At 38.8% G+C, this 72,089-nt stretch overlaps 1 long non-coding RNA gene across 1 annotated transcript; it reads left to right on the forward strand.

The window, feature by feature from the left end:
* Positions 1-1,597: 1,597 nt before the first annotated feature.
* On the forward strand, positions 1,598-24,635 carry LOC128664126 (uncharacterized). Its single transcript, XR_008402923.1, has 3 exons — positions 1,598-1,714; positions 13,251-13,373; positions 24,513-24,635. It is a non-coding gene; the product is annotated as an uncharacterized LOC128664126 (long non-coding RNA).
* Positions 24,636-72,089: the final 47,454 nt, after the last annotated feature.

Consider the following 72,089-nt stretch of genomic DNA (forward strand, 5'->3'; position numbering starts at 1 on the left):
AGATCGGGATGATTTCAATCCACCACCTAAAAGATGGCGGACAGGTTAAGGAGCAGAGGTCTTACAACTGCTGCTTCTTAATCTGTTTCAGGCGAGCGATGGACCTCAGAAGCGGCGCCCACTGCTTAATAAATTGAGCCCTAAGGGTGAACCTAAATGTGCAGTAATATGTCATCATGTTCTCTTAATTTGTATGTTTACCTTATGCTACAACACCCAGTTAGTTCTACCCTGACTATACATTCAGCTCCTTGTTACAGTTATAAAGTCCCCATGCATCAAGCATCCTGTTGTCTACATCACAGTGATTATTGTTATCATGCATTTCCTATAACCTAAAGATCCTGTAATATCCTATTGCCTTTTAGCATTTACCCATGGTACCTGCTCTCTTTTATCTTTTTATCACTTCCCTATATCTGCTAACGTTCTGCTAATGTCTACTTTACCTTATAATATTGTCTCTCTGAAACAGAATCCTTCTACCTGTTTCAGTCATGTTAGATACTCACTATACAGATCCCATCGATTTGTTATACTCATTACATTACATTCATTACACCCTATCACCTTGTTATATCCTTATGGCTTCACTACAATAGTCAATGCAATATGCACATCATCTGTATTTTTTATATGCTTTAAAGGGACATAATACTCATATGCTAAATCACTTGAAACTGATGCAGTATAACTGTAAAAAGCTGACAGGAAAATATCACCTGAGCATCTCTATGTAAAAAAGGAAGATATTTTACCTCACAATCTCCTCAGCTCAGCAGAGTAAGTTCTGTGTAAAAAGTTAAAATTCAGCTGCTCCCAGCTGCAGGTAAAAAAAAATAAAAAATGAAGAAATGAACAGCAGCCAATCAGCATCAGCAGTGCTGAGGTCATGAACTCTTACTGTGATCTTATGAGATTTGACTTAACTACAGGGCTGGATTGGGCAGCCGGGATACCGGGAAAAATCCCGGTAGGCCGCCGGCCGGCAGCTCAGCTGGGCTGGCTGCTGCTGTGTATAAATTATTCTTTTGCAATTGCAGCTTTGCTCGCTAAGTTTGCGATATTGCGGCCACCGACAGCAGGTAATCAGTCCCTGCTGTTACACTGACTTCCCCACTAAGACTGCAGCACACTGTGTAGTAAAATTGTTATTAAACAAAACTTATGTTATTAACCCCCTCTCCACTGCCTCCGCCGCAACCGCAAGTTAATTAACCTAACCGGCCGCCGGTGCTAACCCACCTTACCGATATAAGCTTAGCCAGCCCTCTTCATTTCACTCAGACAGTGACTGAGCCTGTCTGTTTCTCACACAGTCACAGGCTCAGTCTGTCTGTCTGTCACAGCAGTGTGTGTCACTCACTTAGGGCCAGGGCCTGGGCCACACTGGCTGGGCTGCCAGGGAGGAGGACTCAGGATTCAGGAATCCTCATATGCAGGCCGGGTCTGGTGGGGTGGGCTGGGCGGCGGCTTGTGATGTCACGACAAGTCAGTGTTCTCACCATGTGACATAGTGAAGGGAGCCTCAGCCTGGGAGTGGATGCGTTGCAGCGTCAGTGAGCACTGAGCTCAAGCAGGCCATGTGGGGTCACGTGTGACACTGGAGTGGACAGTCAGTGGGAGCAGCAGGTGCCAGCGGGTACACTGAACTCAAGAGAGGGCGGGAGTCCTGTGCACATGGCAGAAGGTGACAGACACAAATTTCAGGGAGGTACATTTTAACCCACTGGCTGCCAGAGCTTGTTAAAGCTGTTTTTGACATTATATTTATCTGTGTTATCAGTTCTAAGGCAGCTATTGTGCAATGGTGACAAAATTACAGGCCACAATTACTTTTTTGGCAGTTACTTACTCCTCAATTGCATGTTGCTGGCTGTAGTGTTACTTTACTGTCTAATGTGTGGTTGTAACTCACTATATATATATTATATATTTAAATTATATTATATATATATATAAAAAATATATATTATATATAAAATATATAATTATAGATATATATATTATATATATATAAAAAATATATATATATATTATATATATATATATATATATATATATATATATATATATATATATATATATATATTTATATAAGGGAAAAACAGGGGGCGTGGCTGGGCTGGAGGAGGCGTGACTAGACTGGAGGGGGCGGGGCAGGACTGGGCCAGTCTATACAAATTTCCAGGGCCGGTCTGATTTCCCAGTCCGGCCCTGCTTAACTATCATGAGATTTCATAGTAAGCTTCCTTTACCTGATTGGTGAAATAAAATGAGAGTTCACGAGGCTCATCCTTTCAGCTGTCCCAGGACAGACACACTAAAATGCTGCTTAGAAATCCTTTACAATGGGAGGTGGCTACTGATGAACTTTTGAGGTAAAATATCTTTCTTTTTTACATAGAGTTGTTCAGGAGATATTTTCTAGTCAGCTTTTTACAGCTATGCTGCATCACTTTCAAGTGTTTAAACATTTGGGTATTATGGCCCTTTAAGTTACTTGTGTATAGGGTTGCAGTTGCCCTTCACCAAAATATTAGGTATCTTGTAGACCTGTGATTAGACAAAAGTGATAGGTGAGTGACACCATGGCCCCTCCCCAGAGCTCTTCATTAGGCCCTACCCAGTTTTTATTCTCTTGGCTGCCAGTAAAACACAAACTACAGTGATTCAACCCCTCCCATGTACTTGACTGCCATTAGCACACACGGAGCAGTGTTTTTTTTAATACTAAAGGTTGCTTGCCAGTAAAAAACAGAGCAGCGATTTTACCCCAATGACAACAAGTAATACAATGAGAGCAGTAATGATGCTCATTTACTGTACCTACATATTTGAAATGCACGAAGGAATAGGAGGCCTTTAAAATAATGCTACCACTCAGGGAACATTAATACATTCAACAACTTTCTGTAAATCTGTGAATTCTATTTCTCATTTAAAGGTACAGTAAAGTCAAAATTAAACCTTCATGGATCAAATTGGGCATGCAATTTTCAACAACTTTCCAATTTACTTTTATCATCACATTTGCTTTGTACTCTTGGTATTTTTTGTTGAAGGGCTAAAATTAGGCAGGCTCATAGGCTTATTTCTAAACCCTTGAAGGCTGCGGTTATCTCAGTGCATTGTATTCGCTTTTTGCAGCTAGACAGTGCAAGTTTATGTGTGCTATATAATTGCGATCACTCCCATGGAGTTATTTATGAGTCAGCACTAATTGGCTGAAATGCAAGTTTGTACAAAGCACTGAGATAAGGTGGAAGTCTGAAGAGGCTTAGATACAAGGTAATCACAGAGGTAAAAAGTATATTAATGTAACAGTGCAGGTTATGCAAAGCTGGGGAATGTGTGAAAAAGGGATTATTTTTTTAAACAATATACATTTTCAAGAAGACTGTCCCTTTAAGACACAGTGGGAGTAAAGCCAAAATTATTCACAAAATAAGAGTACAATATCTGAAATGAAGATTTTACATGTAAAAAATAAGGGAGAAAAATGTTCTCAGAGCAGATAAATAAGGGAGCCTGGGAGAAAAAAAAAAAAAGTTGGGCAATTAAGGTAGATCCCTGGATATAAGGGACAGTTGGGAACCCTAATTGTGACCCACAACAGACCACTCAGCAGCAGTATGGTCTGTTATTCACCCGGGGTTCGGACTCATCTTCTCACTCTCTGCTCTAACTGTATTATGCAGATATTGGGAAATTGTAGAATCTGATCAGAGTCCAGAGATCACAGAATTTAGCAGTCGGTGCAGCTGGCAGGAGTTCAAAGCATTAAGACCTTCAGATAGATCGTTCTGCACTCATTAACACTTTTATGTCTGCTTAACAAGCAACAAGAGAATCAATTCAACTGAATCAATGGTATTCATTGGAATTCCCAATAACTAAAAAGTTGGCTAAGCGTAGCATGACAATACTGTTTTGAATGTTTTTTCCCTTTAAGGGAAGCATTTAAAAATATTAGACATGTGCGTTTCGTTTTGGCAGAATTCGTTTTTCGGCCGAATTTTGGAAGATTCTAAGATTCGGATGCATCCGAATTTCTGAATCGGCACATCCCGAAAAATTGCATTGCAGACACTAACTAAACCTATTAACCCCGAAACTGCCGTTGCGAAACATTGCTGACATGAACTAAACCTATTAACCCTAAACCGCACCTCCCCACATCGCCAACACTACCTAAACCTATTAAACCCTAAACCACACCCCCCTACATCGCCAACACTAACTAAACATATTAAACCCTAAACCGCAGTTCCCCTAAATTGCTGACACTAACTAAATCACTAAATAAAGCTATTAACCCCTAAACCACCATTCCGAAACATTGCTGACTCTAAACCTATTAACCCCAAAACCGCCATTCCAAAACATTGCCGACATGAACTAAACCTATTAACCCCTAAACCGCCGTTTCCAAACTTCGCCAACACTAGCTAAATCTTTAAATAAAGTATTAACCCCTAAAGCGCCATTCCCCGACATGGCCAACACTACCTTAACCTATTAACCCCTAAACCACCGGCCCCCACATCGCAACAACATAAATTAAATTATATTAACCCTTAAACCTAACCCTAAACCTAACACCCCCTAACTTTAACATAATTAAAAAAGACCTAAATTAAAGTTACAATTATTAACTAAATAATACCTATTTAAAACTAAATACAAACTTACCTGTGAAATACAAATAAAACCTAAGCTAGCTACAATATAACTAATAGTTATATTGTAGCTAGCTTAGGTTTTTATTTCACAGGTAAGTTTGTATTTATTTTAACTAGGTAGACTAGTTAGTAAATAGTTATTAACTATTTTTTACTAACTACCTAGTTAAAATAAATACAAACTTACTTGTGAAATAAAAGTAAAACCTAAGCTGCCTTACACTAAAACCTACAAAAAATAAAAAACACTACAATTATAAAAAAATAAAAAAAAACTACCATTACAAAAAATAACAAACAAACGGCTAGATTACGAGTTTTGCGGTATTAGTGAAAAAGCAGCGTTAAGGCTCTTTTTTCACTACGACTGGTATTACGAGTTTTGCAGGTTTAGCTGTACCGCATACTTTTTTGGCCGTAACGCAACGTAACTACCGCAGCTTTCAAAAAGTTATTTTTCATAGCGCCGGTACTACGAGTTTGCCTGGGAGGCCAAAAAGTGAGCGGTACAGCCAATACTGTCAAGATCCATACCGTAAACTGAAAGTCAGTAGTTATGGGTTTTACGCTACAAAGCTGTAACATAAAACTCATAACTAAAGTGCTAAAAAGTACACTAACACCCATAAACTACCTATTAACCCCTAAACCGAGGCCCTCCCACATTGCAAACACTAAAATAAAGTTATTAACTCCTAATCTGCCGCTCCCGACATCACCGCCACTATAATAAACATATAAACCCCTAAACTGCCGTACTCCCGCATCGATCAAACAATAAACAGCTCTTGAAACAGAAAGTATATAGCCACAGAGGGTCACATGGCCTAACATAAATATCCTTGCATAAATCTTAACCGCATTTTAATCCAAAATATTCTTTTCTACCAGAGCATAAAAAACTGTAGTATATACTGTTGGAATTTTCCAATATTAAAAAAATAATAAAATAAAAATAAAATAAAATAAATGAGAGAAAAAAACAAACAAAAAAAAAAACAAGGGCCCTCTCTCCCTCCCTCCTCCCTTTTTTTCTCTTTTTTTTTCTTTTTCCCTTCCCTTTCTTCTCTTTTTTTAATAAAGCATTCATCAGATCTTAAGCTGTTAGCTCATTTACCTCCTTATTGACTCCATCGCCTAGATTTAGAGTTCTGCGGCCAAAGGGGTGCGTTAGCTACGCTGGCTATTTTCTGGCCGCACCTTTTAAATACCGCTGGTATTTAGAGTTCACAGAATGGCTGCGTTAGGCTCCAAAAAAGGAGCGTATAGCATATTTACCGCAACTTCAACTCTCGATACCAGCGGTGCTTAAGGACGCGGCCAGCTTAAAAAAAGTGCTCGTGCACGATTCCCCCATAGAAAACAATGGGGCAGTTTGAGTTGAAAAAAAACCTAACACCTGCAAAAAAGCCGTGTTCAGCTCCTAACGCAGCCCCATTGTTTTCTATGTGGAAACACTTCCTACGTCTGCACCTAACACTCTAACATGTACCCCGAGTCTAAACACCCCTAACCTTACACTTATTAACCCCTAATCTGCCGCCCCCGCTATCGCTGACCCCTGCATATTATTTTTAACCCCTAATCTGCCGCTCCGTACACCCTAGCCACCTACATTATCCCTATGTACCCCTAATCTGCTGCCCTAACATCGCCGACCCCTATATTATATTTATTAACCCCTAATCTGCCGCCCCCAATGTCGCCTCCACCTAACTACACTTATTAACCCCTAATCTGCCGACCGGACCTGAGCGCTACTATAATAAATGTATTAACCCCTAATCCGCCTCACTCCCGCCTCAATAACCCTATAATAAATAGTATTAACCCCAAATCTGCCCTCCCTAACATTGCCGACACCTAACTTCAAGTATTAACCCCTAATCTGCCGACAGGAGCTCACCGCTACTCTAATAAATGTATTAACCCCTAAAGCTAAGTCTATCTTTAACCCTAACACCCCCCTAAATTAAATATAATTTAAATCTAACGAAATAAATTAACTCTTATTAAATAAATTATTCCTATTTAAAGCTAAATACTTACCTGTAAAATAAACCCTAATATAGCTACAATATAAATAATAATTATATTATAGCTATTTTAGGATTTATATTTATTTTACAGGTAACTTTGTATTTATTTTAACCAGGTACAATAGCTATTAAATAGTTAAGAACTATTTAATAGCTAAAATAGTTAAAATAATTACAAAATTACCTGTAAAATAAATCCTTACCTAAGTTACAATTAATCCTAACACTACACTATCAATAAATTAATTAAATAAAATATCTACAATTATCTACAATTAAACCTAACACTACACTATCAATAAATAAATTAAATAAACTACCTACAATTATCTACAATTAAACCTAACACTACACTATCAATAAATAAATTAAATACAATTCCTACAAATAAATACAATTAAATAAACTAACTAAAGTACAAAAAATAAGAAAGAACTAAGTTACAAAAAATAAAAAAATATTTACAAACATTAGAAAAAAATTACAACAATTTTAAACTAATTACACCTACTCTAAGCCCCCTAATAAAATAACAAAGACCCCCAAAATAAAAAAATGCCCTACCCTATTCTAAATTACAAAAGTTCAAAGCTCTTTTACCTTACCAGCCCTTAAAAGGACCTTTTGTGGGGCATGCCCCAAAGAATTCAGCTCTTTTGCCTGTAAAAAAAACCCATACAATACCCCCCCCAACATTACAACCCACCACCCACATACCCCTAATCTAACCCAAACCCCCCTTAAATAAACCTAACACTAAGCCCCTGAAGATCTTCCTACCTTATCTTCACCTCGCCGGGTATCACCGATCGGTCCTGGCTCCAAAATCTTCATCCAACCCAAGCGGGGGCTGGCGATCCATAATCCTGAAGCTGAAGAGGTCCAGAAGAGGTTCCAAAGTCTTCATCCTATCCGGGAAGAAGAGGCGATCCAGACCGGCAACCATCTTGATCCAAGCGGCATCTTCTATCTTCATCCGATGAGGAACGGCTCCATCGTGAAGACCTCCAGCGCGGATCAATCTTCTTTCTCCGACGTCCAACTGAAGAATGACGGTTCCTTTAAGGGCGTCATCCAGGATGGCGTCCCTCAAATTCCGATTGGCTGATAGGATTCTATCAGCCAATCGGAATTAAGGTAGGAAAATTCTGATTGGCTGATGGAATCAGCCAATCAGAATCAAGTTCAATCCGATTGGCTGATCCGATCAGCCAATCAGATTGAGCTCACATTCTATTGGCTGATCGGAACAGCCAATAGAATGCGAGCTCAATCTGATTTTCTGATTGGATCAGCCAATCGGATTGAACTTGATTCTGATTGGCTGATTCCATCAGCCAATCAGAATATTCCTACCTTAATTCCGATTGGCTGATAGAATCCTATCAGCCAATCGGAATTCGAGGGATGCTATCTTGGAAGACGTCATTTAAAGGAACCTTCATTCTTCAGTTGGACGTCGAACGAAGAGGATGGATCCGCGCCGGAGGTCTTCAAGATCAGCCGCTCGTCATCCGATGGAACAACATAGAAGATGCGGCTTGGATGAAGATGTTTGCCGGTCCAGATGTCCTCTTCTGCCCGGATAGGATGAAGATTTCTTCCCGAAGATGGACTTCTTCATTTGCCGCTTGGATCCAGACTTCAGCCGGAGGATGGACGTCACTCTTCAGCCCCTGCTTGGGCTTGGATGAAGATTTCGGAGGCTCTTCTGGACAGATCGGGACCCGGTGTGGTGAAGACAAGGTAGGGAGATCTTCAGGGGCTTAGTGTTTAGGTTAGGGGGGTTTGGGTTAGATTAGGGGTATGTGGGTGGTGGGTTGTAATGTTGGGGGGGGTATTGTATGTGGGGTTTTTTACAGGCAAAAGAGCTGAATTCTTTGGGGCATGCCCCGCAAAGGGCCCTGTTCAGGGCTGGTAAGGTAAAAGAGCTTAGAACTTTTTTAATTTAGAATAGGGTAGGGCATTTTTTTTATTTTGGGGGGCTTTGTTATTTTATTAGGGGGCTTAGAGTAGGTGCAATTAGTTTAAAATTGTTGTAATATTTTTCTAATGTTTGTAAATATTTTTTTATTTTTTGTAACTTAGTTCTTTTTTATTTTTTGTACTTTAGTTAGTTTATTTCATTGTATTTATTTGTAGATATTGTATTTAATTAATTTATTGATAGTGTAGTGTTAGGTTTAATTGTAGATAATTGTAGGTATTTTATTTAATTAATTTATTGATCGTGTAGTGTTAGGTTTAATTGTAACTTAGGTTAGGATTTATTTTACAGGTAATTTTGTAATTATTTTAACTATTTTAGCTATTAAATAGTTCTTAACTATTTAATAGCTATTGTACCTGGTTAAAATAAATACAAAGTTGCTTGTAAAATAAATATAAATCCTAAAATAGCTATAATATAATTATAATTTATATTGTAGCTATATTAGGGTTTATTTTACAGGTAAGTATTTAGCTTTAAATAGGAATAATTTATTTAATAAGAGTTAATTTATTTCGTTAGATTTAAATTATATTTAATTTAGGGGGGTGTCAATAAATAAATTAAATAAACTACCTACAATTATCTACAATTAAACCTAACACTACACTATCAATAAATAAATTAAATACAATTCCTACAAATAAATACAATTAAATAAACTAACTAAAGTACAAAAAATAAAAAAGAACTAAGTTACAAAAAATAAAAAAATATTTACAAACATTAGAAAAAAATTACAACAATTTTAAACTAATTACACCTACTCTAAGCCCCCTAATAAAATAACAAAGACCCCCAAAATAAAAAAATGCCCTACCCTATTCTAAATTACAAAAGTTCAAAGCTCTTTTACCTTACCAGCCCTTAAAAGGACCTTTTGTGGGGCATGCCCCAAAGAATTCAGCTCTTTTGCCTGTAAAAAAAAACCCATACAATACTCCCCCCCAACATACCCCTAATCTAACCCAAACCCCCCTTAAATAAACCTAACACTAAGCCCCTGAAGATCTTCCTACCTTATCTTCACCTCGCCGGGTATCACCGATCGGTCCTGGCTCCAAAATCTTCATCCAACCCAAGCGGGGGCTGGCGATCCATAATCCTGCAGCTGAAGAGGTCCAGAAGAGGCTCCAAAGTCTTCATCCTATCCGGGAAGAAGAGGCGATCCAGACCGGCAACCATCTTGATCCAAGCGGCATCTTCTATCTTCATCCGATGAGGAACGGCTCCATCGTGAAGACCTCCAGCGCGGATCAATCTTCTTTCTCCGACGTCCAACTGAAGAATGACGGTTCCTTTAAGGGCGTCATCCAGGATGGCGTCCCTCGATTTCCGATTGGCTGATAGGATTCTATCAGCCAATCGGAATTAAGGTAGGAAAATTCTGATTGGCTGATGGAATCAGCCAATCAGAATCAAGTTCAATCCGATTGGCTGATCCGATCAGCCAATCAGATTGAGCTCACATTCTATTGGCTGATCGGAACAGCTAATAGAATGCGAGCTCAATCTGATTTTCTGATTGGATCAGCCAATCGGATTGAACTTGATTCTGATTGGCTGATTCCATCAGCCAATCAGAATATTCCTACCTTAATTCCGATTGGCTGATAGAATCCTATCAGCCAATCGGAATTCGAGGGATGCTATCTTGGAAGACGTCATTTAAAGGAACCTTCATTCTTCAGTTGGATGTCGAACGAAGAGGATGGATCCGCGCCGGAGGTCTTCAAGATCAGCCGCTCGTCATCCGATGGAACAACATAGAAGATGCGGCTTGGATGAAGATGTTTGCCGGTCCAGATGTCCTCTTCTGCCCGGATAGGATGAAGATTTCTTCCCGAAGATGGACTTCTTCATTTGCCGCTTGGATCCAGACTTCAGCCGGAGGATGGACGTCACTCTTCAGCCCCTGCTTGGGCTTGGATGAAGATTTCGGAGGCTCTTCTGGACAGATCGGGACCCGGTGTGGTGAAGACAAGGTAGGGAGATCTTCAGGGGCTTAGTGTTTAGGTTAGGGGGGTTTGGGTTAGATTAGGGGTATGTGGGTGGTGGGTTGTAATGTTGGGGGGGGGTATTGTATGTGGGTTTTTTTACAGGCAAAAGAGCTGAATTCTTTGGGGCATGCCCCGCAAAAGGGCCCTGTTCAGGGCTGGTAAGGTAAAAGAGCTTAGAACTTTTTTAATTTAGAATAGGGTAGGGCATTTTTTTTATTTTGGGGGGCTTTGTTATTTTATTAGGGGGCTTAGAGTAGGTGCAATTAGTTTAAAATTGTTGTAATATTTTTCTAATGTTTGTAAATATTTTTTTATTTTTTGTAACTTAGTTCTTTTTTATTTTTTGTACTTTAGTTAGTTTATTTCATTGTATTTATTTGTAGATATTGTATTTAATTAATTTATTGATAGTGTAGTGTTAGGTTTAATTGTAGATAATTGTAGGTATTTTATTTAATTAATTTATTGATCGTGTAATGTTAGGTTTAATTGTAACTTAGGTTAGGATTTATTTTACAGGTAATTTTGTAATTATTTTAACTATTTTAGCTATTAAATAGTTCTTAACTATTTAATAGCTATTGTACCTGGTTAAAATAAATACAAAGTTGCTTGTAAAATAAATATAAATCCTAAAATAGCTATAATATAATTATAATTTATATTGTAGCTATATTAGGGTTTATTTTACAGGTAAGTATTTAGCTTTAAATAGGAATAATTTATTTAATAAGAGTTAATTTATTTCGTTAGATTTAAATTATATTTAACTTAGGGGGGTGTTAGTGTTAGGGTTAGACTTAGCTTTAGGGGTTAATCCATTTATTACAGTAGCGGCGAGATTCGGTCGGCAGATTAGGGGTTAATAATTGAAGTTAGGTGTCGGCGATGTTAGGGAGGGAAGATTAGGGGTTAATACTATTTATTATAGGGTTATTGAGGCGGGAGTGAGGCGGATTAGGGGTTAATAACTTTATTATAGTAGCGGTGCGGTCCGCTCGGCAGATTAGGGGTTAATAAGTGTAGGCAGGTGGAGGAGACGTTGAGGGGGGCAGATTAGGGGTTAATAAATATAATATAGGGGTCGGCGGTGTTAGGGGCAGCAGATTAGGGGTACATAAGGATAACGTAGGTAGCGGCGCTTTGCGGTCGGCAGATTAGGGGTTAATTATTGTAGGTAGCTGGCGGCGACGTTGTGGGGGGCAGATTAGGGGTTAATAAATATAATATAGGGGTCGGCGGTGTTAGGGGCAGCAGATTAGGGGTACATAAGTATAACGTAGGTGGCGGTCGGCAGATTAGGGGTTAAACATTTTTTATCGAGTGGCGGCAATGTGGGGGGACCTCGGTTTAGGGGTACATAGGTAGTTTATGGGTGTTAGTGTACTTTAGAGCACAGTAGTTAAGAGCTTTATAAACCGGCGTTAGCCCAGAAAGCTCTTAACTACTGACTTTTTTCTGCGGCTGGAGTTTTGTCGTTAGAATTCTAACGCTCACTTCAGCCACGACTCTAAATACCGGCGTTAGAAAGATCCCATTGAAAAGATAGGATACGCAATTGAAGTAAGGGGATCTGCGGTATGGAAAAGTCGCGGCTGGAAAGTGAGCTTTAGACCCTTTAATGACTGGCTCCAAATACCAGAGGGTGGTAAAAACCAGCGTTAGGAGCCTCTAACTCTGGTTTTGACGGCTACCGCCCAACTCTAAATCTAGGCCCATGACTTTTAACCAAATACCCAATCTGGGGGGAAGATGTCTCTCAATGCTAAACATTGAAAAACTTCTGAGCTATGTAGATACCGTGTAAGCATATATTGGGTTGTTAAAGGAAATAAAAGGATAATTTAAGCCATTTTCATTTTTTTTTTTAAATATCCATCTCTTGCGGGGTTATTAAGTTAAACTGTTCAAAAATAATTTGAGTATGTATTGCTTTAATGAAGATAGGTAAAGAGGGAGCTTCTCTACTCTTCCATTCCTTTAAGATTAAATTACGTCCTACCATAATACAGGTATTAATCAGATTAGTTTCTTGCCTATTTGGCCTTATATATAAAAAGATTATATCCTTTGGGTGTATTGCAATTTGGGGATCTAAAAATTTGTTTAACCAAAAAGAAACTTTTTTCCAAAATTGATTTATTTTGGGGTAGGACCAGAAACAGTGTATTATATCTGCTTGGGGGTAATTGCATTTAGTGCATGATATAGTCTCATTTTGCTTCCACTTGGCTAACGCTATGTGTGATATACCTTTAAGGTATATCCCCGCCCAGGTACTTGTTCCTCCCTATTTATAGGAGTTCAGCGTACCCATTCCTTGCCTGAAAATTGAAGCACTTATGTGTGGAAGTTCCAGACCTCATAGTTATTCAACTACTCCAGACTTGGGATTATATTCTCTGCTAACTCTCTCTACCAAGTTTATTTTAGTTCACAACTGCACTAAGATACTTTGTATGCTAACGTAGTATCTTCTAGGATTCCTGTGACCTTTTCTCAGCTCCGTTTCTGTTTCCATCTACACTGTATCCAGGAGCCGCCGGATCTACTTCCCAGCGTTCCGGAAGTCGCACTCACACCGCAACCTCGGACCGGACCGGTCCTGCTGTTACCCACTCTCCGCATTAACGGAACTTTCTACAGACTTTCTGCTAAGGTAATCTCCAATCCAATTTGTTACTTACTCTTAGTTATTATTGTATCTAAGGACTGCCTGTTATACCAATTGTGGGAATTAACAACCAACCTAATATCAGTATGAAGATTTTTGCGATATGAATGGACTTGTAAATATTTTATGTGTGAGTGTGTGAAAACGGCTGAAGACTTAAAGTGACATTATACAAAGTTATCCCTATCCGATAGCAGCAAGTTAACTCTTAGGTAAATTCTGAAACCTGCTGCATACAAATTTATTCATAACCATTTGTTAAGCTTATGATTTGATCAACATACAAACATATTGATCATAATATGTAAAGCATCATTTAGAAACTGTCTCACTATTGTCCTATCAGGTATTGGTAAATATTCTTTATCTGATTAGACATATATAGAGCAACATACCCTATATAAAACACTATGATATATTCATGTCCTAGACAGGACATCACATAATTTTCAGGCCATAGTGTTATAGGGAAAGCTGTTATATATAGGCATAACATAAAATGGATCCTAACGAAATACAGAATCAGTTCAGCAATATCCAACAAAAACTGGATTATCTGGCCCGAGCATTAACTGAGGTTCAAGAAGAGAACTCAGCATTGAAAACTATAGTCAAAGACTAAGGGCTCCATGTACGAAGCAGCGAAAGCTGCTCCGGAGCCTTTGCGGGGCAGGTTCGCATATGCGAGCCTGCTTCCCGCAATGTAAGAAGCAGTGGTCATTAGACTGCTGCTTTCTACACCCTACGCCACCTCTTAGGTGGCGAAGCAAAATCACAGAGAGCACGCTCGCTCTCAGTGATTGACAGCCCCTTCAGTCACGTGATTGGTCGTGCGATTGAAGGGGCGGGCATTACACACTCCGATGAGTGTGTAATGATATATACGGGCAAGCGGATCAACAGATCCGCTGCCCGTGTGTAGCGAAGGCGGGCGGACAGCTTCGCGAGTTAAGAAGCTGTCCGCCCGCCATTTAGTACATGTCGCCCTATATGTCTGAAAAAAATACTGAGGTACCTGAGCCTCGCATTCAGTATCCTCAACCTTTCACTGGTAAAAGACAAGATTTCAGAGATTTCAGAAATGCTTGTAACTTACTTTTCACATTAAGACCACGCACATACCATTCAGACCGTATAAAGGTTTGCACAACAATTTCATTTTTACAAGGGGAACCCAGAACATGGGCAAACAGGTTTTATGAGAATAATAATCCAATACTGGATTCCTTACAGGATTTTTTTCAAGCCATGTCCAATCTCTACGAGGACACAGATACACAAATATTAGCAGACTCAAAACTACGTTCTCTTAAACAAGGAAAACGTACAGTGGAGGAGTACACCACTGATTTCCAGATGTGGGCGGTTGACTCACAATGGAATCAAATCAGCCTTAAAAATCAGTTTAGACTGGGGCTATCTGAAACATTGAAAGATGAACTATCCAGACAAGAACTGCCTGATAGTCTCCCAGCACTGATTAAACTAAGCACAGCCATCGACAGAAGACTCAGAGAACGCCGAACAGAAAGGGCAACATATGATGTCATACCAAAACGTTCCTTCACTTATTCCTCCCCACCAGAGAAACCCACTACCAGTTCAACACCCATGGAAATTGGAGTTATTAAGGGCCCTCTAACTAATAAAGAGAAAGCAAGAAGAAGACTTTGCTTCTCTCTTTACAGTGGGATCAGGAAAATATCCAGTCCAGGGCTTTGATTGACTCAGGCGCGTCTGGGAATTATGTAGATTCCATATATATTGTAAATAATAAAATCCCTCTTGTGTGCAAGCAAAATACAGTCTACGTTAAGTCAATAGATGGTACTTTAATCAGAAAAGGTCCAATTTCACACCACACTATACCTTTACTGATCACAACTGACAAAGGTCACACCTAGTATATCAGTTTTGATGTGATCCCTATCGCTTTACATACTATCATATTGGTATACACATGGTTACAACGCCATAATCCTAAAATAGACTGGGAACACTCAGAACTCACACTTAACTCCAATTACTGTGAAAACACTTGTTATCCACATAGTGTCATTGCTTCTCTTGAAACTGGGATACCAGGGCTTTATCAGGATTTGCCAGAGGTTTTCGATATGAAGGAGGCAGAAAACCTGCCTCCACATAGAAAATTCGATTGCCCCATAGATATAATTCCGGGGTCACAAATACCCCATGGGAAGATCAATCCCCTTTCACAGGATGAGTTAACATATTTGAGGTCCTACTTGGATGATAATCTTAGAAAGGGATTTATATCCCACTCAACTTCCCCAGCTGCTGCAGGGATGTTTCTGGTCAAAAATAAAGATGGTACTTTAAGACCGATAATTGACTATAGGGCCTTAAATACCGTCACTGTAAAAAATAGGTATCCATTGCCGTTAATACCAGAATTAATAGAACGACTAAAAGGAGCTATCATTTATACGAAGTTGGATCTGAAGGGAGCGTATAACCTCATTAGGATAAAAGAAGGCGACGAGTGGAAGACCGCATTCAGGACCAGATACGGTCTCTACCAGTATAATGTCATGCCTTTTCGGATTAAGCAACGCCCCAGCAATGTTCCAACATTTTATTAATGAAATTTTTCATGATTTAATAGATATATGTGTCATTGTCTACCTAGACGATATATTAATCTACTCTAAGACACAACAGGAACACGAAAAGCATGTACGCTGGGTCTTAACAAGGTTGAAGGAGCATAAGCTCTATGCCAAAAAAGAGAAATGTCTCTTCCATGTGAACAAAATTAAGTTCCTCGGATATATAATAACACCAAATCGGATCCAAATGGATCCAGAAAAGATCTCTGCAGTAGTTCAATGGCCTGTTCCAAACTCTATACGTTCACTACAAAAATTCATAGGTTTCTCAAACTATTATCGAAAGTTCATCAGAAGTTTTTCTAACATTGTGAAACCGTTAACCCAACTCACCAGTAAAAAGCAAAAATATAAATGGACTGAACAAGCACAATCAGCTTTTGACATTCTAAAGGAACAGTTTATTAGTGCTCCTCTCTTACATATGCCAGACTCAAATCTGCAATACGTATTGGAAGTGGACGCATCCAGTTCAGGAATTGGAGCAGTACTGTCACAGCAGAACGAAGAAAAGACGGAAATACACCCAGTGGCTTTTTATTCAAGAAGGTTCACTCCAGCAGAAAATAACTATAGCATAGGAGATAAAGAGCTATTAGCCATAAAGACCTCCCTAGAACAGTGAAGACATCTATTAGAAGGAACTCGTGAACCATTTAAGGTATATACAGATCATAAAAATCTTGAATATTTAAAACAAAGTAAAACTTTAACAGCCAGACAAGTAAGATGGTCACTGTTCTTAGACAGGTTTAATTTCCTAATAACATATAGGCCTGGGCATTTAAATACCAAGGCTGATGCTCTCTCTAGGTTTTATGAACAGTCATATCAGGAGACATTGACTCCTATTATACCTTCCGAAAAATTCATTGGTATACTAACGCCTCTTGAAGAAGAGATTAAAAAAGCTTTAAAAAATTACATTACATATCCTAAAACGTGCACTAAAGATTCTAAGGCCTAGATTTGGAGTTTGGCGGTAGCCGTGAAAACCAGCGTTAGAGGCTCCTAACGCTGGTTTTAGGCTACCTCCGGTATTTGGAGTCAGTCAAAAAAGGGTCTAACGCTCACTTTTCAGCCGCGACTTTTCCATACCGCAGATCCCCTTACGTCAATTGCGTATCCTATCTTTTCAATGGGATTTTTCTAACTCCGGTATTTAGAGTCGTGTCTGAAGTGAGCGTTAGAATTCTAACGACAAAACTCCAGCCGCAGAAAAAAGTCAGTAGTTAAGAGCTTTCACCGCCGACCCCTATATTATATTTATTAACCCCTAACCTGCCCCCCACAACGTCGCAGCCAGCTACCTACAATAATTAACCCCTAATCTGCCGACCGCAAAGCGCCGCCACCTACATTATAGCTATGTACCCCTAATCTGCTGCCCCTAACACCGCCGACCCCTATATTATATTTATTAACCCCTAATCTGCCCCCCTCAACGTCGCCTCCACCTGCCTACACTTATTAACCCCTAATCTGCCGAGCGGACCGCACCGCTACTATAATAAAGTTATTAACCCCTAATCCGCCTCACTCCCGCCTCAATAACCCTATAATAAATAGTATTAACCCCTAATCTGCCCTCCCTAACATCGCCGACACCTAACTTCAATTATTAACCCCTAATCTTCCGACTGGAGCTCACCGCTATTCTAATAAATGACCCCTAAAGCTAAGTCTAACCCTAACACTAACACCCCCCTAAATTAAATATAATATTAATCTAACAAAATTAATTAACTCTTATTAAATAAATTATTCCTATTTAAAGCTAAATACTTACCTGTAAAATAAATCCTAATATAGCTACAATATAAATTATAATTATATTATAGCTATTTTAGGATTAATATTTATTTTACAGGTAACTTTGTATTTATTTTAACCAGGTACAATAGCTATTAAATAGTTAAGAACTATTTAATAGCTAAAATAGTTAATATAATTACAAATTTAACTGTAAAATAAATCCTAACCTAAGTTACAATTAAACCTAACACTACACTATCAATAAATTAATTAAATAAAATACCTATAATTATCTACAATTAAACCTAACACTACACTATCAATAATAAATTAAATACAATTCCTACAAATAAATACAATGAAATAAACTATCTAAAGTACAAAAAATAAAAAAGAACTAAGTTACAAAAAATAAAAAAATATTTACAAACATTATAAATATATATAAATATAACAATTTTAAACTAATTACACCTACTCTAAGCCCCCTAATAAAATAACAAAGCCCCCCAAAATAAAAAAAATGCCCTACCCTATTCTAAATTACTAAAGTTCAAAGCTCTTTTACCTTACCAGCCCTGAACAGGGCCCTTTGCGGGGCATGCCCCAAGAAGTTCAGCTCTTTTGCCTGTAAAAAAAAACATACAATACCCCCCCCAACATTACAACCCACCTCCCACATACCCCTAATCTAACCCAAACCCCCCTTAAATAAACCTAACACTAAGCCCCTGAAGATCTCCCTACCTTGAGTCATCTTCACCCAGCCGAGCCAAATTCTTCATCCAAGCGGAGCAAGAAGAGGTCTTCCATCCGATTGAAGTCTTCATCCAAGAGGCATCTTCTATCGTCATTCATCCAGAGCGGAGCGGCAGCATCCTGAAGACCTCCGCGGAACATCCATCCTGGCCGACGACTGAACGACGAATGACGGTTCCTTTAAATGACGTCATCCAAGATGGCGTCCCTCGAATTCCGATTGGCTGATAGGATTCTATCAGCCAATCGGAATTAAGGTAGGAATATTCTGATTGGCTGATGGAATCAGCCAATCAGAATCAAGTTCAATCCGATTGGAGGTCTTCAGGATGCTGCCGCTCCGCTCCGGATGGATGACGATAGAAGATGCCTCTTGGATGAAGACTTCAATCGGATGGAAGACCTCTTCTTGCTCCGCTTGGATGAAGAATTTGGCTCGACTGGGTGAAGACGACTCAAGGTAGGGAGATCTTCAGGGGCTTAGTGTTAGGTTTATTTAAGGGGGGTTTGGGTTAGATTAGGGGTATGTGGGTGGTGGGTTGTAATGTTGGGGGGTATTGTATGGTTTTTTTTACAGGCAAAAGAGCTGAACTTCTTGGGGCATGCCCCGCAAAGGGCCCTGTTCAGGGCTGGTAAGGTAAAAGAGCTTTGAACTTTAGTAATTTAGAATAGAGTAGGGCATTTTTTTATTTTGGGGGGCTTTGTTATTTTATTAGGGGGCTTAGAGTAGGTGTAATTAGTTTAAAATTGTTGTAATACATTTCTCCAACATAGGTGTGTCCGGTCCACGGCGTCATCCTTACTTGTGGGATATTCTCTTCCCCAACAGGAAATGGCAAAGAGCCCAGCAAAGCTGGTCACATGATCCCTCCTAGGCTCCGCCTACCCCAGTCATTCTCTTTGCCGTTGTACAGGCAGGGTCTTTGGTCTCGGGAAGAATCTCTTCTACCGATAAATATTCTGGAACTGAGAGCGATATTCAATGCTCTCAAGGCTTGGCCTCAGCTAGCGAGGGCCAAGTTCATACGGTTTCAATCAGACAACATGACAACTGTTGCGTACATCAACCATCAGGGGGGAACAAGGAGTTCCCTGGCGATGGAAGAAGTGACCAAAATCATTCTATGGGCGGAGTTTCACTCCTGCCACCTGTCTGCTATCCACATCCCAGGAGTGGAAAATTGGGAAGCGGATTTTCTGAGTCGTCAGACATTGCATCCGGGGGAGTGGGAACTCCATCCGGAAATCTTTGCCCAAGTCACTCAGCTGTGGGGCATTCCAGACATGGATCTGATGGCCTCTCGTCAGAACTTCAAAGTTCCTTGCTACGGGTCCAGATCCAGGGATCCCAAGGCGGCTCTAGTGGATGCACTAGTAGCACCTTGGACCTTCAAACTAGCTTATGTGTTCCCGCCGTTTCCTCTCATCCCCAGGCTGGTAGCCAGGATCAATCAGGAGAGGGCGTCGGTGATCTTGATAGCTCCTGCGTGGCCACGCAGGACTTGGTATGCAGATCTGGTGAATATGTCATCGGCTCCACCTTGGAAGCTACCTTTGAGACGAGACCTTCTTGTTCAGGGTCCGTTCGAACATCCGAATCCGGTTTCACTCCAGCTGACTGCTTGGAGATTGAACGCTTGATCTTATCGAAGCGAGGGTTCTCAGATCCTGTTATCGATACTCTTGTTCAGGCCAGAAAGCCTGTAACTAGAAAGATTTACCACAAAATTTGGAAAAAATATATCTGTTGGTGTGAATCTAAAGGATTCCCTTGGGACAAGGTTAAGATTCCTAGGATTCTATCCTTCCTTCAAGAAGGATTGGAAAAAGGTTTATCTGCAAGTTCCCTGAAGGGACAGATTTCTGCCTTGTCTGTGTTACTTCACAAAAAGCTGGCCGCTGTGCCAGATGTTCAAGCTTTTGTTCAGGCTCTGGTTAGAATTAAGCCTGTTTACAAACCTTTGACTCCTCCTTGGAGTCTCAATTTAGTTCTTTCAGTTCTTCAGGGGGTTCCGTTTGAACCCTTGCATTCCGTTGATATTAAGTTATTATCTTGGAAAGTTTTGTTTTTAGTTGCAATTTCTTCTGCTAGAAGAGTTTCAGAATTATCTGCTCTGCAGTGTTCTCCTCCTTATCTGGTGTTCCATGCAGATAAGGTGGTTTTACGTACTAAACCTGGTTTTCTTCCAAAAGTTGTTTCTAACAAAAACATTAACCAGGAGATTATCGTACCTTCTCTGTGTCCGAAACCAGTTTCGAAGAAGGAACGTTTGTTGCACAATTTGGATGTTGTTCGCGCTCTAAAATTCTATTTAGATGCTACAAAGGATTTTAGACAAACATCTTCCTTGTTTGTTGTTTATTCCGGTAAAAGGAGAGGTCAAAAAGCAACTTCTACCTCTCTCTCTTTTTGGATTAAAAGCATCATCAGATTGACTTACGAGACTGCCGGACGGCAGCCTCCCGAAAGAATCACAGCTCATTCCACTAGGGCTGTGGCTTCCACATGGGCCTTCAAGAACGAGGCTTCTGTTGATCAGATATGTAGGGCAGCGACTTGGTCTTCACTGCACACTTTTACCAAATTTTACAAGTTTGATACTTTTGCTTCTTCTGAGGCTATTTTTGGGAGAAAGGTTTTGCAAGCCGTGGTGCCTTCCATTTAGGTGACCTGATTTGCTCCCTCCCTTCATCCGTGTCCTAAAGCTTTGGTATTGGTTCCCACAAGTAAGGATGACGCCATGGACCGGACACACCTATGTTGGAGAAAACAGAATTTATGTTTACCTGATAAATTACTTTCTCCAACGGTGTGTCCGGTCCACGGCCCGCCCTGGTTTTTTTAATCAGGTCTGATAATTTATTTTCTTTAACTACAGTCACCACGGTACCATATGGTTTCTCCTATGCAAATATTCCTCCTTAACGTCGGTCGAATGACTGGGGTAGGCGGAGCCTAGGAGGGATCATGTGACCAGCTTTGCTGGGCTCTTTGCCATTTCCTGTTGGGGAAGAGAATATCCCACAAGTAAGGATGACGCCGTGGACCGGACACACCGTTGGAGAAAGTAATTTATCAGGTAAACATAAATTCTGTTTTCTAATGTTTGTAAATATTTTTTTATTTTTTGTAACTTAGTTCTTTTTTATTTTTTGTACTTTAGATAGTTTATTTCATTGTATTTATTTGTAGGAATTGTATTTAATTTATTTATTGATAGTGTAGTGTTAGGTTTAATTGTAACTTAGGTTAGGATTTATTTTACAGGTAAATTTGTAATTATTTTAACTATTTTAGCTATTAAATAGTTCTTAACTATTTAATAGCTATTGTACCTGGTTAAAATAAATACAAAGTTACCTGTAAAATAAATATTAATCCTAAAATAGCTATAATATAATTATAATTTATATTGTAGCTATATTAGGATTTATTTTACAGGTAAGTATTTAGCTTTAAATAGGAATAATTTATTTCATAAGAGTTAATTAATTTCGTTAGATTAAAATTATATTTAATTTAGGGGGGTGTTAGTGTTAGGGTTAGACTTAGCTTTAGGGGTTAATACATTTATTAGAATAGCGGTGAGCTCCAGTCGGCAGATTAGGGGTTAATAATTGAAGTTAGGTGTCGGCGATGTTAGGGAGGGCAGATTAGGGGTTAATACTATTTATTATAGGGTTATTGAGGCGGGAGTGAGGCGGATTAGGGGTTAATAACTTTATTATAGTAGCGGTGAGATCCGCTCGGCAGATTAGGGGTTAATAAGTGTAGGCAGGTGGAGGCGACGTTGTGGGGGGCAGATTAGGGGTTAATAAATATGATATAGGGGTCGGCGGTGTTAGGGGCAGCAGATTAGGGGTACATAGGGATAATGTAAGTAGCGGCGGTTTACCGAGCGGCAGATTAGGGGTTAAAAATAATATGCAGGGGTCAGCGATAGCGGGGGCGGCAGATTAGGGGTTAATAAGTGTAAGGTTAGGGGTGTTTAGACTCGGGGTACATGTTAGAGTGTTAGGTGCAGACGTAGGAAGTGTTTCCCCATAGCAAACAATGGGGCTGCGTTAGGAGCTGAACGCGGCTTTTTTGCAGGTGTTAGGTTTTTTTCAGCTCAAACAGCCCCATTGTTTCCTATGGGGATATCGTGCACAAGCACGTTTTTGAGGCTGGCGCGTCCGTAAGCAACTCTGGTATCGAGAGTTGCAGTTGCGTTAAATATGCTCTACGCTCCTTTTTTTGGAGCCTAACGCTGACATTCTATGGACTCTCAATACCAGAGTTATTTTAAAGGTGCGGCCAGAAAAAAGCCAGCGTTAGCTACGCGGGTCGTTACCAACAAAACTCTAAATCTAGCCGTAAGACAGGTCTTGTATACCACAAAGATCGGTTGTATATACCTATAACCTTAAGAAAACAAATTCTACATCACACACATGATGAACCATTGTCTGGTCATAGTGGCATACAAAAGACCATAGAAAAAACAAGAAGAAGTTTTTGGTGGCCCCAAATGGACCAGAGTATCTATGACTATATTACTTCCTGCCACACATGTGCAAGGAATAAGATAGACCACAAAGGGCCTATAGGTTTAATGTCTCCTCTGCCTGTTCCTGATAGGCCTTGGTCCATGATTTCAATGGACTTCATTGTTGAGCTACCCAATTCACAACATTACAACACAATACTTGTAGTGGTTGATCATTTAACTAAAGTAGGACATTTCATACCGTTAAAAGGTCTCCCATCAGCATACACTACTGCTAATGCTTTTCTTAATCATATAGTAAAACTTCATGGACTTCCAAATAATATAATCACAGACAGGGGTACACAATTTACCTCAGCATTTTGGAGGTCTTTGTGCAAAATATTGAAAATAAACCCCAGGTTTTCAACAGCTTTTCACCCCCAAACAAATGGATAGACCGAAAAATTAAATCAAACCTTAGAGCAATACCTACGTTGTTATATATCACATCAACAGGATGATTGGTTAGACTACCTCCCTATGGCGGAGTTTTGTTACAACAACTAGGTGTCCTCATCAACAAAGATGACACCTTTTTATATAACATATGGATATCATCCGACTACCATATCTTTATCTAAAACAGAGGTTAATTCACCAGGTGCCAAAGATTACTGCAGGAAAGGCTAACATTAGTTAAGACACATCTCTCAGAAGCAAAAGAATATCAGAAACATTACTACAACCGACATTATAGACCCAGTCCTGTATATAAGGTGGATGATACTGTTATCGACAAGGAACCTTAAATTACATGTACCTACCAACAAATTAGATAATCAATTCATAGGTCCTTTCGTAATCAAAAAATTAGTAAGCCCATCAACTGACTTTGGCACTCCCTACCTTCTACAAGTTTCACCCCACATTTCATGTGTCTCTGGTGAAACCCTATAAGTCTACAATCAACGATTCCCCCCAGACCTCATCTCCGATGCAGATAGATGACCAGGAGGAGTTTGAGGTTGAGCGTATTTTGGACTCTAGAATCCGGAGGCAGCATCTGGAGTATTTTCTGAAGTGGAAGGGTTTCGGACCCGAGGACTGTTCCTGGCATCGGCACACTGAGGTGCATGCTCCTCGACTGATTCGTTCTTTTCACCGTCTTTATCCCTTGAAATCCTCACTCAGTTCTTTGAGGGGGTCCCTTAACGGGGGGAGTATGTGATATACCTTTAAAGTATATCCCCGCCCAGGTACTTGTTCCTATTTATAGGAGGACCCATTCCTTGCCTGAAAATTGAAGCACTTATGTGTGGAAGTTCCGGACCTCATAGTTATTCAACTACTCCAGACTTGGGATTATATTCTCTGCTAACTCTCTCTACCAAGTTTATTTTAGTTCACAACTGCACTAAGATACTTTGTATGCTAACGTAGTATCTTCTAGGATTCCTGTGACCTTTTCTCAGCTCCGTTTCTGTTTCCATCTACACTGTATCCAGAAGCCGCCAGATCTACTTCCCAGCGTTCCGGAAGTCGCACTCACACCGCAACCTCGGACCGGACCGGTCCTGCTGTTACCATACCCACTCTCCGCATTAACGGAACTTTCTGCATACTTTCTGCTAAGGTAATCTCCAATCCAATTTGTTACTTACTCTTGGTTATTATTCTATCTAAGGACTGCCTGTTATACCAATTGTGGGAATTAACAACCAACCTAATATCAGTATGAAGATTGTTGCGATATGAATGGACTTGTAAATATTTCTCTTGTAAGGTGTATCCAGTCCACGGATCATCCATTAATTGTGGGATATTCTCATTCCCAACAGGAAGTTGCAAGAGGACACCCACAGCAGAGCTGTCTATATAGCTCCTCCCCTAACTGCCATATCCAGTCATTCTCTTGCAACTCTCAACAAACATAGAGGTAGTAAGAGAGAAGTGGTGAAATGTAGCTGTTATTTTGCTTCAATCAAAACTTTATTATTTTTAAATGGTACCGGAGTTGTACTATTTTGTTCCAGGCAGAAAAAAAGAAGAATCTGCCTGTGTTTTATATGATCTTAGCAGGTTGTAACTAAGATCCATTGCTGTTCTCACACATGACTGAAGAGAGAGATAACTTCAGTGGGGGAATGGCGTGCAGGTTATCCTGCTATGAGGTATGTGCAGTTACGATTTTTCTAGAAGATGTGAATGCTAGAAAATGCTGCTGATGCCAAATTTATGTAAGGTAAGCCTGAATACAGTGATTTAATAGCGACTGGTATCATGCTTACTTTTTGAGGTAATACTCTTGTATATTTACAATATAAAACGTTTGCTGGCATGTTTAACCGTTTTTATATATACTTTGGTGATAAAACTTTATTGGGGCCTAGTTTTTTCCACATGGCTGGCTTAAATTTGCCTAGAAACAGTTTCCTGAGGCTTTCCACTGTGTTACTATGAGTGGGAGGGGCCTAATTTAGCGCTTTTTTGCGCAGTAACTTTTACAGACTGAGACATCCAGCTTCCTCCAGGAGTCCCCTGAATGCTATAGGACAGCTCTAAAGGGCTCTTAGGCTTTCCAAAATCGTTTGTTGGGGAAGGTAGGCCCACAGCAAGGCTGTGGCAGTTTGGTGTGACTGTTAAAAAAAACGTCTATATCGTTTTTTTTATCCGTTTTTTGAACTAAGGGGTTAATCATCCATTTGCAAGTGGGTGCAATGCTCTGTTAGCTTATTATACACACTGTAAAAATTTCGTTTGATTTACTGCCTTTTTTCACTGTTTTTCAAATTCTGACAAAATTTGTTTCTCTTAAAGGCACAGTACCGTTTCTTATATTTGCTTGTTAACTTGATTTAAAGTGTTTTCCAAGCTTGCTAGTCTCATTGCTAGTCTGTACAAACATGTCTGACATAGAGGAAACTCCTTGTTCATTATGTTTAAAAGCCATGGTGGAACCCCCTCTTAGAATGTGTACCAAATGTACTGATTTCACTTTAAGCAATAAAGATCATATTCTGTCTTTAAAAATTTTATCACCAGAGGAATCTGACGAGGGGGAAGTTATGCCGACTAACTCTCCCCACGTGTCAGATCCTTTGACTCCCGCTCAAGGGACTCACACTCAAATGGCGCCAAGCACATCTAGGGCACCCATAGCGTTTACTTTACAAGACATGGCGGCAGTCATGGATAATACACTGTCAGCGGTATTAGCCAGACTACCTGAATTTAGAGGAAAGCGAGATAGCTCTGGACATAGACGAAATACAGAGCATACTGACGCTTTAAGAGCTATGTCTGATACTGCCTCACAATATGCAGAAGCTGAAGAAGGAGAGCTTCTTTCTGTGGGTGATGTTTCTGACTCAGGGAAGATGATGCAACCTGATTCTGATATCTCTACATTTAAATTTAAGCTTGAACACCTCCGCGTGTTACTCAGGGAGGTTTTAGCTGCTCTGAATGACTGTGATACAATTGCAGTGCCAGAGAAATTGTGTAGACTGGATAAATACTATGCAGTGCCGGTGTGCACTGATGTTTTTCCAATACCTAAAAGGTTTACAGAAATTATTACTAAGGAATGGGATAGACCAGGTGTGCCGTTCTCTCCCCCTCCTATTTTTAGAAAAATGTTTCCAATAGACGCCACCACACGGGACTTATGGCAGACAGTCCCTAAAGTGGAGGGAGCAGTTTCTACTCTAGCAAAGCGTACTACTATCCCTGTCGAGGACAGTTGTGCTTTCTTAGATCCAATGGATAAAAAGTTAGAAGGTTACCTTAAGAAAATGTTTATTCAACAAGGTTTTATCCTACAGCCACTTGCATGCATTGCTCCTGTCACTGCTGCTGCAGCGTTCTGGTTTGAGTCTCTGGAAGAGGCTTTACAGGTAGAGACTCCACTTGGATGACATACTTGACAAGCTTAGAGCACTTAAGCTAGCCAATTCTTTTGTTTCTGATGCCATTGTTCATTTGACTAAACTAACGGCTAAGAATTCTGGTTTTGCTATCCAGGCGCGCAGAGCGCTATGGCTCAAATCATGGTCAGCTGACGTTACTTCAAAGTCTAAGCTGCTTAACATTCCCTTCAAGGGGCAGACCCTATTCGGGCCTGGTTTGAAGGAGATTATTGCTGATATCACTGGAGGAAAAGGTCATGTCCTTCCTCAGGATAGGTCCAAGAGGGCCAAACAGTCTAATTTTCGTGCCTTTCGAAACTTCAAGGCAAGTGCGGCATCAACTTCCTCTAATGCAAAACAAGAGGGAACTTTTGCTCAGTCCAAGATGGTCTGGAGACCTAACCAGACCTGGAACAAGGGTAAGCAGGCCAAAAAGCCTGCTGCTGCCTCTAAGACAGCATGAAGGAACGGCCCCCTATCCGGTAATGGATCTAGTAGGGGGCAGACTTTCGCTCTTCGCCCAGGCGTGGGCAAGAGATGTCCAGGATCCCTGGACGTTGGAAAGTATATCCCAGGGATATCTTCTGGACTTCAAGGCTTCCCCCCCAAAAGGGAGATTTCACCTTTCACAATTATCTGCAAACCAGATAAAGAGAGAGGCATTCTTACACTGTGTACAAGACCTCCTAGTTACGGGAGTGATCCATCCAGTTCCAAAGGAGGAACAGGGACAGGGATTTTACCAAAAAAGAGGGAACCTTTAGACCAATTTTGGATCTAAAGATCTTAAACAAATTCCTCAGAGTTCCATCATTCAAGATGGAGACTATTCGTACCATCCTACCTATGATCCAGGAGGGTCAATACAGGACTACAGTGGATTTAAAGGATACTTATCTTCACATTCTGATACACAAAGATCATCATCGGTTTCTCAGGTTTGCCTTCCTAGACAGGCATTACCAGTTTGTAGCTCTTCCCTTTGGGTTAGCTACAGCCCCAAGAATTTTTACGAAGGTTCTGGGGTCGCTTCTGGCAGTCCTAAGGCCACGGGGCATAGCAGTGGCCCCTTATTTAGACGACATCCTGATTCAGGCATCAAATTTCCAAATTGCCAAGTCTCATACGGACATAGTGTTGGTATTTCTGAGGTCGCATGGGTGGAAGGTGAACGAAGAAAAGAGTTCTCTATCCCCCCTCACAAGAGTTTCCTTCCTAGGGACTCTGATAGATTCTGTAGAAATGAAAATTTACCTGACGGAGTCCAGGTTATCAAAACTTCTAAATTCCTGCCGTGTTCTTTATTCCATTCCTCGCCCTTCGGTGGCTCAGTGCATGGAAGTAATCGGCTTAATGGTAGCGGCAATGGACATAGTGCCGTTTGCACGCCTACATCTCAGACCGCTGCAACTCTGCATGCTCAGTCAGTGGAATGGGGATTACACATATTTGTCCCCTCTACTAAATCTGGATCAAGAGACCAGGGATTCTCTTCTCTGGTGGCTATCTCGGGTCCATCTGTCCAAAGGTATGACCTTTCGCAGGCCAGATTGGACAATTGTAACGACAGATGCCAGCCTTCTAGGTTGGGGTGCAGTCTGGAACTCCCTGAAGGCTCAGGGATCGTGGACTCAAGTAGGAGTTACTCCTTCCAATAAACATTCTGGAACTAAGAGCGATATTCAATGCTCTTCAGGCTTGGCCTCATCTAGCGACAATGAGGTTCATCAGATTTAAGTCAGACAACATCACAACTGTGGCTTACATCAACCATCAAGGGGGAACAAGGAGTTCCCTAGCGATGTTAGAAGTCTCAAAGATAATTCGCTGGGCAGAGATTCACTCTTGCCACCTATCAGCTATCCTTATCCCAGGTGTAGAGAACTGGGAGGCGGATTTTCTAAGTCGACAGACTTTTCATCCGGGGGAGTGGGAACTCCATCCGGAGGTGTTTGCACAATTGGTTCATTGTTGGGGCAAACCAGAACTGGATCTCATGGCGTCTCGCCAGAACGCCAAGCTTCCTTGTTACGGATCCAGGTCCAGGGACCCCAAGGCAACACTGATAGATGCTCTAGTAGCGCCTTGGTCCTTCAACCTGGCTTATGTGTTTCCACCGTTTCCTCTGCTCCCTCGTCTGATTGCCAAAATCAAGCAGGAGAGAGCATCAGTGATCTTGATAGCGCCTGCGTTACCATGCAGGACTTGGTATGCAGATCTGGTGGACATGTCATCTTTTCCACCATGGACTCTGCCGCTGAGACAGGACCTTCTATTTCCGGGTCCTTTCAACCATCCAAATCTAATTTCTCTGAGGCTGACTGCCTGGAGATTGAACGCTTGATTTTATCAAAGCGTGGTTTCTCCGAGTCAGTCATTGATACCTTAATTCAGGCACGAAAGCCTGTCACCAGGAGAATCTATCATAAGATATGGTGTAAATATCTTTATTGGTGTGAATCCAAGGGCTACTCATGGAGTAAGGTCAGGATTCCCAGGATATTATCTTTTCTCCAAGAAGGATTGGAGAAAGGATTGTCAGCTAGTTCCTTAAAGGGACAGATTTCTGCACTATCTATTCTTTTGCACAAGCGTCTGACGGATGTCCCAGACGTTCAGGCATTTTGTCAGGCTTTAGTTAGAATCAAGCCTGTGTTTAAACCTGTTGCTCCACCTTGGAGCTTAAATTTGGTTCTTACAGTTCTTCAGGGGGTTTCATTTGAACCTCTTCATTCCATAGATATCAAACTTTTATCTTGGAAAGTTCTTTTTTTGGTAGCTATTTCCTCGGCTCGTAGAGTTTCCGAGTTATCTGCCTTACAATGTGATTCTCCTTATCTGATCTTCCATGCAGATAAGGTAGTTCTGCGTACCAAACCTGGGTTTTTACCTAAGGTGGTATCTAATAAGAATATCAATCAAGAGATTGTTGTTCCGTCTTTGTGTTTTACTTACAAGCTACTAAAGATTTTTGTCAAACATCTGCTTTGTTTGTTGTCTACTCTGGAGAGAGGAGAGGTCAAAAGGCTTCGGCAACCTCTCTTTCTTTTTGGCTAAGAAGCATAATCCGCTTAGCCTATGAGACTGCTGGCCAGCAGCCTCCAGAAAGGATTACAGCTCATTCTACTAGAGCTATGGCTTCCACATGGGCCTTTAAAAATGAGGCTTCTGTTGAACAGATTTGCAAGGCGGCACCTTGGTCTTCGCTTCATACTTTTTCAAAATTCTACAAATTTGATACTTTTGCTTCTTCGGAGGCTATTTTTGGGAGAAAGGTTTTACAGGCAGTGGTACCTTCCATTTAAGTACCTGCCTTGTCCCTCCCTTCACCCGTGTACTTTAGCTTTGGTATTGGTATCCCACAAGTAATGGATGATCCGTGGACTGGATACACCTTACAAGAGAAAACATAATTTATGCTTACCTGATAAATTTATTTCTCTTGTGGTGTATCCAGTCCACGGCCCGCCCGTTCATTTTAAGGCAGGTATTTTTTAATTTTAAACTACAGTCACCACTGCACCCTATAGTTTCTCCTTTCTCTGTTTGTTTTCGGTCGAATGACTGGATATGGCAGTTAGGGGAGGAGCTATATAGACAGCTCTGCTGTGGGTGTCCTCTTGCAACTTCCTGTTGGGAATGAGAATATCCCACAAGTAATGGATGATCCATGGACTGGATACACCACAAGAGAAATAAATTTATCAGGTAAGCATAAATTATGTTTTTATGTGTGAGTGCGTGAAAACGGCTGAATACGTAAAGTGACATTATACAAAGTTAACTCTTAAGTAAATTCTGAGACCTGCTGTATACAAATTTATTCATAACCATTTGTTAAGCTTATGATTTCATCAACATACAAACATATTGATCATAATAAGTAAAGCATCATTTAGAAACTGTCTCACTATTGTACTATCAGGTATTGGTAAATATTCTTTATCTGATTAGACATAGATAGAGCAACATACTCTATATAAAACACTACAAAATATTCATGTCCTAGACAGGACATCACACTATGTGGGGTAATATAAGCATTATTTAGTAACTTAATATGCGATTCCTTCCATGTGTTAGAAATTGGTGCTTTTTTAATCCAGTTAATACTGTTTTTAAGTTTCCTCACCTCAAGATCAGAAAAGTAGTTCCTCCATTTAACTTGAAGTGCATCAAGAAAATATTTACCTTTTTTATTTAAACAGGTTTTATATAGAAAGGAAGAAGAGTGACATCCCTTTTGGTAGAGACCGATATAATCCCCTCGCTCTCCTAGACCCTTAAATCCTTGAATAATTTCTGCATTATCAAAAATAAAATGCCTAGTTTGTAAATAGGCAAAGAAGGAATTCCTAGAGATATTATATTCTCGAGAGATAGCTTCGAAAGTTTTAATCTGATTATTACTATTTAACATTTGATTTAAAAACACCAATCCCTTATGTTCCCAATCTCTAAAAGTCTGCGAATTTAAACCAGGTGTATAGTTTGGATTACCATTAATTGTAAGAAAGGGAGGAAATTTATAATTTATTCCTAGGGTAGTGCATAATATCTGCCATGCCATAATTGTGTTCCATATTATAACCCTATTCCGTATATTTCCTGGGAGCTGAATTTTTTTACAGAGCAACACTGCTTTAAGTGAAAAGGGAGATATTAAATTTTCTTCTAAGTCAGTATGCGTTAAATAATTTTCTTTAGTAAGCCAGTCTATTGCATATCTAGCTAAAATAACAATTTTATAGAATTTGATATCCAGAAAGGAAGCTCCACCAAAGTCTGTGAGTTGAGACAACTTCTTTATTGATAATATATGTCTACTCTTAGTCCATATAAAGGTAGCACATACTCTATAAAAGGAATCTATATCTTTCTTAGGTATGAATAGCGGTACATGTTGTATTATATATAGTAACTGAGGTAATAGAATCATTTTAATAAGCATTATTTTCCATGAGAAAGATATGGGAAATGATTGCCATCTGTATAATTTGGCTTGTGCCTTAGCAAAGAAGTTTGTAAAATTTAGTTTATACCAGTTATTTGGGTTCTTGTGAAATACAATTCCCAGATAACTTATTGCTTCTTCTTCCCTAAATGGATGGTGATAATAGCAATTGTTATGTTTATGTAGCCATATAATTTCTGTTTTGGATATATTAATTCTATACCCTGAAATAGAACTAAATTGATCAAATATCTGGAGATATAGTGGAATACTACTTTTTGTATCTTTAAGAAATAATAAAAGGTCATCCGCATATAGAGAAAGTATTAACTCCTTATTTCTTATTTTAATTCCCTTTAATTCTTGTCTAAAGAGTATGGCCAAAGGTTCTAGGGCAAGGTTAAATAAGAGAGGAGAGAGTGGACATCCTTGTCTTGTCCCTTATTTTAGGATTAGGTTTGCCGTGCGTGAGCCATTTACCCTTATAGATGAGACTGGGTGATTACACATTGCTTTAATTAAAAAAGTAAAATGACCTTAAAACCCGAAATTATAGAGTGAAGAATATAAGTGGTCCCATATTATGGAATCAAACGCTTTCTCTGCGTCAACACTTAAAATAGCAAAATCTTTAGCCCCAATTCCTCTCTTTTTGTACAAATCATTCAAAAATAGGTCCAACAGAAAACACTAGTTAAATATTATTAACCCCTAATCTGCTGCCCCTAATGTCGCTGCCACCTACCTACATTTATTAACCCCTAATCTGCTGCCCCTAACATCACCGCCACCTACCTACATTTATTAACGCCTAATCTGCCGTCCCTAACATTGCTGCCACCTACCTACATTTATTAACCCCTAATATTCCGCCCCCAAGGTTGCCGCCACCTACATTACACTTATTAACCCCTAATCTGCCGCCCCTGACACCGCCAACACCTAGATTACACTTATTAACCCCTAATCTGCCTTTCACAACGTCGCTGCCACTATACTAACGTTATTAAACCCTAACCCTAAGTCTAACCCTAACCCTAACACCCACTAACTTTAATGTAATTAAAATAAATCTAAATAAAACCTACTATGAATAACTAAATAATTCCTATTTAAAACTAAATACTTACCTGTAAAATAAACCCTAAGATAGCTACAATATAACTAATAGTTACATTGTATCTATCTTAGGTTTTATTTTTATTTCACAGTTAAGTTTGTATTTATTTTAACTAGGTAGACTAGTTAGTAAATAGTTATTAACTATTTACTAACTACCTAGCTAAAATAAATACAGTTACCTGTAAAATAAAACCTAACCTTACACTACAATTAAATAAATAAAATAAAATTAACTAAATTACAACCCCCCCACTAAATTAACAAAATAAAAAAGAAATAATCAAATATTTAAACTAACTACACCTAACCTAATAGCCCTATCAAAATAAAAAAGCCCCCCCCCCCCCAAATACCCCCCCCAGCCTAAACTAAACTGCCAATAGTCCTTAAAAGGGCCTTTTGCGGGGCATTGCCCCAAAGAAATCAGCTCTTTTACCTGTAAAAAATGCAAATACCCCCCAACAGTAAAACCCACCACCCACACAACCAAACCCCCCAAATAAAATCCTAACTAAAAAAAATAAGCTCCCCATTGCCCTGAAAAGGGCATTTATATGGGCATTGCCCTTAAAAGGGCATTTAGCACTTTTTCCGCCCAAACCCTAAGCTAAAAATAAAACCAACCCAATAAACCCTTAAAAAATCTAACAATAACCCCATAAAGATCCACTTACAGTTTTTGAAGACCCGACATCCATCTTCAGCGAAGCCGGGAGAAGTCTTCATCCAAGCGGCAAGAAGTCCTCAACGAAGTCGGGAGAGGTCTTCATCCAAGTGGCAAGAAGTCCTCAACGAAGCCGGGAGAAGTCTTCATCCAAGCGGCAAGAAGTGGTCCTCCAGACGGGCAGAAGATCTTCTATCTTCATCCATCTGGCGCGGAGCGGCTCCATCTTCAAGACATCCAGTATGGAGCATCCTCTTCTTTCAACGGCTCTTCTCGAATGAAGGTACCTTTAAGTGACGTCATCCAAGATGGCGTCCCTTGAATTCCGATTGGCTGATAGAATTCTATCAGCCAATCGGAATTAAAGGTGAAAAAATCCTATAGGCTGATGCAATCAGACAATAGGATTGAGCTTCAATCCTATTGGCTGATCCAATCAAGGGAAGCCATCTTGGATGACGTCACTTAAAGGAATCTTTATTCGAGAAGAGCCGTGGAAAGAAGAGAATGCCCCGCACTGGATGTCTTGAAGATGGAGCCGCTCCGTGCCGGATGGATGAAGATAGAAGATGCCGCCTGGATGAAGACTTCTGCCCGTTTGGAGGACCACTTCTTGCTGCTTGGATGAAGACTTCTCCCGACTTCGTTGAGGACTTCTTGCAGCTTGGATGAAGACTTCTCCCAGCTTCGTTGAGGATGGATGTCGGGTCTTCAAAAACTGTAAGTGGATCTTCGGGGGTTAGTGTTAATTTTTTTAAGGGTTTATTGGGTGGGTTTTATTTTTAGCTTAGAGTTTGGGCGGAAAAAAGAGCTAAATGCCCTTTTAAGGGCAATGTCCATACAAATGCCCTTTTCATGGCAATGGGGAGCTTAGGTTTTTTTTAGTTAGGATTTTATTTGGGGGGTATGGTTGTGTGGGTGGTGGGTTTTAGTGTTGGGGGTTGTTTGTATTTTTTTTTACAGGTAAAAGAGCTGATTTCTTTGGGGCAATGCCTCACAAAAGGCCCTTTTAGTTTAGTTTAGGCTAGGAGTTTTTTTATTTTGGGGGGGCTTTTTTATTTTGATAGGGCTATTAGATTAGGTGTAATTAGTTTAAATATTTGATGATTTCTTTTTTATTTTGTGTAATTTAGTGGGGCTTTTTTGTAATTTAGTTAATTGTATTTAATAAATGTAATTTATTTAATTGTAGTGTAAGGTTAGGTGTTAGTGTAACGCATGTTAGGTTTTATATTACAGGTAACTTACAGGTAATAGTTAATAACTATTTACTAACTAGTCTACCTAGTTAAAATAAATATACACTTAACTGTAAAATAAAAATAAAACTTAAGCTATATATAATGTAACTATTAGTTATATTGTAGCTAACTTAGGGTTTATTTTACAGGTAAGTATTTAGTTTTAAATAGGAATTATTTAGTTATTCATAGTAGGTTTTATTTAGATTTATTGTAATTACATTAAAGTTAGTGGGGGTTGGAGTTAGACTTAGGGTTAGGGGTTTGCCTACCCTGAGGTGCTCATGCTCTCACATTTGCTATTTGACCTATCTGTTTTTATTTGATTTTTTCAATAAATGCCAAGTTTTATATTTTGATATTGCTGAAAGCTCTTCTTTTGCTCTCTTTATTGGAACTATATATATTCAATCCCTGAAGAGTTTTACTTCTAGACAATTTTACTAGTGCTATCAGCCAATTGGAATTCCTTATAGAGCCATTATTATATCCCTTTTAACCACAGGACAAACCCGTAATGACTAGCAGCCATACTTGATTGCACAGCCTATTCTCCTGTTATTCTACTTAGTTAATACTCAAAGGCAATATCACTATACTAACAGGATCATATATAACATTAGCTCTTTTGTTTGTTTTTAATGTGTTAGACACTGGGTCCCTATTTTTAATCGTTATATTAAAAGTTATGTTTTATTTTCTTTGATCTCTATCAGTGCAGTCCTTTCTGTGGGTTCATTTTTCCCACAATTTGTATCCAGTTAGAATTACTGCGCAGCACCACTCCTCATTCAATATTTAATAGTAATGGCTTTAATTAATTTGAACCTTTAGAACCATTTAAAATTAAGGGAGATTGCCATTGTGGTGCCATTGTATATTTTGTGTACATATTAACTTTTCTTCTGATCTTCCGATATCTTCATGCGATTACCTGCCGCACACTGGATTTTAAATGCACTGCACCCCCTTATATAGGGGTACCCTTGAATTACTATTGGCTGATTTTCTAAACCAAATTCAAATCAGCTAATAGAAGGAAAGCTTTTTCTATTTGCTGATTTGAATTTGGTTTATTATTTTTTTTTATTATTATTATACTTTATTTATGAAGGGCAAACATATTCCGCAGCACTTTCCATGGGTACAATTCATTTAAATAAAACAATTATATAAAACTTGCAAGAGACAGAACAAAATTTACAAACACATACAAGAGGAATTGGGAGCCCTATTCCCATGGGAACTTACAATCTAGAAGGGTAGGAGGTTGAGAAACAAGAGGTGAGGACTGCAAAATTAAGAATGATGTTAATGCAGAGTTATATGAGGGAAATGTTAGGTAAGTGAAATTAATTTATTATTGAGTTGGGTGGTAGGCTTCTCTGAATAAAAAAAACTTCAGGGAGCATTTAAAGGAAGAAAGATTAGGGCAAAGCCTGACAGCATGAGGGAGAGTGTTCCAGAGGGTAGGTGCTGCACAACAGAAGTCCTGCAGTCTAGCATGGGAAGAGGTGATAGTCAATGATGCAAGGAGCAGGTCATTGTTGGATCTTAGTGAGCGGGCTGGAGTATACTTGTTTATTAGAGAGGATAGGTAGTGGGGAGTGCCGTTGGTGAGAGCTTTGTATGTAAGGGTGAGAATTTTGAATTCAAATCTGCTGTGAATGGGGAGTCAATGAAGGGACTCGCAGAGAGGTGCAGCAGATACAGAGCGACAGGAAAGGTGGATTAGCCTGGCAGAGGCATTTAGAATGGGTTAAAGGGGGGATAGGCGGGAAAGAGGAAGGCCAGTAAATAGATTATTGCAGTAGTCAAGTCGAGAAATAACAAGGGAGTGGATTATTTGCTTTGTGGTGTTAGTGCTCAGAAAAGGGCAAATCTTGGAAATATTGTGTAGGTGGTTGTGGCAGGATGTAAAAAGTGATTGGAAGTGAGGGACGAAGGATAGATTTGAGTCAAGTGTAACTCTGAGGCAGCGGACTTGGGGCGATGGGGAAATGGTGATGCCGTCGACAGAAATAGAGAAGTCAGAAGTTGGCGTAGAGCTTGAGGGGGGACTTAGAAGAAGCTCAGTCTTGGACATGTTAATCTTAAGGTGGTGCAAGGCCATCCAGGAAGAAATACCAGATAAGCAGTCGCTGACATGAGAAAGGACAGAGGGAGAGAGAGTAGGGGTGGAGAGGTAGGTCTGGGTGTCATCAGCATATAGGTGATATTTGAAGCCATAACTGTTGATAAGTTTACCCAGTGAAAATGTATAAATGGAGAAGATTAGGGACCCAGAACAGATCCTTGAGGTACTCCAACCAACAGAGGCATTGTAGAGGAGGAGTCACTGGCAAATTACACCGAAAAAGACCTGTGAGAAAGATAGGAGTGAATCCAAGAAAGAGCAGTGTCACAGAGGCCAAAAGAGCTAAGGGTCTGTAGGGGGAGGGTGTGGTCAACTGTGTCAAAATCAGCTGAGAGGTCAAGTAAGATGAGTATAGAGTAGTGGCCAATATTTTTAGCAAAGAGAAGATCATTAGTAACCTTAGTAAGGGCAGTCTCAGTTGAGTGTTTGGGGCGGAATCCAGATTGCAGGGGGTCAAGCAAGGAGTTGGTGAACACAAAGTGGGTTAGGCGATTGTAAACTAGTTTTCCAAGGAGTTTTGATGTTAGTGGAAGCAGTGATATGGGGCGGTAGCTTTCAGGAGAATTAGGGTCAAGGGAGGGTTTTTTTGAGTATGGGAGTGACTTTTCCATGTTTGAAAGAAGATGGGAATAAGCCGCTAGAGAGAGATAGGTTGAAGATGTGAGTAAGAGCAGAAGTAAGGGTGGAAGACAGGGAGGGTATTAGATGGGAAGGGATAGGGTCGAGCAGACAGGTAGTGAGCCATGAGGAAGAAAATAAGGAAGAGACTTCATTCTCAGTGGCTTGATGGAAGATGCAGAGGGTGGCAGAGGGAGTAACTGGGCCTGTTGTTGGAATATTGCAGGTTGGTGTTGGGATGTTGCTTTGGATAGTACGTGTTTTGTTTTAAAAGTAGTCTGCCAGGTCTTGAGCACTAAAGACAGACGGGGGGGGGGGGTGGAGCAGTTTAGGTAGAGGAGAGAGTTAAAGGTGGAGAGAGTATATATGAGAGAAGTTTGCTTGGCAGAAGTGTATGAATGAAGAATAAACTTATGGTGTATGAAATCAGGTTCAAAGTTAGTTTTCCTCCAGACACGCTCAGCAGTACGGGAGCATTTTTGCAAATAGCATGTTTGCTAAGAGTGCCAGGGGTGTAACTGGCAGCGTGATCTTTTGCGCAGTCAGGGAAGTGTGTCTAGTGCGGAGGAGAGAGTTTTGTTATAGTGGGCTGTAGCGAGATCAGTGCAGGTAATAGTGGAAGGGTGAGGGAAGAGATCTTGAATGATTTTTGAAAATTGGAGCAGATCCACAGAGTTTAGATTTCTACAAGTGCGGGGGCGGGATGGAGAAGTGGGTTTAGCTGTTGCATTAATATTATAGGTGACCAGGTGATGGTCTGAAATGGGAAAAGGGTGACAGGTGAGGTCAGATATAGAGCAGAGGTAGGAAAATACCAGGTCGATGGAGTGTCCATCACGGTGAGTAGGGAATAGGGTGGATTGTGAGACACCGAAGGAGGATGTGAGTGAACAAAGCTTAGAGGCAGCAGGGGCAGATGGGTTATCAATGGGAATGTTGAAGTCCCCAAGAATTAGGGTTGGTATATTTGTAGAGAGAATGTGAGGAAGCCAGATAGCAAAGTTGTCAAGGAATTGGTAGGTCGGTCCAGGAGGGCGATAGATGACTGCCGTTTTAAGGGAGAGGGGGGAGAACAGGTGAATACAGTGGACTTCAAAGGAGGAGAAGGAGAGAGATGGGATTGGAGGTAGGTACAGTGCAGGAGGGGGAGAGCAATTTTTATTTTAACATTGCATATACTGTAGATATATATATATATATATATATATATATATATATATATTTACATATATATTTTACAGTATAATAATTTTTAATAATTATTCATTTATGTGTAATGTTTCATTAACCCAATGTAAGATTAGTAATGCTTAATGTGAACTAACCCAATACCGAGTTAGACTTAAATCTACATTTCTATGTTCTTCACATAGAAAATAATGTAATTTTTAATCATTAAATATATATTTACATATTTATGTGATAATGTTAATGTAAAATAGATATATGTACCTATATGTCTATAGGAATAGATTTACAGGTATAGTTATATATAGGTATATATAAAAATATGTATTTACTATAAAAATGTCAATGTTCTGTATGTGAAGCACATTGAAATGGGAAAAATGCATAACTCATGTGGGGTTAGCATGCGAGTGATAAGTGTAAGGTTTATTTCTTCTGCTCTCTCCATTGACTTTTAAGGAGAGAATACATTAACGTGGTTAAGAAATTTGTTTAGTGTGTGCCGGGTTTTGTTCACACAAAAAACTTTTTACTATCAACTTGTAATACATGTGTAACCCAACATGTGCCAAAAAGCTAACTTCTAGCGAAGTTTACGCCCATAGTACTTTTATCAAATACCTACAGTCTTTGGCCCTTAAACCTGTTATTAAAAAAAAAATGCCAATCTAAATGGGTATTTATCCCCTTTAGTATTAATGTGTCTAAAGTACAGATCCATTTGGACTCACACTGTAGCAACATTTTGGCCCTAACACCTACATTACTAGATTTTGGCACATGATCTATAATATACCTAAGAGGTGAAACGTTATGTTTGGTTTGAGCAAAATTCCTCGCTACAGGCTCCTCTGAAGTGTCAGTGGACAAAGCTGTATGAATTGGAACACAGTGATTCGCCATTCTTATTCGTAGGATTTCCTACACATGCAATGCAATAAATATAGTATTTATTTGATCGTACATAATACTCTATGGTAATGTAGAATGTTCTGTTATTTCACGTTTGCAAGAAGAATTTACTCTGGGGGTCATCTGTAACACCCTTTCCTGTGGATAAATGCAGAATGGGTCTCATTAGCAAGTCCCTAGAGACCAACGCCTATGATATCCAACCCATGGGGGTTCCATAGCTTTAAAGAGAAGACTATGGTCACTAGTCAATATATGCCAGTTCTTATGTAATATATTTGAGAATATCAGGGATGTAATCCGTTGTAAATGTCAATCGATTCTCATTTTCCCTGATAGGCTCACTACTTTCTTTCTCTATAATCATCCTCAATGCCTCTTCTTGTGTCATATTACTTGACATTACAAATGGATCATGCAAAAAATGGTGTTTATATCGCCGTAACTGCATGATCTTCATCTCAGCGCTAGAGTTATTCCTAACCACCCTGTTAAATTGTGAGGCAGGTAGCGATTTCTTCCACACATGTAGATAACAACTAGACATGTGCAAGGGCAAAAAAATTAGGTTCAGGACAAATATTCATAAAAATTAGTTTTCTGAATTTTCGGGTGCCAAAAACTGAATATTTGTCGAACATTTACATTAATTTTCATTAAACAAATTTAAATGTTCCCTTTCTACAGGTGAAAAAGTTCACCCATAGCTTTGTATACTTAAATATAGCACGCTGGGAAGAAAATAATATGAAGCTTAGCATGCTTTAAACCTCCTATTAGCATGGACGTGTGCACTGTGAAGATGGGCTGGGAATAGTGTGGCGCCCCAGCGCAATTTAGATAAGTGTAGCGAATTTAAAATAAATACACATGCGTAATGACAACTTGACGCTTGTCTATTTGCAATACAAAGTGGTGTGTAATGCATTTTCACTCTTAAGTATCCTAATGTCTAAAAAGTCAATCATCTTGTGATGCCATGTTAGTTTGAATTGTAGTAATGGATTATCTTAATTTAATGACCGAACCCAAGTTTCCAAGTCTGTAGCTGAGCCATGCCAGATCAGAAATAGATCATCTGTATTCCACTTAAACACTTTGATCCAGGGATCCCTGAATAAATTAGTATCTGATCTTTCAAATTCCTCCATAAAGATGCTTACATACTATAAGGCCACATTTGATCCCATGGCTTTACCAGATATTTGTAGATAGCAATGATAGAGCTACAGTTCATTGAGAGAACTATGAATGCCAACATGTACTGTGACATACTGAAGCAGAGCATGATCCCCTCCCTTCGGAGACTGGGCCGCAGGGCAGTATTCCAACATGATAATGACCCCAAACACACCTCCAAGACGACCACTGCCTTGCTAAAGAAGCTTAGGGTAAAGGTGATGAACTGGCCAAGCATGTCTCCATACCTAAACCCTATTGAGCATCTGTGGGGCATCCTCAAATGGAAGGTGGGGGAGCACAAGGTCTCTAACATCCACCAGCTCCGAGATGTCGTCATGGAGTAGTGGAAGAGGACTCCAGTGCCCAAGAGGGTTAAGGCAGTGCTGGAAAATAATGGTGGCAACACAACATATTGACACTTTGTGCCCAGTTTGGACATTTCGACTTAGGGGTGTACTAACTTTTGTTGTCAACGGTTTAGACATTAATGGCTGTGTGTTAAGTAATTTTGAGGGGACAGCAAATTTACACTGTTATACAGGCTGTACACTCACTACTTTACATTGTAACAAAGTGTCACTACTTCAGTGTTGTCACATGAAAAGATATAATAAAATATTAACTAAAATGTGAGGGGTGTACTCACTTTTGTGAGATACTGTATATATATATATATATATATAACTGAAATGCTTGCTTTTCTTATATTATACATTTGTTTTGTTATGCATTTATTAAAGTTTTAACGCTTTTTTTCAGGTCTCCAAGTGCACCCTTTACAATACTTTCTTCATTATTCATTCTTCAATACCTTAAATTTCATATTTCATAAAGGGCATGCAAGACATTTTTCAATTTACTTCTTTTATCAAATTTACGTTTGGTATCCTTTGTTGAAAAGCACAGCTAGGTAGGCTCAGGAGCATCAATGCAGTACAGGAAGCTAATGAATGGTAGCTACACACATATTAAAGGATTTTATTTTTTTGCATCTTTATGCTCCTTTAATTTTTCAGCCTTTAAATTTGAAGACCTTGGTTTCCAGTGTGTAGAAGCACACAGTCTGTTACATAGGTTAATTGCTGTGATGCTATTTTATATGCACTGACTGTTTTCTTTATAAGTTGTTTCTCCCACCTCACTCATTGCTTTCTAATTACATTAAAGACTGGAATCTCCCTTAATGTCTGGAAATCCAATCTAATATAGAACATGATAAAGTAATGCTGTTAGGGCAAAATGCAAGTGTATTTATATGATACAGGAGAATATAAAAAAATGAATTTTACTGTGTGATATAGTGAAGAAATGTCACTATAGTGCAGGAGTGTGGATTAGTGATATGTCAGCATGCCAGTCTAACAATACAACTTTGATGTCAGAATGGTACAGTAATGTGATGTAATGTAAAGGTGTAGGGTTGTATTAATGTGATGTTTGAATACTGATCATTAAATAGAGATGTGACTGTAGAGAGAGGTGACTTGAATAGTAAAATGGTCTCATGATGCAGTAAATCATAGGGATAGTAAAGTCACAATATATATCTTAAAAGGACATAAAAAACACTAAATAAATGCTTAAGAATAATAAGAAGATGTATTTTTTTTAATTGTATTAGCTGTTAAAATATTGAAAATCTAAGTATAAAGTTCTAGTGTCAATAAAGCAATTGGCAGCACCATGTTGTAATTAAGATTTTTTCCCCCTCTGTTGAGGCTAATATGAGACAGTTATATATGGCTCACTGGAGTGTGCAGCCAATGGGATCCATTTATCAAGCAGCGGTTGTTGCTTCGGAGGCCCATCTTTCAGGATCAACTGAAACGAAAGTTAAGAAGCAGCGGTCCTAAGAAATATATATATATATCATCCCGATATGATACGGGGCTAGATTACGATTTCTGCGGCTCTTTGTGTGAGTCAGAAGTAGTACGGGTATTATGAGTTAAAAGTAATAACATTAGCTTGAGCGCAATCTAATTTAATGCGCATCGGGTTAGCACAACTTCAGAGCTCTGGTTAACTGTTACGCGAGACAAAAAAGTTACACAACAAAACATCAAATCTACATTTAGCAGTACAATTACACTCATAATAACACTGTATAATAAAAAAATATTTTAAAAAATTGCACTAAAAAGTTACAAGGGCTCAAAGAAATGAGATCTCAGGTGTTAGAATAAAAAAGGCTGCAAAGGGCTTTAACAAAGAGATACAACCTATAAATGTCTAAATACACATAAAGACAAATATATAAGTGCATTGGAGCCCTTTGCAGCTAAGTAGATGAAAACATGAAAAAATATATATTTATGCAATATTCATTTTTAATAAAGATTTTAACTGTGTATTTACTGTAAATATTTCACATTCCAATATTCTGCACATAGCAAAAATATGTTTTATGTATTTATAAATAGATATTTCTAAATATCTGTATATATCTATACCTATTTGTATTCATGTATATATATATATATTAGAACACAGGAGAGCACTCTCACTTTACAGCTGAACTGCCAGGGTGTTAGTGCAGGATAACAGAAGTAACAGAAACTTGCACTCACTGGTCTTTTTAAACACACTTTTTACTGTGAAAATATAGTGACGTTTCGGGGACAAAATATCCCCTTTCTCAGACACAGTGTAATGGCATCTCATACAATATATAGAGCAAACAAACATAGTAAACCCCTCCCCCCAATTAAGACCAAAAAACTGCCAAAATGGAGTCATGGTAACAACCTTGTGACAATAGTAAACAAACAGTGATCATAATGTTGACATGTCAAGACAATGTATACAAAAACTTCATGAAAATAATCAGTGACATTATAGTAACCAAACAGCAACATGGAACCATAATTTCATATATAAGGCAATCACTAAAATGTTTAAGATTTGCATATTCAAAGGTTACGAGTGTTATGAGCTGCTTATTCTATTTTCATTATTTTATATGTTTAACCAAACTTTTCCTTTTCTTTTACTGAACTCTTCTCTGAAACTGCAGATATATTACTTCTGTATTTTCCAGCAATTCACTCCTGACCTAATAAGTGATGTATCTTTAACAACTTGCTTTTAGCCTAAAAAGTATATATCAGTACATCTTAAAGTTATGGCTTCTCCCATACATTGTTTTTTTAAATATCTGAAACTCAAGGTAAAATCCAAGGCTTCTCTCTACAGTATCAACTTCTCAATCCAATTAGCCAGCTAGCCTCTGGTCACATTCCAAGAAAACATATCTCCCAAATTTTAACATAGAGGACCTGTTTTTTTTCTTCCTTTCCTAGAAACCACTAATCATGTGAGATTTATTGGCCAATCATTATCAGCCAATTAGCTCTCTGCTTTGTAAGTTACTGTAATAGTATAAAAATGCATGTATATGAAAATGTGTTAGTCTTGCGTTGCTGTTTTTTGTTCTGGGACACTGTTGCAACAGTGTAATAAAGATTACCTCTCCTGAGGTGAGCCCTTGTTTGATAAATATCTGGTCTGGACCTCTTTATTACTGCACCTGAGACGAGCTCACTCACGACAGTAACTTGGCGACTCTGGTGGGACATACTTCAGGTCGACCTTTCCGTGCCTCCCTGGCTGGGAACCAACATCTGCGCGCACCCATCTGATTCAGGTCTATAGCTTACCTGTGGGAGGTTTTGTCTTGTTGGCCAGGGAGTCCCGGGGGGCGATAAGGGAGTACGTCCTGAGGAACAGACCACAAACAACGGACACAATCTACCCCTTGGACCAGTCTGTGAGTGTCTTTTTTGTCTTTTGTGTTCATGTACGTGTAATATATGTTGTGGGTCTTTTACCCTGTTTTTGTTTTATATACTGGATCACTATTAAATTCAGTGGGACATCTGTCTTGCAGTTAAACACCATTAGGGTGCCAGCCCACTATAAAATAAAGTTTCAGGTGGTAGGGATTTTACAGAGGCATTAATAGTGATCCAAGACATATTGTGATTTGAGACTATAGTGCTAATCTCTCCCGCTAAGCAGGGACGTTGAGGAAGTGTCCGTCCGGTAACTGCAGGGACTTGATTAGGGATTAAGGTGAGGTGTGGATTTTGAGGAGTTAAAGTGCCCCTGTTTTTGGTCTAATTTTTGTAGACTGGGCACTTTGTCATCAAAATTTACATTCACTTTAAGGAACAGGGATATAATAATGGGATCCCGGTTGTCTAAAGTAGACAAAGACTCTCCCCTTGTTAAAGTATATGCAAATTAGGGAAAACTCAGTACTGCTGGGTTATAAAAAAAAATAGAATTTATACTTTGTGCACAGAGCTCTGAGTTTCCTATACTCTCAGCCTTGATCCTGAATTAAGGTGGCCGAGATTTGGGTCCTTTGAGCTCCCTAAATTAATTGCCCTCCGCAATCTTCTGGTTGATATATGCCCTGACCAGATGGACTACTATTATCTGTTTGAGAATAGTAGGGTTGCGGACGTCAAAACCCAAATGAAAATGTGTTTTCTGTATTACTAAAAGTTTCATGTATGTTAACATTGCTTTAGAATAAATGCTGGGAGTGAAATATTTGAGGTATGCGAGTTGATAAGAATTTTTGTGTACAATCGCTGCAAAAGAAAGCTGGCCTTGATGTTTGATGCAGGCTGGAGCTGTGTGTGTGTATCAGGGATTCTTAGCTAAGAAATTTGATGACGTAATGATTTGCTTGTAATTGCCGTAACTTGGTCTTAAAGTCATATGTATGTTCTTAATTTTGTGCGCCAATAATAGAATTTTTTTTAGTTTTAAGTGATATTTGTTTTATGTATGGGCTGATAAGAGATTTAATGTGTTTCCATCTGTTTGAGGCATATAAAATATATCTGCAAGTGAAGTAGCTAAGGACTTTGAAAGTGCGATGGTGTGTGTCATTTTTGTCACGCTCTAGTAAATATGAGAGTTTTTCTTGTATATGATTAATGGGTTAAGTATGTTTGTGGAAAAGATAATAAGGTAAAAAAACTTGTCTTGTTTGCCATTGGAGTTCTGCTTCTTTGCTGTATTATGGACTGTGTGTCATTAGATGTATGTATTTGGGTCTGTTTCTTTTGCAATAAATATTTAAGTATATGCAGGTTGTGATGCAGTTGGGAGGTGGAGTTTTGATGGTAAATAAGACAATAAGGTTGAATATGTAATATGATAAATGGTCAGCCCTTATGGGGACAGTACACTGTAAAATTGTTTTTATATTAATGTATTTTCAATGACTTGTTATACAAGCTGCATAGTATAAAAAATAATCGGCAGCTAACAATATAAATTTAAATATCACTCCCCACACTTTACATTTAAAGGGACACTCAGGTTTTATAAAATGTTCATGATTCAGATACAGCATGCAATTTTAAACAACTTTCCAATTTACTTCCATTAAAAATAATGTGCACAGTCTTTTATATTTACATTTTTTTTTTTGAGTCACCAGCTCCTACTGAGCATGTGCAAGAACTCAGACTATACGTATATGCATAACTTAGAAATGTGTTAGAAAAGAATCTACTACTCATTTGAAATTCAGACTAAATGCTATTGTATTGTCTTGTTATCTTGCATTTGTTGATTATGCAAATCTGCTGTGTTTACTGGTCCTGTCTCTGGGAGCATAATAAGTTGCAAACTGAGAGATATCACTGACCTGAATGTATTCAAGCTCTAAAAAAAACTGCTCACTGCTCAACACAGAGTCAGGGGGTGGAGCAAGTTCTATGCACAGAAGTCAGGGAAAGAAAAAAAATATTTAAAGGGGTATAGGCAAACTGATATAAAATCTGAGATTTCAAAAAATATTTACAGAGAAAGAAAATGAAGTTTATTGTATGCTCAGCACTAGTATATTTAACTATGTCAAGCAGTTTCAATTAAAAATTATTCTTAATTTGGGTAAACTGTCCCTTTAACTATCCTGCACCCCTGTGAGTGTGGTTTCTTATTACTGGCTTGTTTATTTAGGCTGATTGATAGATGAGACTCCAGTATAAAACTTTTACTATAGGTGGGTATACCACAGACTAAATCAGCTATTTCAAATGCCAAAATAGAGGAAAGGAGCTTGTACAGGGACATTCTTTACACATTTATGTGCCACACGCAGTATACCTCTTACTCAGTCAGACAAATACACAACATTTTTTTTAAACCAACGTCTCACTAGGTATGAGACATTGCTTCTTGTACCTTCTAATATCACTATCATCCACTGTACCTCTCTCAACCCAGCAACTTTGTTACCTCTGCCTGATGATAGTACCCCACACTATGACTGTTTATCTGTATCTCTCTTTTCCTCCAAACTAAGGGATGGCCTCTCTGATGTGCCTCTACCTAACCTGGATTGGACACTGTTCTGTGATGGAAGTTTGAGGATGGTGAATGTTTCTGCTGTAGTCATGACAGATTCTGTTATAGAGGCCGAGCCCCTCCCATCTCACTACAGTGCCCAAGCGGCTGAGCTACATGCACTCACACTTGCTTGTCAGCTCTCAAAGGACAGGTCAGTAAACATTTACACTGATAGTAAATATGCTTTAGGGATTGTATATGCCACTGGTCAATTATGGAAATTAAGGGGTTTTCTAACTTCTGCTGGTACCCAAATTGTCAATGCACCACAAGCTTCTGCATTCCTTGACTCAATCCATTTACCCACTTCCATCTCTGTCATGCATTGCAAAGCACACACCCACTCACAGGAACCCATTTCACTTTGTAATAGTTATGCTGATCAAATTGCTTAGCATGCAGCTTCTCTGCCATTTACACTACATTGTCTCTCTTTACACTTCTCTTCCTGAACAAACTGTTCACCTCTGGATTATTCTTGGTGTTACCTGTGACTTTTGGTATCTGGTCCACTCCAGATGGATGCCCTGCTCTACCTCAACCACACCTCTCTCTTATGCTATCCTTTCTGCATAACAAAACACACTGAGGTACCACACAACTTTGCCCCCCCCCCCCCTCCCCATCAAGCTGCAAAATGGGTTGTATTGAATTGTGAGACATGCTCAATTCAATCCAAGGGGGGAACCTAAAGGCCCACCAGGCGGATGCCCATGGGCATTTGAAACTTTTGAATGTTTACAAATTGACTTTTCTGACATACCTCCCTGTAGGGGTTTCAAACATTTACTTGTGATAGTGGACCAACTTACTGGATGGGTCGAGGCCTTTCCTACAAGAAATGTGAAAGTCCAAGAAGTTGGCAAGTGAATGCTAAAAGAACTCAAACCCAGGTTTGGCCTCCCCAGAGTAATTGAATCTAACAGAGGAACACATTTTACAAGTAATATTATTCAGCAACTGACATTAGCCTTAGGCTTTACTTGGCATCTCCATACCCCTTGTCATCCAGAAAAGCTCGGGCCAAGTGGAAAGAAAGAACCAGACCCTAAAACAGACTATTGCAAAAATTTGTTCTCAAGTAAGCCTTAAATGGGTAGATGCTTTGCCCTAGCACTGTTTGGGACTCACACAAACCATAGGGGGACCCTGAAGCTCTCACCATATGAACTATTGTTTGGTAGGCCACCTCCTTTGTATAGTGCCAACACCTTACACCTGCCTGACCTTGCAGTAGGTGATGTATAACTAACTGCTTATCTTTTGCAACTGCAGACATTCTCTCCACAGACATGTCTCTCTCTCTCAGTCTTTGCCATTGGACATGACTGCACATCCCTTCCAGTCAGGTGACTTCATTTTAGTCCAGACCTATCAAAAAAAGCCACTGCAGCCTCTCTGGAAAGTTCCCTTCCTGGTTTTGCTGACTACTCCAACAGCTATCAAAGTTGCTGAGGTCGACTCTTGGATCCACTACTCCAGGTGTAAAAGATACAGCCCAGACAAAGAAGCAGCCTGCAACAAGCCAAAGAAAGAAGAAGCTGGGGCAACCAAGGCCTCTGAAGAAGGGGTAACCAAGACCCCTGACGACGATTGGTTAATTCAGACCCTTCTGGGCTTGAAACTCAGACTAACCAGAAATAGTGAAATCTCACTAGCTGAATGAGTGAAACTGAAAGATCTGTCTTTCTCTTATTTTCATTGTCTCACTCCTCTGTTGATATCTTGAGTAACATCCCTCAATATGTCTCCTTTGTTTTGTGTCACACTTTTGACCATGCTCTCTTACTCTATTTCCCAATATGTGTCTTCTGGTCAGTGTGTTTGTCCTAACCCCTTTACTAAATACTCTTGTTCTGGTAACCTTGTATCTGTGGCAGTTTTTCCTCCTACTACTAGCTGCACTCAACAAGTAATTATACTCAAAGTTCGTATTTAAAGGTCCTAAGGGGTTTGTTATCCAGTCTATTTGCATAGCCCCACTAGTGAATGTGGTTTGAAAATTATGAAGTGGGTAGCTGAGAAATGAAAGTCACCCCTTCTTGCTTGACGTTCCCCTGTAACTACAATTGCCACAACCCCTATTTACCCCCACAATTCTTTCCCCCATAATGATAATTTACCTAATGCCCAATTGTCCACAGAGAACTATTCTTTAGGTGAATGGGGACTAAACTCACACGTTGTCCTACTCCAAACTATAGCCAATCACACAGAGGGCAATTGTTATATTTGTGCTCGCATTCCCACTCATCATAAGAGGGGTATTCCTCTTATGGGTATTAATGTTGATTTGTTTACCTTTGATTTGTCTACTTTTATTCCTCCAGGTACACCATTGTTCAACCCATCAGGTAATTTTATCTCTTTGGGAGGCACCTCATATGGTACTATCTGCAGGGAAATTGTCCAAGGTGCGGTTGGGTGCCTCCCTATGTGAGTATGTAATCTCCAGTAATGGCACTCATTTCCAGCTGGTAAATTTCTCTGGAATGATCCTGACTGTGAATCATAATCTCACTGCATTTTTTTTGTTTCCTCCAGGGCCCCAATTGTACTTTTGTTTCCCCATCCCTTGTACAATCTTTCCTCAGCAGACCACCCCCTGGGTTGTATTTATATGTGGACAGACAGCGGTGTCAGTCCTCCCTGGTAACTCTACAGCCATCTGCTTCCTGGGTGTGGTAACCCCAGCCATCCGTGTTGTCCCCACGCTGCCCTTGGGCCCAATTCGCAATAAACGTGAATCTGAAAGCTTGCTGCCCCCCTTGTCCAACAGTATGCTGGAGATTCAACTGGTCGAGCTATCCTCCCGGCCGTTGGTGTCTACCTGAATCATCAGGACATCATCATGTTATCTGTGACACTACAGACCTTCATGAATGAGAGTGCAGGAGTTGTTCAGAGTGTGGCCCAAGAGTTGAAGCAGCTTAGACAACTAGCATTGCAGAATAGGATGGCCCTTGATTACCTCCTGGCTTCCCAAGGAGGGGAGAGGAGGGGGGGTGTAGTCTTGTGAGAAAAGAATGTTGTACCTATGTTACTGATCAATCACTTAATTTGAGTCACCATCTCACAGTTATTAGGTCCCTATCCCAGGATGTCCAAGATGTGATTGATGACAAATTTGGCCTTGGAGGTATTTTTGACCATCTATTTGATTGGCTACCTAATTTGGGATGGTTACACTACCTTTTTCTGTATGGCATTGTTATTATAGTATGCCTTATCCTGTTGTGTTGATGTATACAATGTGTACCTGGTTTAATTTCTACATGCAAGAGTGTTTTCTCTGTGTCCCATTCTTCTCCCAAGTACTTGTTTCCCTCTATCCGTTTTGAATCTCCCCACCATGTTGAGATCTCTCTTGACCCTGATTTCTTCTGAGTTCACCTACTTCTCTCCTACTCTATGTCTCTTTTGACCTCTTGATCTTACAATGTTATTATCTACCCACCAGCTGTGCCCTAAAATTCCCTGTCTTATCCCTATGCAGGATGCACTACGTCCCTAGGATCGTCTAGAACTTTCCTACATTGGGAAACTGGCCACGGAGAGACCATGGACCATCATCTACCTTGATGGCCACCCCGGTCGTAGCCTGTATACCCATAACCCACTCCTTTTTCCCTCCCTGGTGGTTTCTATTTCTTCATTGTCTTTCTGTATTGTTTTATTTTGCTTTCATATTGCATTACCTTATACTTACACTCTCTATATTTCCTTCACAGGTGCAGAATTCCTTCACCTCCCAAACATGCCATGATACTGCCTGACAACCCACTATTCGCCATCAACTCTGCAAGAATGATGGGGATTGTTAATTGTTGTTAATAAATATGGGAGGGGATGTTTCTGCACTGTCATGCCACACACACATTTACAGCATAGGAATGTTTAGGTAGTTGTCTACTCCACCCGATGGCGACTAGCGTCCGGTAATAGCGGAATTGCCTACTACCTAATAACTTCACTCCTACCTTGTTTTTGCTTACCCTCTTGTAGTCCTGTGAACCATCTTGGACGCGAGCAACCATGTACTAATAGCATTGTGATTGTAATTGTCAAACCGCCATGAGTCACATTAAGTTTTTGTGATCGCAGCACTTTGACGTTTGCGATCAAAGGGGGGAATGTTATGAGCTGCTTATTCTATTTTCATTATTTTATATGTTTAACCAAACTTTTCCTTTTCTTTTACTGAACTCTTCTCTGAAACTGCAGATATATTACTTCTGTATTTTCCAGCAATTCACTCCTGACCTAATAAGTGATGTATCTTTAACAACTTGCTTTTAGCCTAAAAAGTATATATCAGTACATCTTAAAGTTATGGCTTCTCCCATACATTGTTTTTTTAAATATCTGAAACTCAAGGTAAAATCCAAGGCTTCTCTCTACAGTATCAACTTCTCAATCCAATTAGCCAGCTAGCCTCTGGTCACATTCCAAGAAAACATATCTCCCAAATTTTAACATAGAGGACCTGTTTTTTTTCTTCCTTTCCTAGTAACCACTAATCATGTGAGATTTATTGGCCAATCATTATCAGCCAATTAGCTCTCTGCTTTGTAAGTTACTGTAATAGTATAAAAATGCATGTATATGAAAATGTGTTAGTCTTGCGTTGCTGTTTTTTGTTCTGGGACACTGTTGCAACAGTGTAATAAAGATTACCTCTCCTGAGGTGAGCCCTTGTTTGATAAATATCTGGTCTGGACCTCTTTATTACTGCACCTGAGACGAGCTCACTCACGACACGAGCAACAACTGCAGATACCTATGTTGTAACGTAGTAATGGCCATACTCCATACTAAAACACTGAAAAACACTGTTCCACTGACACGTCTTAAAAATTATCATATATAGCTACCTGATGATATAGGTCAATCTGACAGCATGTCCCTAGTTTGTGCACACTGAACACCGCACACTAAACTCCACCGGGGCCGAAAACCCGGAAGTACAGGGGAGGAGCGCAGAATGGGAAACACCAGGTCACTAGCGTATACGTTACCATGGTGACCCGAAATGTAAACACCGTACAGACCGGTGCTAAAACATTACACAATCGTGCTTTACACCAAACTACACAAACAGAGAATTACAAATAAGTACCCAGCATGTTGCATTAAACCTGAGTTGGGAAATAGCCTAATGTATTAAATCAACAAGATTGGGACGGCTTAGAAGTGGAAGGTGGCTAAGATGAAGTCTTTTGGTATAATAAAATGATTGATGTGTCAAGCACACTATAGTTAGAAATGACTAGTCAGGGAAATTCTTATCTTCTATTACTCATAAGAAGGGTTGTCAGCTCAGGTCATAGGAATCCTATATAAACTTTAAAGGCACTAACAACCTCATAATTGTATTAAATTTAAAATTTAAGACACACAAAGCTGCATTATAAGCCTGTCAGTAGGAACAACTTGCTAGAGCTAGTTATCTAATAGTAGCCTATGGGGAAAAATGTGCAAGGGATGTTAACAACTACACTAGCCAAACAATACACTAAATTCAAAAGTGGCAAAGGACTAATCTCACAAACATACTATCATATAAACACAGTACAACCAGTAACCAATCGTTAGAACACCATACAGGACACCTCCAGTGAATGCAATACCGAAGCATAAAGGTCATTTAATAGGGGTCGCCCTAAAGGCGCAATACGCCCTATCATTATAAAAAGGCACAATCAAAACCATTTTAGTGATTGCCTTATATATGAAATTATGGTTCCATGTTGCTGTTTGGTTACTATAATGTCACTGATTATTTTCATGAAGTTTTTGTATACATTGGCCCATATTTATCAAGCTCCATACGGAGCTTGAAGGGTCGTGTTTCTGGCAAGTCTTCAGACTCGCCAGAAACAGCAGTTATGAAGCAGCAGTCACAAAGACCGCTGCTCCATAACCTGTCCGCCTGCTCTGAGCAGGCGGACAGACATCGCTGGAAATCAACCCGATCGAGTACGATTGGGTTGATTGACACCCCCCTGCTGGTGGCCCATTGGCCGCGAGTCTGCAGGGGGCAGGCGTTGCACCAGCAGGGTATTGCTCGCCGTATTCAGCGAGGTCTGGCGGACCTGATCCGCAGATATGGTTATGGAATTTCGACAAATTCCATAAAAAGTTAAGGGATTACAGCACTCTTTTTGAAAAAAAGTCATAAATTTATTTCAGAAACAGATCCAACAAACAAAGCGAACCCCTGTCTCATCCATGAGCAGAGTTCCTGTACATAATGAAAACACATTAAAACAGATGCATTTGACACTTTTGACTGGCCAGTCTTATCTAGCAATAACCCAAACAGAATAATGTTACTCTCATGCAAACAACAAAATGTTGAAGATTGGGGCTGCTCTAAAATTACGAACTAATAAAACAGCAAATTGTCAACAGTTCGTAAAGAGTAAAAGGTTAATCTCTATATCATAGTTAACGTAGGAATAGAGACACTGAACCGATTATTTCTGCAGCTGGCTGTTACAACTTTGTTGAAAGGATCAGACTGTCCCACAGACTTCTAGCATGTAATTCCAGTGAATATCTTTTACACTCCCCATGCTAGCATGGCTATAATTGTAGATACATACACACACTTAGCACCATAGTGGATATACACATGTCCCGCAAAGCAGAAAAAATACAGCTATCAGTTCACTTTACCACATCAGTATCCTTGTGCAGTATTGCTCTTAACTTTTTCGGTATTGGCAGATTATTGTACTGTGAAAACAATGTATCTTTGTTACCGTATCATCTGCTGAGTCGTCTGTTGGATCTCCCGGTATACATACACACTGCGCTTAGTCCAGCGCTACTCCGCCTCTTCTGGGCTGTGTGTTTCTCCGAGGTGAACTGTATGAAGCAAAGTGCACACATCCAAGCCGTGAGATATGGTGTCCAGTCCCTTTATTTTTCTCCTGCAAATTCCTTCGTTACACAGGCAGGGATCTTTCCAGGACTAACGAACAAACTGCTCACTCCTCCTCCGCCATTACAGTCTCTGGGATACTCAGGTGTGTACTGCTTGCAATCAGGATCCGACTCACGCTTGTAAACAGGTGTTGTTTTCCACTACCTCTGGTGCTTATTTCAGTGGTGCAATCCAGTCCGGGGAATTTATTGCCAATAGTCAATAAGTGTAGCATCTCAGGGAGCTTGCCTACGTACGTTTCACCCCTATACTGCTCCAAACATATCGGGGCTTCCTTAGGGCTGATTAGCTTAGGTTCAGGTGCTTCCTTTGAATACCCAAAGCTCCACCTCCATTCATTACATCATAGAGGTGTTAACAGATCTAGTATGTTTTTGTAATTACAGGTACCGCAATACCTGACACCTAAAAGGTTAGCATATATACAATTGTACTTTTAAATGTGACCTTTTACTCTTTACGAACTGTTGACAATTTGCTGTTTTATTAGTTCGTAATTTTGGAGCAGCCCCAATCTTCAACATTTTGTTGTTTGCATGAGAGTAACATTATTCTGTTTGGGTTATTGCTAGATAAGACTGGCCAGTCAAAAGTGTCAAATGCATCTGTTTTAATGTGTTTTCATTATGTACAGGAACTCTGCTCATGGATGAGACAGGGGTTTGCTTTGTTTGTTGGATCTGTTTCTGAAATAAATTTATGACTTTTTTCAAAAAGAGTGCTGTAATCCCTTAACTTTTTATGGAATTTGTCGAAATTCCATAACCATATCTTGCTTGTTAAGGCCATTTATGTATAAATATATATCGTACCAAAAAACCATCAGCTATATATAGAAATATTTATTTATGAATAGACTATTTTCCTCTATGTGAAGAACATTGGAATGTGAAATTTTAATATTTTTCATGAGAATATAGGACCGGGTTTGCATGCGTCTAGATTGCACTGTGCCTGGTATAGGATGTGATACCAGAGAGAAGCAAAGTGTTTGAAATCTGCGCAGAAAGAGATGCTAAAAGCAAAACAGTGTTAACAGAGGATCCATAAAACAATGTTACACAATGGAAAATCCTAAAAGGAAAGATCCTAAAAGGAGAGAACACTGTAGCGCTGTACAAGACAGCTTAATTAGCAATGCATGACAGAAATAAGTATATCATAAAATTGCATTTAATCAGAGAGATAAAGCTAAAAAATCTCCTGGGAGAAGGAGACCATAAATAAAACAAATAATAATGTAGTATCAAAATAATAATAAAATAAAACAGAAATAAAATATATGCAATAAAAGATATATATGCAATAAAAAACAATCACATACAATCCAGAATACACAATTGGTTAAAATAACATAATGAAACAAACAAAGTTCATATCCACGAAAGGGACAAATCCCACAAAAGGAGGCTTGAATGTGGTGAGCGGACTCCAAATGTTAGGAAGACGCTGAAATTACAAAGAAGATCCCAATCAAAATTGGAAGAAAAACCAAATCTAAGGTGCTTTAAATTACTTACATCGGAAGGATTTGGCTTTGGTTCGCAACAGGTAGTCCTTTATGAATAAATAGAATATTTTCCTCTATGTGAAGAACATTAAAATGTGAAATTTTAATATTTTTCATGAGAATATAGGATCGGGTTTGCACGTGTCTAGAATGCGCTGTGCCTGGTATAGTGATGTGATGCAAGCATGCAGCGCTTAGCATAGTAATACTATATTAAGATGTAATGTGAAGTAGGCTGTAGGTGACACTTGCATGTCCCTGATTATTCATGAGAAATTTCTCTCTCCTCATACATCCGATTTGCATCTCCGACATCTCCTGGTTTTAATTCAGTGTACAGAAATATGTTTACAGCCCCTAGGCTGCTGGCTCTTAGGTGGTCCTTTAACTGCCACTGGTGCAACATCTGGAAGACAGCTGGAAGTCTGAAAGGAGGGGGGCTCTGTACTATTTATCTAAACTGCTATAATGTTAGTCTGAAACTCTTGTTTCTGTTAAGTTTCCTTGTCCTTAGTATCGAGCTACAGATAACAGAGAGGCACCTGTTTAACATAATTATTCACTATAGCCTTGTTTTTACAGAAGCTATAGGATGAATTATTGTTTCTTGCATAACAATGACCTTGATTCAAATCTTTCCGAAAATTCCCTTTTGATAGAAAACTGGGATTGGATATTGTTTTTTATCAAAACAATCACAATCTTACAGTGTCAAACACCAGAGCTTTAAAAATCACAATCTCCATTTCTCCATTAACGATTGATAATAGCTGTTGATCACTGAAAACCGACTTGATACTCTATAAAATGCCGCTGCTCTTCAGGCTGCTCAGCTGCCACTTTATATATATATACAATTACACACACACATTAGAGCCCTTCCCAGTCAAACACCTTGTCATATACTAAATCCCGTTTAACCCTTTTAAAACCATTTTATTAATAGTTAAAGAGATAAAACCCCAAATTGTTCTTTCATGATTCAGATAGAGAATAGAATTTAAAACAACTTTCCAATTTACTTCTATTATCTGATTTGCTTAATGCTCTCGGTATCCTTTGTTAAAGAAGCAGCAGTGCACTACTGGGTGCTAGCCAAACACAGTAAAGCTCATTCTTTGCACCGAGAGGTGAATGGTTAGGAGATAGTTGCAGCTTCAATAGTTATAATTTAGCTGAACTTGCAATCTGCAGTTCTGACAAGGGGCGAGTACAAAAATATCTGCGAATAGCGCTATTTGCGAGTTGTACCTTTTTTCTGCTAGATATTAGTTTCACAATTGGGAAATCTAGGCTACTGTATCCTCCCGGAGAGGACAGGCATGAGCCATGAGCAGAAAAGGCAAACTCAGCACTAATTTCAACTGCCTGAGATAAACAGGCTCACAGTAGTTGGTGAAAAGCACAACAATGTAGTTCAAATACTATTTAAAAACATACCTGACTGCACTTGCCAAAATGCTTAATTGGCAGAGAATGCACAGTCCCCAGATCTGTGCGCATGCAGACTACTGCCTTATCTGCACCATGTCAGGTTTGAAAGTATTAAAAACTTAAAAGCAACAGTTTTGCAAATTGTTTCTAATGGTTTTCTAAAAACACAGCTGTGCATTTCGAATACCATGTCTATGTCAATTAAAGAGAGTGAGTGTTATGTGTGTTACAACTAGATAGATAGGTCTCACAAGATCATAGCTAAGTCCTTCACTACAATGTCGTCACACCTGTATGGGCTAAACACAAACAGCTCCAGTGTAACATAGAGCCCCAGAACAAATGCAGCAAAACAGCTTCATGGTACAGACACAAACATTAATTTGCGGTAGCAGCGGCTTTATAAAAAAGACAGGAGGACCACAATATTGCCCCATGTGACTTACTTGATACAGCACGCTACAACTATTTATATTGCCCCATATAACCACTCTCTATGGGACTTCATTTGACCTATGCAACCCTTCCCTGTAACTCATCCAATTACTTAACAACTCACTGTATCTACTTATATTGCTCTGCATACCATTTATTTACAACTTTTCTGGTTCTTCTATACTACTGCTCCTAAAATTATATTTCTACTTATAAATACCTTATGTTACCAATCATTATGCACCATATAACCTACCACTTCATACTCATTAGAATGTAAATGAATACATGTTAAGTGAATACCCTTCTATAACTAACTTGGCATTTTGATCTTTGATACACAGATTCATCTGGCAAGTAAAATGTGGCTCAGAAATGACCACCTGATTAAATACTGTCACATGTTTGCTTGCTGGCATACACGACCTGCTGTGTGTTCTGGGCACTAAAGGGAGCACATCATGTTGTGTGGGCAAGGGGTGAATCGGTGAACCACACCCTGCATCTCTTGCATCTCTAAGACTTGGATCTTTTGTTCCTTAAACAAACTGTCTACCCAGTTGCATTCAATTATTTTCTTTTAGTCTGTCATGTTTCCTGTTATTGAAAACTTAACAACAAGATACAGAAGGAGGGGGAGAGAGTGTTGCCAATGCCATATGCCAATAAGTGGTACTTGTCTGAAATTAATTATCCAGCCATTATATGTGAAGTATATTTCTCTTAAATGAGAGATACAACCACAAATTGAGAAAAACTTCCATGTGTTTGCAACAGTGCCATAAAGTAAGTAATCTCATTCTCCAGTGCAGTATACAGATCTTAGGTTAGTGACTGTAACATAAAGATCATGTTGATGCTCATCAGTGGATGATGATTTACACTAAAGTGAGTGTTAGTGACCACTGAATGCAGACAAAGCTCTTCACTGAGTCATAGTACCACCAAGTAGGTGTTACATCTTGTGAGTTATAAAGCTCTTCTGTGAGGTATACTATTCTAAATAGGGTAATACAATTCACCAGTGGTAAAATAAGCCCTTAAAAGAGTTATACTATTCTAAAATAACTGTTACTACTCACAGGCAGTGATAGAGCTCTTCAATCAGTTGTACTATCCTAAACTGAGTGTGTTGTACTACACTAAAGTGAGTGTTACTGCTCACCAGTGGAAGATACAGCCCTTCAGTGGGTTATAAAAGGCTAAAGTAAATGTTTTTACTTTTCGCCAGTGGTAAATAGAGCCTTTCAGTGACCCATACAACATTAAAGTGAGTGTTACTTTTCACCAGTGGTAAATAGAGCCTTTCAGTGAGCCATACAACACTAAAGTGAGTGTTACTTTTCACCAGCGGTAGATAGAGCCTTTCAGTGAACCATACAACACTAAAGTGAATGTTACTTTTCACCAGCGGTAGATAGAGCCTTTCAGTGACCCATACAACATTAAAGTGAGTGTTACTTTTCACCAGTGGTAAATAGAGCCTTTCAGTGAGCCATACAACACTAAAGTGAGTGTTACTTTTCACCAGCGGTAGATAGAGCCTTTCAGTGAACCATACAACACTAAAGTGAATGTTACTTTTCACCAGCGGTAGATAGAGCCTTTCAGTGAACCATACAACATTAAAGTGAGTGTTACTTTTCACCAGCGGTAGATAGAGCCTTTCAGTGAACAATACAACATTAAAGTGAGTGTTACTTTTCACCAGCGGTAGATAGAGCCTTTCAGTGAACCATACAACACTAAAGTGAATGTTACTTTTCACCAGCGGTAGATAGAGCCTTTCAGTGAACCATACAACACTAAAGTGAATGTTACTTTTCACCAGCGGTAGATAGAGCCTTTCAGTGAACCAAACAACATTAAAGTGAGTGTTACTTTTCACCAGCGGTAGACAGAGCCTTTCAGTGAACCATACAACATTAAAGTGAGTGTTACTTTTCACCAGCAGTAGATAGAGCCTTTCAGTGAACCATACAACATTAAAGTGAGTGTTACTTTTCACCAGCGGTAGATAGAGCCTTTCAGTGAACCATACAACATTAAAGTGAGTGTTACTTTTCACCAGCGGTAGATAGAGCCTTTCAGTGAACCAAACAACATTAAAGTGAGTGTTACTTTTCACCAGCGGTAGACAGAGCCTTTCAGTGAACCATACAACATTAAAGTGAGTGTTACTTTTCACCAGCAGTAGATAGAGCCTTTCAGTGAACCATACAACATTAAAGTGAGTGTTACTTTTCACCAGCGGTAGATAGAGCCTTTCAGTGAACCATACAACATTAAAGTGAGTGTTACTTTTCACCAGCGGTAGATAGAGCCTTTCAGTGAACCATACAACATTAAAGTGAGTGTTACTTTTCACCAGCGGTAGATAGAGCCTTTCAGTGAACCATACAACACTAAAGTGAATGTTACTTTTCACCAGCGGTAGATAGAGCCTTTCAGTGAACCATACAACATTAAAGTGAGTGTTACTTTTCACCAGCGGTAGATAGAGCCTTTCAGTGACCCATACAACACTAAAGTGAGTGTTACTTTTCACCAGCGGTAGATAGAGCCTTTCAGTGAACCATACAACACTAAAGTGAATGTTACTTTTCACCAGCGGTAGATAGAGCCTTTCAGTGAACCATACAACATTAAAGTGAGTGTTACTTTTCACCAGCGGTAGATAGAGCCTTTCAGTGAACCATACAACACTAAAGTGAATGTTACTTTTCACCAGCGGTAGATAGAGCCTTTCAGTGAACCATACAACATTAAAGTGAGTGTTACTTTTCACCAGCGGTAGATAGAGCCTTTCAGTGAACCATACAACATTAAAGTGAGTGTTACTTTTCACCAGCGGTAGATAGAGCCTTTCAGTGAACCATACAACACTAAAGTGAATGTTACTTTTCACCAGCGGTAGATAGAGCCTTTCAGTTAACCATACAACACTAAAGTGAGTGTTACTTTTCACCAGCGGTAGATAGAGCCTTTCAGTGAACCATACAACATTAAAGTGAGTGTTACTTTTCACCAGCGGTAGATAGAGCCTTTCAGTTAACCATACAACACTAAAGTGAGTGTTACTTTTCACCAGCGGTAGATAGAGCCTTTCAGTGAACCAAACAACATTAAAGTGAGTGTTACTTTTCACCAGCGGTAGACAGAGCCTTTCAGTGAACCATACAACATTAAAGTGAGTGTTACTTTTCACCAGCAGTAGATAGAGCCTTTCAGTGAACCATACAACATTAAAGTGAGTGTTACTTTTCACCAGCGGTAGATAGAGCCTTTCAGTGAACCATACAACATTAAAGTGAGTGTTACTTTTCACCAGCGGTAGATAGAGCCTTTCAGTGAACCATACAACATTAAAGTGAGTGTTACTTTTCACCAGCGGTAGATAGAGCCTTTCAGTGAACCATACAACATTAAAGTGAGTGTTACTTTTCACCAGCGGTAGATAGAGCCTTTCAGTGAACCATACAACACTAACGTGAGTGTTACTTTTCACCAGCGGTAGATAGAGCCTTTCAGTGAACAATACAACACTAACGTGAGTGTTACTTTTCACCAGCGGTAGATAGAGCCTTTCAGTGAACCATACAACACTAACGTGAGTGTTACTTTTCACCAGCGGTAGATAGAGCCTTTCAGTGAACCATACAACATTAAAGGGAATGTTACCTTTTTACCAGTAGTAGATAGAGCCCTTTGGTCAGTCATATTAACCTAAGGGGAGAGTTACAGCTCACCTGAGATAGAAAGAGCACTTCAGTCAGTTATTCTACCATAAAGCGAGTAGTGACTAAAAAGCAAACTCTGTAACCTGGGATTCAAAATTCTGCAAACTGACTAAACTAGCTACTGATACTAGGTTACTTAATTTATTTAATATCACATAGCTCTAGAACGTATGTGCATTATACTATTTCACAACTTACAAACAGGCAGCTACAAAAGAAAAAATAAAAGAAAAAGAAGAGATTGTGGCCCTGTCTGTGAGCTGCCCCTGATGTAGGTCACCTTGTAAAACTGTGATATACAGAACAGGGAGGTTCATGAACTTACAGTACATGCTACAATTAGGGATATTCATTTTAAGTGTACGTTTTCACTGAAACACAAGCAGGAAAATGTTTGGTTTCAGTACGGGCTTAATGGAAATTCAAAACAGACTGCATGCCTCCCTCCTCAGGAGTGTATACATCACTGACTTGATCACTACATATTATATATATTGTTACAAACATTGGTGCGAAAATGACTGCCATATAGTGCTCATGGTAAGACCTTATTATGATAATAGAAGTATATAGGATTTTTTTCTAATTTGATTTTGACTTCAGTTTACATTTACATTATGGAGGTTATATTCTGGTGAAATATACTCTAATTCATTAACACATAGAGGCCGAATTATCAAGCCGTCAACTATGCTGTATTCGCCAGGGCCCAATACGCTCATCTAACATCGCCTAACATCGCGGCCGCGGACTTGAATACGCTCTCCATATTTATAAAAAAAGCTGTCAAAAAGCCGCGTACCAAGTACGGGGTGATGAGCAGCGGACTGTTGTTAACTAACAGTCATCGATCTCGCTGCTCTTCGGCTTTTTCCCAACTTTATATATACCCTGTCACTAAACACCGCCACTATACTAAAATGTTTAACCCCTATCCCGTCACTCCTGGACCCCGCCGCAAATTTAATAAAGTTATTAACCCCCTATCCCTCTGCTCCTGGAGCCCACCGCAACTCTAATAAAGTTATTAACCCCTATCCCAATGCTCCCGGAGTCCACCGCAACTCTAATAAAGTTATTAACCCCTATCCCTCCGCTCCCGGAGCCCACCGCAACTCTAATAAAGTTATTAACCCCTATCCCTCCGCTCCCGGAGCCCACCGCAACTCTAATAAAGTTATTAACCCCTATCCCTCCGCTCCCGGAGCCCACCACAACTCTAATAAAGTTATTAACCCCTATCCCTCCGCTCCTGGAGCCCACCACAACAAACTAAATGTATTAACCCCTATCCCTCCGCTCTCGGAGTCCACCATAACTAACTAAATGTATTAACCCCTATCCCTCCGCTCCCGGAGCCCACCACAACTCTAATAAAGTTATTAACCCCTATCCCTCCGCTCCTGGAGCCCTCCGCAACTAAATAAATGTATTAACCCCTAAACCCCTGGCCTCCCACATCACTACCACTTACTAAACCTATTAACCCCTAAACCGCCAGCCCCCCACATCGCCATAAACTAAATTAAGCTATTAACCCCTAAACCTAACAACCCGCTAACTTTACATTAAATCATCCCTATCTTATAATAAATGTAAACTTACCTGTAGAATTAAATTAAACTATATTAAACTACTAATTAACCTACCCTAATTAACCTGAAGAATGAAGTTTCCTTTAAATTACATCATCCAAGATGGCGTCTTTTACATTCCGATTGGCTGATAGAATTCTATCAGCCAATAGGAATTAAGGGGGGAAAAAAATCCTATTGGCTGTTGCAATCAGCCAATAGGATTGAGCTTTCATCCTATTGGCTGATCAAATCAGCCAATAGGATTGAGCTTGCATTCTATTGGCTATTGCAATCAGCCAAAAGAATGCGAGCTCAATCCTATTGGCTGATTGCAACAGCCAATAGGATTTTCGCCCCTTAATTCCTATTGGCTGATAGAATTCTATCAGCCAATTGGAATGTAAGAGACGCCATCTTGGATGACGTAATTTAAAGGAAACTTCATTCTTCAGTCACCGTCGTACGAAGAGGATGCTCCGCGTTGGATGTCTTGAAGATGGAGCCACTCCGCGCCGGATGGATGAAGATAGAAGACGCCGTCTGGATGAAGACTTCTGCCTGGTTGGATGAAGACCTCGGCCCGCTTGGATGAAGACTTCTGCCGGCTTTGCTGAGGACTTCTGCCGCTTGGATGAGGATGGATGTCCGGTCTCGAAAACTGTAAGTGGATCTTCGGGGATTAGTGTTTTTTTAAGGGTTTATTGGGTGGGTTTTAATTTTAGGTTAGGGACTTTAGACTGAAAAAGAGCTAAATGCCCTTTTAAGGGCAATGCCCATACAAATGCCCTTTTCAGGGCAATGGGGAGCTTAGATTACGAGTTTTGCAGTAACAGGGATGCAGTGCTAGCGCTTAGTTTCCGCTCACCGCAAGTAACGCTGGTATTACAGGTTTTTTTCAACCCGGCGTTAGCCTCTAAAAAGTGAGCGGAGAGCAAAATTTAGCTCCACATCTCACCTCAATACCAGCGCTGCTTACGGTAGCGGTGAGCTGGCTAAACGTGCTCGTGCACGATTTCCCCATAGGAATCAATGGGGCAGATTCGGCTGAAAAAAAACCTAACACCTGCAAAAAAGCAGCGTTCAGCTCCTAACGCAGCCCCATTGATTCCTATGGGGAAACACATTTTATGTCTACACCTAACACCCTAACATGAACCCGAGTCTAAACACCTCTAATATTACACTTATTAACCCCTAATCTGCCGCCCCCGACATCGTCGCCATCACCTGCATTATACTTATTAACCCCTAATCTGCTGCTCCGGACACCGCCGCCACCTACATTATACTTATGAACCCCTAATCTGCTGCCCCCAACATCGCCGAACCCTACATTATATTTATTAACCCATAATCTGCCCCCCCCAATGTTGCCGCAACTATATTAAATGTATTAACCCCTAATCTGCCGCCGCCAACGTCGCCGCCACTATAATAAAGTTATTAACCCCTAAACCTAAGTCTAACCCTAACCCTAACACCCCCTAACTTAAATATAATTAAAATAAATCTAAATAAAATAACTACAATTAAATAAATTATTCCTATTTAAAACTAAATACTTACCTGTAAAATAAACCCTAAGCTAGCTACAATATAACTAATAGTTACATTGTAGCTAGCTTAGGGTTTATTTTTATTTTACAGGCAACTTTGTATTTATTTTAACTAGGTAGAATAGTTATTAACTATTTAATAGCTACCTAGTTAAAATAATTCAAAATTACCTGTAAAATAAACCCTAACCTAAATTACACTAACACCTAACACTACACTATCATTAAATTAATTCCCTAAATTAACTACAATTAAATTAAATAAACTAAAGTACGAAAACCCCCCCCACTAAATTACAGAAAAAAATAAAATAATTACAAGAATTTTAAACTAATTACACCTAATCTAATCCCCCTAATAAAATAAAAAAGACCCCCAAAATAATAAAAATCCCTACCCTATACTAAATTACAAATAGCCCTTAAAAGGGCTTTTTGCGGGGCATTGCCCCAAAGTAATCAGCTCTTTTAACTGTAAAAAAAAATACAATACCCCCCCCAACATTAAAACCAACCACCCACACACCCAACTATACTCTAAAATCCACCCAATCCCTTCTTAATAAAACCTAACACTAACCCCTTGAAGATCACACTACCGTGAGACGTCTTCACCCAGCCGGGCACAAGTGGTCCTCCAGAGGGGCAGAAGTCTTCATCCGATCCGGGCAGAAGAGGTCCTCCAGACGGGCAGAAGTCTTCATCCAGGCGGCATCTTCTATCTTCATCCATCCGGAGCGGAGCGGGTCTATCTTGAAGCCAGCCGACGCGGAGCATTCATCCAGACCGACGACTACACGACGAATGACGGTTCCTTTAAATGACGTCATCCAAGATGGCGTCCCTTGAATTCCGATTGGCTGATATTATTCTATCAGCCAATCGGAATTAAGGTAGGAAAAGTCCTATTATAGTGGGGTAGGAAGGGGCGCTGAACCGCAATCTGGAAATGTATATAACTTAAGACCTTTGCATTAATTTATATTTAGTTGGGGTAGATAATACCAATAATATGAGGTTCAGGTATGATGATAAAATTAAATAGTATAATAATCTTCTATCTTTTCAGTGATAATATAATGTGTGCTGCGTGGAACGCTGCTTAGTGAAAGTGTTAATGAAAGTTAAAACATGCTCATTTCTCCTTGTTTATGTAAGGTAAAAAAATAGGTGTGAAATTAGTGTTAGAGCAGTAAGTTTAAAGTGACTCTATGTCACCAGGTGGATCTTCTGTGTATATAGTATACGTGTAGTATGGATGATAATTGTTGTAGTGAAAAGTAGGGGTGCAAAAAAATATAGTTAAATATATTTGTGATTAAATTAGTACTGGGAACTAGGGATCCTCACAAGTTTTAGATTTTAGGTAAAAAATATGGATCCTAATTAAAATTGAGAAAAAAGGGATAGTATGCAGATTAGTGTTATAATGTTAATTTATTAAGTAAGTACATACTAAGAAATAAAAATTCCTTACAAACATTAATAGCAATAAAATATTAAACAGTAATGTTCTAAAAATTAGATTCTAAAAACTTAATAACACCGGTGTTATAAATGCATTAAAAACTACAATTCTAATTTAAAACTACAATTCTGATAGAAAAGACTCCAATAGCTGCTAATATGTTAGATGATGGGTATATAATAAAGTGAAAACTAGTAGAGGCATAAGTTGATACAGTAACAATAAACCACTATAAATTGATGAGGAGTTAGTTTTCAAACACTAGTATGAATTAATATTGAAAACAATGATAAGCCTTTTCTGTGTTGGTAGTATGTAACAGGTGTTTCAAAGTGGTGTGTGTCTTATTAGACACAGTGTTGCAAGCTTTAATTAGAGGGCTTTTCTTAGCATAGGTTGATACAGTAACAATAAACCATTGCAGATTGATAAGTATAGTTAGCTTTCATACACCAGTATGAACCAATGGTAAAAACAATGATAAGCCTTTTCTGTATTGATGGTCTGTAATGAGTGTTTTCAAAATGCTGTGTGTCTTATTAAACACAGTGTTGCAAGCTTTAATTAGAGGGCTTTTCCTAGCAGGTGTTTACCCACAGTCTTTCTTTTTTGTAGTTCCTTTAAAAGTTTCCAATTAGAGATGTCACACAGTACCTTTATGTATAAAAAACGCTCCTCAGTGTATTCTTACTTTTCCTGTCAGTGTTTGATATATCAGCTGTCCGGTTCGGCAATAGAGTCACGTGGGTTCTTTGTGACTAATCAGAGGTTCTCCTTGTTTAAATTAAGTGCGCGCACTTCATTCCTTTTAAATATTTTTCAGTATGTGGCTCCTCTCGCTGTACATTAACTAACAGGGATTTCTTATTTCAAACCTCCTGTTAGAGACAACGGTCCTGGGTGCCAAGTTTGTCTGTAGCTGTAGGGCGGATCAACGCGTATCGGCAACAGAGCCTTTTTCAAGATGCCCATCAGCTTACTGTGGTTGCCTTTTAAACTCTTGTTTCAGTAGGTGGAGCATATTGTGGGAGGGAGTGTTAACTCCTATGTTGCCAGACATAATGTGATTCACCTCTGAAAGAAAAATTATTATTAAAGCGCCAAAAGGACAAGGCTGGGTCTAAGTGAAATTATATCATTTATTACAATGAATATAGAAAACAGTTAAAATATATCTAGAGTACATAAAAAATATATATACATATATCCTGGATCCAAGATTTACAATAATTAAAACAAAATGTAAAAGCAATCAGTAAAAACAGATGTATCCAAAACTTGATTTTATCAGTACTTCGATTGGTTTGGAAATCTGATATGTTGTGAGTCAATGATACAAGCTATGTATCTTAACAGTGCTTTAAAGCAAATGGATTGAATGTTATTGGATTGAGTGTGGGTGCTCTTATTAACACATCAGTGTGAAATAATAAAGTGCAAACAAAGGTTAACAAAGAACAGTGTAAAGATCAGTGTAAACCTATGATGTGAACACAACTAGCAATCGTTAAATTGTGTAGTGTTAGTGTACAATGGCAAACTCCAAAAAAACATATAAAAAATATAATTTAGAATATAAAAATATAAAAATATAAAAATCCAAAAAAAGGTCCAAAAAAGTCCTGAAACAAAGTGAACAGTCAAACAACAGTGGAGAATGTCAGATGTGAAAAATTAAAAATGAAAAATGAATAAATGTACTTGTTTGTCCCAAACAGATGTAGTGGTATTCCTCCCAGTGTTTTTTCTCCCAAGTGTTAGATGTAGATAAGACTCCTAAGTGATGACCCAATCGGTCAGTCAGTGATCTGCCATATTGATCCTTTCTGTCAAAGATACAAGAACAATAATAGTGCAGACGTTTTACAAAATAGCTCCCTATCAGAGTATCACTTACCAGTCGACGCGTTTCGGTCAGGCATTGACCTTTATCAAGAAAGCCTTTCTTGATAAAGGTCAATGCCTGACCGAAACGCGTCGACTGGTAAGTGATACTCTGATAGGGAGCTATTTTGTAAAACGTCTGCACTATTATTGTTCTTGTATCTTTGACAGAAAGGATCAATATGGCAGATCACTGACTGACCGATTGGGTCATCACTTAGGAGTCTTATCTACATCTAACACTTGGGAGAAAAAACACTGGGAGGAATACCACTACATCTGTTTGGGACAAACAAGTACATTTATTCATTTTTCATTTTTAATTTTTCACATCTGACATTCTCCACTGTTGTTTGACTGTTCACTTTGTTTCAGGACTTTTTTGGACCTTTTTTTGGATTTTTATATTTTTATATTTTTATATTCTAAATTATATTTTTTATATGGTTTTTTTGGAGTTTGCCATTGTACACTAACACTACACAATTTAACGATTGCTAGTTGTGTTCACATCATAGGTTTACACTGATCTTTACACTGTTCTTTGTTAACCTTTGTTTGCACTTTATTATTTCACACTGATGTGTTAATAAGAGCACCCACACTCAATCCAATAACATTCAATCCATTTGCTTTAAAGCACTGTTAAGATACATAGCTTGTATCATTGACTCACAACATATCAGATTTCCAAACCAATCGAAGTACTGATAAAATCAAGTTTTGGATACATCTGTTTTTACTGATTGCTTTTACATTTTGTTTTAATTATTGTAAATCTTGGATCCAGGATATATGTATATATATTTTTTATGTACTCTAGATATATTTTAACTGTTTTCTATATTCATTGTAATAAATGATATAATTTCACTTAGACCCAGCCTTGTCCTTTTGGCGCTTTAATAATAATTTTTCTTTCTGAATATCCACTTTTCTGACCGCTAGGGGTCAATTTATTAGAGCAAAGGGTCCCTTTTAGCATTAGGCGCTTAGTGTCCACCCAGATACAGTATTCACCTCTGAAAGCTTGTATTTCTTAGTAAAAAAAAACAAAAAACCATGGACTATGCAGAATAATATAGTATCGTACAGGAATTAGTATTGTTAAGGCTTCATTCTTTTGTGAGGTTATTAGATTACTGTCATTGTTAAAAGGTTCATTTCTGGTGTTGGCTTCCTCGTAATGAAATTTCTCAAAAAAATAAAATAATTGAATACATATGTATAAAACATTAGAAATGTATCCCAAAAAAATCGAATATTTAGAAATACATACATTCAGGTTAAGAGTTAACTGTAATACATTAGGGTTATATCCAAATTTAAAAAAATTAATTAAAAATCTGGACTAAGTTATAACTGTTCTCGCTTCATCCTTTGTTAAAGGATAATATACCATTCTTACTTAATCATTTGTACCGAGTGATACAGTATCATACTAGATTTAATATTAATAGGACTTCATTCCTTTTGTTGGATGAAAGTCCAACTAGTCCTTTGTTAAAAAATAACATACTATTCTCACTTTATCATTTGTTAAAAGACAGTATAAACTGTAGATGATTAATACTGTATGATGGGTTGGTTACTTTTACTTTAATAGAGATCTTATTTTATTATATGATGGGTTAGTTTCCTTTACTTAGTAAAGATCTTGTTTAGAGTTGTGTTTAGATTCCTAGACTTAATTGTCGCTTAGTGAAAAAATGAAAAAGATTGAATACATATTTATAAAGTAATAAAATGTATACTAAAATATTCAAATATGGAAATTACATACATTCATGTTAGGAGTTAACTATAATACATTCGGATTATATCCCCATTTTTAAAATATAAACCTGGACTAAGTCTTACTGTTCTCACTTCATCCTTTGTTAAAGGATATTATACCATTCTTACTTAATCATTTGTACCGGGTGATAAAGTGTCCTGATAGAGTTAAAGGGCCATGATACCCACATTTTTTCTTTCATGATTTAGAAAGAGAATGCATTTTTAAACATCTTTCTAATTTACTTCTATTATCTAATTTGTTTTATTCTCTTGATATTCTTTGCTGAAAAGCATATCTAGATATGCTCAGTAGCTGCTGATTGGTTGCTGCACATAGAAGCCTAATGTGATTGGCTCACCCATGTGCATTGCTTTTTCTTCAAATAAGGATATCTAAAAAATGAAGCTAAATAAATAATAGAAGTAAATTGTAATGTTGTTTAAATTTGTATGTTCTATCTGAATCATGAAAGAAAGATTTTGGGTTTAGTGGCCCTTTAATATTAGTAGGACTTCATTCTTTTTGTTGTGTAAAACTCAAATGTGAAGTAATTTTTGTGTTTGTTTCAGAATAAGTGCTATTTTTTTAAAAAAGTTTGGAAAGAATAAATAAATGTTTTTTTTTTTAAATATATATATATATATATATATATATATATATATATATATATATATATATATATATATATATATATATATATATATATATATATATATATATATATATATATATATATATATAAATACTGATGTTAGGGGTAAGCTATAGTAACATTAAGATTACATCCCACTATTAATAGTATAAACTTGGGCTAAGTTATAATTGTTCTCACTTAATCCTTTGTTAAAAAATAACATACTGTTCTTTCTTTATCATTTGTTAAAAGACAGTGTAGGCTGTGGATGATTAGTACTATATGATGGGTTAGTTACTTATACTTAAAGAAGATCTTGTTTTATTATATGATAAGTTAGTTTCCTTTATTTAATAAAGATCTTGTTTAAAGCTGTGTGTAAATTCCTAGACTCAGTTGTAACTTAGTGGGTACATATATAGCATCTTCATGGGTGAACACATTTATTTGTTTACTTCAGTTGATTAATATACTGATCTTTTATAGTGGCAAATATTATGTATAAGTTTATAAAAGATGGTTGAGGTCAAATTCACTGTTTAGTCCCTTGGGATGTAGGGTGCCAAAGTTATATATAAATTCTGCCTCCTTCCTTAACATTTTCTTCTCTAAGTTGCCCCTTCTACTATCTCTTTTAACTTTGAAGATGCCCCAGTATTTAAATGCTCCTAGATTGCTGTTATGTTTTTCCTTAAAGTGTCTGTATAGCACTGTATCCTCCCTTTCGTGTTCTATCGCTAAAATGTGTTCCCTTATTCTATCTCTAAGTTTACGGCTTGTTTGTCCGCAATATTTTAAACCACATTCGCATTGTATCATGTATATCATGTTCTCATCACTGCATCTGATTATATCCTGAATCTTTGTTATTTTCCCATCTTTATCAGATTTGATCATTTTTATTTTATTACTATGTTTACAGGCCTTGCAATTGTGGCACGGGTAAAAAGCCTTTTAATTCTTTACCTAATAGATCTCTATTTTGATTAGTTCCACTTTTTGTGCGGTATTCGCTAGGGCAGAGAATATTTTTAAAATGTTTTGCCTTTTTATAGATAAACCTAGGATGATTTGGTATTTGTTTACCTATAATGGGGTCTTTTTGTAACAGGTGCCAGTGTTTGTTAATGATTTTTTTAAACATCTTATGTTGTGCCGTATAATTCGTGATAATAGGTACCTCAAGTTTCTCAGTGTGCCTTATGTCCTCAACATTCATTTTGTTATCTTGAATCTTTTTGGTTAATAATTTTTCTCTTTCTGTCTGTCTAACTTCTTCTATTACTGAGCTTATTTTTATATTATCATAACCTTTCTCTTCAAAGCGGTCAGCTAGGATTTTTGACTGTTCTTCAAAGCTCTCTATTCTAGAACAGTTTTTTCTCATTCTTAATATCTGGCCTTTTGGGATGTTTCTAATCCAATTTTTATGATTACAGCTTGTGTTGTCTATATAATTGTTAGCGTCAACACTTTTAAAATGGGTTTTTGTCTCAATGCATTTATCTATTATTTCCAATTTGATGTCCAGGAAGCTAATACTTTGTTTATTAAAATCGTGTGTGAACGAGAGTCCGTATTTATTGCTATTTAAATCCTCAAAAAATAACTCTAATAGTTCTATGTCACCTCTCCATATCATAAACAGATCGTCTATGTATCTTTTATAGAGCACAAGGTTCGCACCCCATGGGGAAGTATGTATTAATTCTTCTTCCAAAATCCCCATGAAAAGATTGGCATAGCTGGGTGCGAACCTTGTGCCCATAGCCGTTCCTTTTAATTGCAAATAATATGTTTCTTCAAACCGA

Source organism: Bombina bombina, chromosome 6 (assembly GCF_027579735.1).
Source record: "Bombina bombina isolate aBomBom1 chromosome 6, aBomBom1.pri, whole genome shotgun sequence".
Taxonomy (NCBI): domain Eukaryota; kingdom Metazoa; phylum Chordata; class Amphibia; order Anura; family Bombinatoridae; genus Bombina; species Bombina bombina.